The 72,089-nt window shown below is 40.2% G+C and overlaps 2 protein-coding genes across 7 annotated transcripts; one reads left to right on the top strand and one right to left on the bottom strand.

The window, feature by feature from the left end:
* The first annotated feature begins 21,578 nt into the window (after window positions 1–21,578).
* On the top strand, window positions 21,579–52,317 carry LOC131235721 (probable membrane-associated 30 kDa protein, chloroplastic). Of its 2 annotated transcripts, XM_058233040.1 has the most exons (11): window positions 21,583–21,837; window positions 34,951–35,063; window positions 35,187–35,297; window positions 35,430–35,494; window positions 35,581–35,662; window positions 44,685–44,759; window positions 47,906–47,976; window positions 48,412–48,494; window positions 51,219–51,283; window positions 51,390–51,464; window positions 51,925–52,317. In XM_058233040.1, exons 1-11 carry the CDS (start codon window positions 21,711–21,713, stop codon window positions 52,042–52,044), a joined length of 987 nt encoding a protein of 328 aa, XP_058089023.1. In that variant the 5' UTR covers window positions 21,583–21,710; the 3' UTR covers window positions 52,045–52,317. The 2 variants fall into 2 exon arrangements, with proteins under 2 accessions (XP_058089024.1, XP_058089023.1); XM_058233041.1 differs by lacking the exons at window positions 51,390–51,464; window positions 51,925–52,317 and having other exon boundaries at window positions 21,579–21,837; window positions 51,114–51,229.
* Window positions 52,318–63,088: 10,771 nt separating this feature from the next.
* On the bottom strand, window positions 63,089–71,399 carry LOC131234687 (monooxygenase 2-like). Of its 5 annotated transcripts, none has more exons than XM_058231615.1 (6): window positions 71,097–71,399; window positions 68,377–68,442; window positions 67,846–68,023; window positions 66,121–66,349; window positions 63,901–63,937; window positions 63,089–63,798 (listed from the first exon to the last, which is right to left on the bottom strand). In XM_058231615.1, exons 1-6 carry the CDS (start codon window positions 71,312–71,314, stop codon window positions 63,384–63,386), a joined length of 1,143 nt encoding a protein of 380 aa, XP_058087598.1. In that variant the 5' UTR covers window positions 71,315–71,399; the 3' UTR covers window positions 63,089–63,383. The 5 variants fall into 5 exon arrangements, with proteins under 5 accessions (XP_058087598.1, XP_058087599.1, XP_058087596.1 ...); XM_058231616.1 differs by having other exon boundaries at window positions 66,187–66,349; XM_058231613.1 differs by having other exon boundaries at window positions 63,089–63,937; window positions 66,187–66,349; window positions 71,097–71,398.
* Between the last annotated feature and the right edge of the window lie 690 nt (window positions 71,400–72,089).

The raw sequence follows: 72,089 nt of genomic DNA, 5'->3' as shown, positions 1-72,089 counted from the left end.
TTTGCCTTTGGCTTACGATATAATGTTAATTACAAGTGATCTTTTTGAATTTATGTGGGGCCATGGATACAAGCCTTACCATTTCCCTATCAAATTTATTTGAGTTGGCCCAGCCACTCTCCTTATTATTGAATCGGCCGTTGCCGCTTTTCTTTTATTGAATTGACCATTGTCACTCTCCTATTTTCTATATTGATCATTACCACTATTTGAGTTGACCATTGTCACTCTTCTCTATATTGGCCTTGTGCTAGCTATTTTTAAAGGGCTTGGGCATGTGTCTTAATATTCCTGAACTCCCATAATTCAATGGGTTTCCCTTTTCGATGCAAGTACCATGTCGAGTATCCCTCCTCTAGCGATCGAATAAATATCGTGGACGTAATGCATTTTCTGTAGCTGCCCTGGGGTGACACGTAATTCCATGTTTCACGGGTGATGGTGCACCAGTTGGTGTATGTGAATCGTTCTATATACGTGTTACATCATTTTTTGGGGATTGGTTGTCCCAATTAGTCACTCCAATCGGGGCTGTGTAATTCACCTGGTCATGTGTTGTATCCATCTTGGGATAACCGTATAAATCTATATTAAACATGGGATACACCGATGAATTTTCGTAGTATGGGATGCAGGGCGAGTCGGATAACTATAATCGTATTCCACATTGTGGCGATCGCTAAGTGTGATAAACCGCATATACTTTGCTAGGCATGCATCTCATATAAATTGTTTGTGCATTGATACCTCTTGTAGATGTGGAGTACAGGACATATCAGAACTTTTACATTACTGCTAATCTTAAAGGATAACTATCACTATGAGTAGGGCATTGACCCTCTCCCAACCGTACAAATTATGCAGGTAATGTTGTAAGACCCGTGTCCTAATCCGTACTGTTCCGTTAGCTTCCGCGGTCCTTCCGGTCAAATTCCGGCAACCTTCGCACCATATTCGGGGTTTACGCACGATCCTAAGCCAGATCCCGCGCACCAACGTCGGCTTGGTCCGAAAGTTATATCATAGCGACCGCGTCGTCGCCGCGGTTCCAACGCCGTGACTTGCACACCGAACCGATACCCAGGCAAGAAGATGCCGATCAGCGTTTATTCCGAAGAAACACCGCGCGTTGCGGATTTCGAGGGAATCTCTACAATTAGTCTCATCAATCAACCATTAAAGCATCCCATACCTTAAGTACAACAACCCATCTCCACCTTTTTTAAAAGTCTACCCTCTTTCCACCTCACCACTCCTCTTTTTCCCATTTTCAACATCAACCATACCCCCTTTTACAATTTTTCAACCCAAACCATCCCCCATCACTCCATCACTCCATCTCTCTCTCTCTCTCTCTCCCTTACAAGTCTCTCTCTCATTCCATACTCTCCCATAGCAAAATTCATACGTATGGTCCTCCCATGGTGAGAAAATTTCATTTGTGAGGCCCACCTTTCCCACTCCTTCATCTCTCATCTCAACCATCCATTTCCCATCTTCCTCCATCAAAGAGAAGCACAAGGAACTAAGGAAGCCAAGGGAGCAAGAAGATCAAGCGGTGGGTGTTTGGATAGGATAGTTTTTGATGTTTTTAAGATGGGCCAAGTGAGGCCAACCGATCAATGGTTCGGATCTCACTTTGGACCCTATGATGTGGCCAATGGCCCATTTGGATCATCATGATCATTCCATGATGGGGCCATTCTCCATGGACCCCATCATGATGTTTACTTTCTTGCATATTTAGGGTCATCTAGACCGTCTGATTTAGTGGAGAAGGGATCTCTACCGTTGAATTTTAATTTAATAGGCCCACATGTAATGGGACCCACTTGATGTATGATTTAGTGCAAGGGAGGGCCCATAGTGCCGGGGTCCCTCCATCACACGGTCTCACTCTCTATCTCTCTCCCTTTTTATTTTATTTTTATTTCATTTTATTTTATTTTGTTGTATGATGATGAGGTTGTGTGGCCCACTTGAATGGACCCCACCATAGGGTATGTATTCCATCCAAATCACCTACAAGTGGGGCCCACTTTGTGTGTAGTATCCACACCATTTTCCATGAGGTGGCCCACCTAAGCAGGGCCCACCCCTAATATATTTACAAGGGTCCAGCGTCCAGGGACGCTGGACGTTTTGGGAAAAATATAAATATTAGCTTGCCAATGGGGGTTGTCCACTCATGTAGGCCCCACCTTGATGTATGTATTAAATCCACACCATCCATTCCTTCCCTAAGCCCTTTTTAGGCGTTGACCTGAAAGATGGGATCCATCAGACCTTCAGGCGGGCCATACCATAGTAAATGGTGGTTTTCACCATTGAAAACTTCCCTGATTAGTTATACACTAGAATATGTCCAATATTGGACTTGTTTTGCTCGTGGTGGGCCATGGAAGAACACTGGACGGCGTGGATTCACTGGATGCGGACCCCACCTATAAAATCTTTGGATTTTCAAAAATCAAAAAAAAAAAAAAGAAACAACACAGCAGCTGCTGCTGCTGTGTCAGGCGGCAGCAGGCGCTGCCTGCGCCAGCGTCCGGGCGGACGGGTCCAAGTACAGCCACCCACGGCTGTAGCCGTGGGCCCCACCTTGATGTTTACATGTCATCTAACCCGTTCATCGGGTGGGCCACTCTCTGAAGTGGGCCCACCCCAAAAACCAGCGTGATCCAAGACTCAGGTGGCCCACACCGTATGGAACAGTGGGATTGAACCTCTACCTTTGAAACCCATTTGGGGTCCACAGAAGTTTTGGATCAGGGTGAAAATTTCTCCCACCCTCTATTTAGGCCCATGTGGCCTTATCAACGGGTCGGATGGCATAGAAACATTGCGGTGGGCCCCACATGGAGCCCACATTGATGTATGTGTTTCATTCCCACCGTCCGCCTGGACGGTGGACGTGGAGCCACTGTGATGATTGTGTGGGCCCACTGTGATGATTGCGTGGAGCCCACTGTGATGTGTGCGTGTGTGTGTGTGTATATATATATATATATATATATATATATATATATATATATATATATATATATATATATATATATATATATAATATTATATTTCATATAATATTATATGTATTATGTATATATATATTATATACTATATTATATGTATATATTTTTACTAATGTTGAGGCCCGTGATTGAGGCCCACCTTGACATATAGGTAAGGCCCACCTCAGTACTTGTGGCCCATGGTTGAGGCCCACTTTAATGTATATATAGAGCCCATGGGTCGGGGCCCATTTAATGTATTAGGGGCCCATGGGTCGAGGCCCATTGAGATGTAATGTGGCTAATGGGTTGAGACCCATTTGATGCATGTATGGGGCTCAACTGGCGAGGCCCATTTGATACATATAAGGCCGTAAGATTAGGCCCATTTAATGCATTCTAAGGCCCACGGGTTATGGCCCATTGCAATGCACATAAGGCCCATTGGTGTGGCCCATTGTTGTGGCTCGCTTGATGAACATGAGGCCCATATGATACGGCCCATTTGATGTATTGAAGGCCCAATGAGTTATACCTAAGGTTCATTGCAATGTGCAGTCCCAATATGATTTATGTAATGATGTTTACGTCAGGGCTATGCCTTGGGAGCAATGGTGGTTTGACGTCCACATTGCAAGTATAGTGTGGTTAAATGTCTGCATTATGACTTTCCCTAGGGCCCATTGTTAGGCTCATACGTCTGATGTGTAGGCCGTCTAGGCCCATCTTTGTTATGATTATCATCCATTCTATATAGCATGCTCAGTTCCATGATTCATGACCATATGCATCATACGTATGCTTGATATGAGAAATGACTGATCATCGCACATGCCTTCGGGCAGATTGATTAGGGGCTCCCGTATAAGGGGTGTTGCCCTACATGACCGCACGATACGCGCAGGATTGTTGCATGACTGGATAGTGTGATTCATGCATTCGCATTGTGTGTTATGGTTACTATACGCCCTAACGACATCAGGGCCATAGCCTCCACAGACGCATCGTGGTTGGCAGGATTGGATACCGGAAATACTGTTCTACATGGGGTGCGATAGATATCCCTGGGTGAAAGTCCCTAAACCCTTATGGTACCAGGAGGTTGCTCCAACGTCTAGACCGAGTGGATGCATGAGCGCTGAGTGCCGATTACCAGACGGTTGCGCTTTCCACTGTGTCGTGGTCGGTTGGAAGGGGGTGCGGCCTTACCCGCCAGAGAGTAGGGGGCAATGCTAGGCTGAGTCTGACCAGCTCGAGGAATGGGTCCGCTATTGACGAGCCGAGCCCGATATTGGCAGGCGGATAGTGAGGTCTTTTCCACTCACCTTATTGCGCGCGATGGGGCGGCAATCTGGCTTGGAGTGTACTAGATCCCGGTGATATTCCAGATTTGAGCCGTATTGACATGTGGACTTAGATGAGGATTTGTATGCTTGACTTGTATTTCGCATTGCATGGCTTTAGTATGGCCGACATCATTTTTTGCACCGCATGGCCTTGGAACGGCTAATGGGATTCTTAGCATTCATCAGCATGTTCCGCATTACTCTGATACTGCATAACTACATTATCACCTTGAGCATACACTTTCACCACCCTCTAAGCTTTCTATAAGCTTATGCACGACCGTTGCGTGCAGGTGACGTTGGTTCGCAGCAGCGCTGAGGCTTGATCTTCTTTTGGAGCTTTTGGTCTATCTTCATTGTATTTCCCTTATGTTCATTGTACTTGTAAAGTTTTTGATTATAGTGGAAATGTGATGGAGTTTTTGGTTGTTGTTTGTGGGTTATGCCTTTGGTTATGCTTGTTACGAATCAAACTGATGTTGAAAATCCTCCTTGTAGCATCCCAAGATCGGAACCTGGCGAATGGGCGCTGGGAGCCGAGAATGGGGTTCTACGGAGGCTGTCGGCGCCGGATTCGGCGATCGGGAATTTTGTGAGCCCGGTTTCCGAGTTTGGGGCGTGACAAATGTACAGCTTAAAGACCTAGAAGACCATCTCCCTATAGAAGACTATACTGAAAGAATATGGAGATAGTTTTATTATTTACTTTTATACTTCCGCTGCGAACTCGATAAATATAATAAGCTTCCATTAAGAAGGCATTTGATTATTCTTTTTTATTCTGATGAAATATAATCAATACAGTTAATTTTATTCTTGTAAATGTTACCTTCATGAATGTATCTAGATGTGATCCAATTTTATTTTTTTAACAGTATGATTGTCAAAAGCATCCAGGTTTATACATTATTAACACCCGATTTTCTCAGACACGAGTATGAACTCTGGCTGTGAAAATTTGGGGCGTTACACTATAGCACTGCCATGGTGATTCAAACAAACCACAAAGAGAGATACTCTTTATTTTCCAATCTAGTGCAGATCTTTGGATATGTTCCACATGCCATATTTAATATAATTCTTTAGCAATATTTCTTTGATATATGGACAATGCATTCTCTAATGTAGACATAGTGATACACTCTCTGCCTAAGAGACTAACACATGACAAGCATATATTCCCTTATCTTGAATCTCATCTATTATTATGGATTTACATTGGAAAGGAAAATACTAATAAGGGCCCTTACCATGATATCTCACCATGTGAGGAGGCCACAGTGCCCGAACCATGGATCCCATAGACGACCCCAAGACTAGCTTCTTTTTAGAAGAATGCATCAGTTGAATTGATATCTTCTGTATAAGTTAGAGGATCATCTTCAAGGAGAAATGTATAGAATTCATCTCCTATGTTAGTTTCTTTCCTAACCCTTATGCTCGTCATTAGTTCTATTTCTTTTATGTTTTCTCTTTTTACATTCTTACTACTTGAAGTATTGTTATTTTCAATTTCTTTAGATATAGATTTCATTGGAAAAATGTTCTCAAAGAATTTTGTATCTCTTGCCTCAATGATAGTATTAGGGTCTAAGATATCATCCTTAGATTTCAAACCAAGAATCGGTAGGCTGCACTAATTTCTGTGTATCCTATAAACACGCAGTCTGTTGTTTTCAACATAATTTCCTTTTCTTAGTTTCCGATAACCCTACTTTTACTAAGCACCCCCACACTTCAAGATATTTATAATTAGTAGGATGTTTCTTCCATAGTTCATGGGGTATATTACCTGTAACTTTATAAGGTATTCTATGTAGTATGTGACAAATAGAAAGAATGACTTCTCCCCACATGTTTAAGGGTAAACCAGAACCGTTCAACATTGCATTCATCATTTCTTTCAAAGTTTTATTTTTCCGTTCTGCTATGCCGTTTTGTTCAGGTGCATAGGAGCCAGTGGTTTCATGTATAATGTCATTCTTTTTATTAAATTTCTTAAACTGTAGTGATTCATATTCACCTCCCCTATCTGTTCTAATTCTCTTGATTTTCTTATTTAACTGGTTTTCAACTTCTTTCCTATACTTGATAAAGAATTCCAAGGCTTCATCTTTACTTCTTAGTAAGTATACCCTAGTGTACCTTGAGAAATCATCGATGAAGGTTATGTAGTATCTTTTTCTGTTTCTAGACATATGATTCTTAAAATCACCCAAGTCAACATGAATCAGATCTAATCATATTCTCTAAAAATTGATTTGAATATTTCTTATGGAACTTAGATTCTATACACATTTCACATTTATTTAGTTCTTGATTTAAAAAATCAAGTATAAGACCTAGTTTTTTCATTCTTTTAAGAACATCTACATTTATGTCCTAATCTATTGTGTCGAGCATTTCTTATGAATACTTCTTCATCCCCTACAACTTGGTAGGAGGCAAACATGCTTAAATCCGTACAGATGTGACGAGTAGCCTTAGTGTTTAGTACCAAATACATTGTGTTGACAAGATTTACTTCAGATACTACCACAATTATTTCATCTTGTCTGTTTTGTTCTGTTAGATTGGCCTGAGCTTGAGAAGCCTTCTTCTTGTGTTGCACTCTCCAATACGATGACTAGTTTTGCCACAATGAAAGTATTTCCTTTCTTTTTGACTGATTTTTCTTTCTTATTTTTGAGCCTACATTGTTCAACACGATAGCCTAGTTTTTCACAGTTGAAACATGTTCCTTTTAAGTATCAGCAATGATCAATAAGGTGACCTGCCTTTACGCAGTGAGAACGAGATCCTTAGATCCTTTTATTCTCCTGGTTTGTTTTAATCAGGTTAACATTTGAAGCAGTGCCATTAGCATTTTTCTTTTGATCCCTTATACGATTGGCATTCTCTATTCGAATATGTACGATAATGTTTTACATGAAAATTTTATTTTTCATGTGTTTCATCTTATTTTTGTATTCTTTGCAGGAGAAAATGAGTTTTTCAATTAAAGCACCTTCAAGGAAAACATCATTCATTTTTAATCCTTCAAATATAAGCCCGTGCACTGAACTTTAATATTCAAGTATCTGATTAGACACGGGTTTATTATCTAACATAGAAAAGTTCAGAAATGAGGAAACATCGTGCTTTTTGGCACCCGCTTCTTCTAACACATATTTCTTAGCTAATTCCGACTAGATATCCCTGGCTTTTTCATATGTAACATATACGTCAAATAGTTCATTAGAAAAGGAATTCATAATATAATTTTTACAATTGTGGTTATCCCTTACAATAGTTTCTTTATCGGCTTTATATTGTAAAGTATCAGATAGTACATATGAAACTTTTAATGTATCTAAAGCAAAAGTAAGTTTCTGTTTCCACCCTTTTAAAATAGTTTTCAGAAAATAGTTCGATTTTAGATTGTTCAGCAGTCAATTACTGTTATATTTTCCATTGTTACAGATATATAGATTAACAAATCAATTTCAAGATTGTAGAAATTTTTTGATCTGTGAATCTGTAATTATGGAAATTTGAAATTGAAAATTTTAAAAGAAAATTAGAAATCTAAATAAGAGGAATTAAGAAAACTTATTTAATTGGAGGCACGAAAAAAATCACTCGGCTTAAAATTGATTTGTCTTCCTTGAGACAATGTCCGTAGTGCAACAGGAATACTGGACAATCAATCTCCATGATACCCTCGAATGTTGTCTCACCACATCAACGCACTTGATGTATGGAGACCCGAACTGTCACTCTATGTCTAACCCGAAGATTGAACCAGATGAAATCGTTGCAGATTCGAAGTGAGAGAGAGAGAGAGAGAGAGAGAGAGAGCCGAAATATTAAACTTGATTAAAAATTCAGAACCAAAGAAGTCCATTATATAGACTTTAAAGGTTGCCTCGAATAGGTGCGTACGCACCCCTGCCAACAAACATGGCTGTTGGGCTTTTGAATAAGAAACCCTTTCCATTTTTCGGCTCTGTTTGGTAATAACCGCGCACGTGTATGTTTCATGGCATGAAGAATCTTTTTAACAGCAGTCACATTTAGCTACCATGTAACTCCGTTGGGCATTGATTCGAGATTTTGAGTCGACTATCAAACTCTAATTTTGGTAAGTATATATAGGATTTTTATGTACGCGAATTGCGTCCTACCTCTCCAACTGCGAAAGAATAGGAGCTTTGAGTGGCCCTGTGATGTATGGGTTTTATCCACACCGTCCATCCATTTTTACCTATCATTTTAGGAGATAGGAACAAATTTTAGACAGATCTAAGGCTTAACTGGACCACACCACAGGAAGTAGCGGTGATAACGATTATTACTGTTGAAACTTTTCTAGGGCCCACCGTGATGTTTATTTTCCATCCAACCCATTCGCAAAGTTACATGGACCTGGATGAATAAAAAAACACGAATATCAGCTCCATCCAAAACTTCTGTGGCCCCCGAGAAGTTTTCAACAGTAAGAGTTTAATCCCAACTGTGTAGTCACATCTATCTTGGATCTGCCTCATTTTAGGCCTTAAATTCTAAAATTATACGAAAATATGGATGGACGGTGTGGATAAGACGCATACATCATGGTGGCTACTCAAAGCTCCTGCCCGTTCCTAGCTGGAAATGGACGGGGTCGGACGCAATCTGCATCGATTTTTAAGCTTTGGTACTCCCCACACGAGTTAAACATAGGACGGTCCTTATAGGGGCTCGTGGGGCCCACTATGATGTATGTGGTTATCCACTCTGTCCATTCTTTTTTAAACTTTATTTTATGGCATAAGACAAAAAAGGAGTTAGATGGAAGCCCCAATTGGACCACACTACAGTTCAATGGTAGGGACTTAATAGCCACTATTTCCTATGGTGTGGTCCACCTGACCCTTCAATCTATCTCCTTTTTTGTATAATGTCCTAAAATGAGCCGTTAAAATGGATGGACGGCTTAGATAAAAACACACATTTCAGTGGGACCCATAGAGCACACTCACAAACAGGAAGTGTTAATTAACTCTTAATTTTCCGCATGGCTGACTGTGATTTACTGACTACCAAAAGCCGTTGGCGAAGCCACCCTGCGACCATTGGCTTTGATATTTTTTTGGTAATGATAGTTTATAGTAATACAAGATTATCATTGTAGTTGGTATGTTGCATGATTTGATTTTTGATTGGTACTTTACATTCCATATATTTTTACCATTCATCATTGAGTGATCAACTTCTTATAATTTTTGCTAGTCAAGCATACATCAAAAGGTTATGCAAAATCAGTTTAACACATGCATCATCTTTATTTATTCAAGATTATTGCACTAAAGTATTACATATTTATCAAATTTTCATAAAATTGCATCTATGAAAAAAATTATATTAAGTATCATTGCATATCTTTTTGACTTTTTCGATATTTTCCGTGCTAGGAAAAAAAAAACATGCATATAGGCCTATTGTAAAGTCTTGAAATCGGGTCAAGAACAAGATTTTAAATAGAGCACGTGCATTTTTGTGTTAACTTCGGAACATGGACTGGTTTCCATCTCCATCATCTATTCTGTGGCCATCAATATGACAACTAAGATCATTCACTCAATAGTGGTAGTAACCTAGTTTTATTTTATTTTCTTATTTATTTTACACGCGCACACACCCCATACACTCACGCTAGTGGAATTTCACCACCTATGGGTTGACTGGGAGTTGAAACTCCTGAGAGTCTACCACCCGAGCAAGAGTAAGGACCCACTAGGTTGACGATCTTGAATCGACTGTCTACCCTGCCATGTGTGCAATGGAAAGGGGCTCCTCTCTTACTAACATTTTCTTTAAAAAAGGAAAAATTAAAAATTAAAAAAAAAAAAAAGAATTTTTACCCCAAGATTCCTAAGAGTTCAAATTTTGCTACATAGTGCCTTTAGGGAAAAAAAATAAAAATTTTAGGAGTGCGTTTTAAGGAATGAAATTGCATAAATGACTTCTTTATTTCCTTTAAAAAGATACGATTGAAAATTGTGGGGCCTAATGTATTTGTCGTTGAAACCCTCCAACAAATGCACTCCACCACGATTACTAGACGAACTAAAAATCTTGGTTGGTCCATATTTTTTGTTTGTGTGATTCATAAGCAATTTTTATTTATATTTTTTTTAGTTACTTATGACAACAAAAAGTTATATTTTTTAGTAAAGTTGGTTTGGTAAACACTTTTTCAAAAGTAACTTAACATTTTAAAGTTGTTTATACAAAATTTGCTTTTAAATTTTTTTACTTTTCCTCTCTCTCTCTCATCTTTGGGCATGATGAATAATTGATATCAAAGGTGGTCCAACATTATGGAGGGAAAGGAACAATTGTCAATTTAATATTACGTCCCTTTCAAAAGAAATTATCCTTCGGCATATTCTGAAGGAGTTCAAGTCCGCTGCCATTTTTGTTACGGGGCCTTTTATTGCAAGGATTTTGCCAGGCAACATCTCCATGACCTGGAATTACCAACTGGTACCCACCATTCCCATAGTCTGATTACTAGTAGGGTACCAATCTTAATCGTGATGCTGGCCCCCATTGGTCTGTGTTGAGATTAATTCCATCAAATTGGCTTCTTTGATTTTCCCCTCCCTCTAGAATCGTCTGGGGAGTAATCTTTATGGTTGATAGCCATGGGCCCCAGGATAAGAGCTTACTTATCTTGCTTTTTTCCTCCCTCTAGAATTGTCTGGGGAGTAAATTTTTGCTATAGTTGTAGGTATTATGATTGAAGTACAAAATGAAGACGTACGGCTATAAATAATATTATAGACTCTTCTTGAGCATGCAGCTTCATGCCCACACCTGCATTCAAGGATTCCTTTTATTGGTGGAAAGGTAGAAAGTGTTAGTAAGTGTAAGACAGCTCCTTGTTGACCGATGCCTTTAATCTGAGGTCTCTCGACCGATCGAGTGTCTGGCTCGACCGGTCGAGTGGGCGGCTCGACTAGTCAAGCACTGCTCGACTCAAAGTCCAGCGTGTTGTTATTTTTGGTGTCCAGGCCACTCGATCAGTCGGGGGGATGGCTCGACCAGTCAAGGGGGTCCCTTGACCAGTCGAGGCCTCGGCTTGACTAGTCGAGGTTACGTAGATTCTTGCGCGAATTTGGTGCGGACTGCATAAATTTGAGGCGGTTTCACAAGGGTGCGAAATGGAAGTTGTCTAAACTATAAATAGGGGTCCCTAAAGCTATTCTAATGTATTCTCAAGCTTTCTAAAAGTTTTCCAAGGATTCCTAAAGGGTTCTATGATTATCAAAGGGTGTAGCAAGGGTGAGATTCGAGATTGTTCGAATCGAGTAAGTCCTCTCTTGTAATTTCTTTTCATAGTGGATTTATGTCGCTTTGTGCCGTGGTTTTTTCCCACAAGGGTTTTCCATGTTAAATCTTTGTGTTCTCTTATGATTGCTTGTTGCTCTGGGATTGCTATCCTAGATCTAAATCTATGTGATTTCGCAGCACAAATTCCCAACAAGTGATATCAAAGCAATCGTTGGGGCACAGATCTGAAACTGCAGGATTAGTAATAATGGGAAATAGCAAGTTTAATATTGAAAAGTACTCAGGCAAAAATAATTTTGAGTTATGGAAGGTTAAGATGATTAGCCTGTTAACCAAGTAAGGCGAGATTAAGGCTCTTGAGGGAGTAGAAATCTACCATGAAAGATGATGAGTGGGAAAACCTTGATAGTAATGCTTTAGCCTCTATCCATTTATATCTCACGGATGAGGTTCTCTATAATATTTTAAAGGAGAAAACTGCGGCTAGTTTGTGGCGAAGTTAGAGAACATCTATGCAAAGAAGTCCTCTGACAATCGCCTACACCTGAAGCTACAGTATTATACCTTCAAGATGGCAGAGGGTGGAGATCTAGAAGCCTATATCAGCAACTTTAATAAATTGATGTGCAAATTGTTAGATATGGAGGAAGTGGCCAAAGATGAGAAATAGGCATGTATATTGTTGAATTCTCTTCCTGCATCATATGAGACTTTCAGGGACACGATGTGCACCGCAAATAAAACCCTAAGTGTTGACACTGTTATCTCAGCCCTTCAAGGGAAGGCTATGAGAAAGCTAAATGGCGACATGGGGGCATCTTCCGATGCACTGATTGTGAGGGGCAGAGATTCTAAGCGAGGTACATGGTCTACAAGACCTAGATCTAAATTCAAGGGTAAGGGCAAGGGCCAAGGAAAATTAAAGTGTTGGAATTGTGGGTTGTTTGGACACATGAAGAATGATTGTAGAAATCCTAAAACGAAGAAAGAATATTCAGCGGCTTCTTCCAAGGAGGCCAATGTGGTCACATCCAATGAAGAATCAAGTGTTGGTGATGTTCTATTTGTTTCCATGATTTGTCACTTGCACGATAATCAAAAAGACGAGTGGATCCTACACACAGGAGCATCATATCACGTGACTCATCATCGGAGTTGGTTCACCAGTTATAAGGAATGCAATGGGGGACAGGTTTATATGGGCAATGACAATGCCTGTAATGTTGTGGCTATTGGCACGGTGAGCATCAAGATGTTTGATGGGATGGAGCGTACCTTGACTAGCGTCAGGCACGTTCCTGATATGAAAAAAAGTTTGATTTCTCTCGGTGCACTCGAGGCTATAGGGTGCAAGTTCACCGGTATTGATGGTGTTCTTAAAGTTTCAAAAGGGGCACTCGTGGTTATGAGAGCGCAGAGGCACGGAAACCTTTACAGGTTGATTGGGAGCACTTCAGCAGGTGGAGCGGCAACAGCTATTGCAGACTCCACGTCTCTACGTATGTGGCATGCTCATCTGGGTCACATGAGTGAGCGGGGCATAAGGTACTTTCTAATCGATGTTTGATTCCAACTTTAAAAAATTCTGATTTAGATATATGCGAGCATTGTATATATGGTAAACAATCTAGATTATCTTTTAAATCTGGAAAACATGTTTGTAAGGGGATGCTTGATTATGTGCACTCTGACGTATGGGAGTCATCGCCAAATGTTTCCATTGAGGGGTCATCATGGTTTGTTTCATTCATTGACGACTACTCTAGGAAAGCTTGGGTTTACTTCATGAAACGTAAATTCAAAGTTTTCACCATATTCAAACAATAGAAGGCAATGGTGAAAAAATAGCTAGGGCGAAAAATAAAGGTTTTAAGGACTGACAATGGTGGAGAATTTACTTCCACTGAGTTTAATGATTATTGCAATGATGAAGGGATTATTAGGCACAACACAGTGCGTCACACGCCTGAGCAAAATGGTGTGGCTGAGCGAATGAATCGGACTATCTTGTAGAGGGCCAGATGTATATTAAATAATGTTGCATTGGGCAAGGACCTATGGACTGAGGCCGTTAACACGGCTTGTTATTTGGTGAACCGGTATCCTTCAACGACAATTGAATATAAAATCTCAGAGGAAGTATGGAGTGGTTAGAAAATCGACTACTCAAATCTACGCATATTTGGTTGTGAGACTTACTCTCATGTATCATCAGTTGAGAGAGATAAGCTAGACCATAGGGCCAAAAAGTATATCTCTGTTGGCTATGGCATTGGTGTGAAAGGTTACACGTTATTCGACAATGTCACATGCAAGGTCATCACTAGCCGTGACGTCATATTCGATGAAAGCTCCCTATTTCACAAGAATGATCAAATAGAGTAAGAGAAACCAGAAAGGGTGATCGTAGACGTCCAGATTGACACAAATAATATCTAGACAGAGACAGATGCAAAGACAGAGGTACAGGATCAAGTGGAGCAGCCACCTGTGAGAAGGAATCTACCACGTGATCGCAGGTTATTGGCAAGATACAGGGACGACTCTGATGTTGCATATGCCCTCATTAAAAATGAGGGAGACCCGTCTACTATTCAGGAGACTCTTGATAAGCCTGATACAGAAAAGTGGAAGGCGACTATGGACGATGAGATGGACTCGTTGCACAAAAATCACACATGAGAGCTGGTGGAGCTTCCCGTGGGCCGAAAAGTGATTGGATGCAAGTGGTTATTCAAAAGGAAACAGGATAAATACAAAGCAAGGTTCGTAACGAAGGGTTATGCTCCGAGAGAAGGAATAGACTTCATAAAGATATTCGTGCCGGTGGTTAAGCAGGTATCTATTAAAATCGTGTTGGCACTGGTTGCCCAATACGATCTCGAGCTGGAATAGATGGATGTGAAGACTGCATTCCTGCACGAGGATTGGAAGAGCAGATCTAAATGAAGCAATCAGAGGGCTACGAAGTTAAAGGGGCAGAGAAAAAGGTTTGCAGGTTAATGAGGTCGTTGTACGGCCTGAAACAGTCGCCTAGGCAGTAGTATAAAATATTTGATTCTTTCATGGCGAGTCAGAAATTTACTCGAAGTGAATACGATCACTATGTCTATTACAAGACATTGAGTGATAGAAAATTCATCATCCTAGTACTATATGTTGATGATATATTGATCGCTTATCATGGTATGTCTGAAATAAATGTATTGAAAACTCGGTTATCAAGGACATTCAAGATGAAAGATCTGGGGGCTGCAAAGAGGGTTCTTGGCATAGATATTCATAGAGACAGGAAGAGGAGCAGGCTTTGGTTATCACAGGCAGAATACCTTGAAAATGTATTGATCAAGTATGGGATGGATCAGGCAAAGCCGGTGAGCGTTCCCCACGCGGCTCACTTGAAGCTTTCCTCAGAACAATGTCCTAAATCCAATGAGGAAAAGTAGGTTATGTCTCATGTGCCTTATTCGAATGTGATTGGCAGTTTAATGTATCCCATGGTCTATACAAGACCTGATATTTCACAGGCAGTCAATGTTGTGAGCAGATACATGTCAAACCCCGGCAAACAACATTGAGAAGCGGTGAAATGGCTACTTCGATACATTCGAGGTACAAAAGACTACGCGTTAACTTTTGTAAAGATAGGGACAAAGTTGGTAGGGTATGTGGATTCTGACTACGCAAACAGAATAGATTCCAGGAAGTCTACTTCAGGATACTCGTTTGTACTAGTGGGTAGAGCAATTAGTTGGATGTCGAAGCTTTAGTCCGTGGTGGTTCTTTTCACGACCGAAGCAGAATATATGATAGTGACGGAAGCGTTTAAAGAAGGTGTTTAGCTCAGAGGCATGATAAATCAGTTGGGACTTCAGCAGGAGGCCGTGGCGGTTAACTGTGATAGAAAGAGCGTTATCAATTTGGCTAAAAATTTTATTTATCACTCACGTACTAAACACATTGATGTTCATCACCACTTTATCCGACATGTGCTTGAGGAGGGAGGCGTAACACTAGAGAAGATTCATACCAACGTAAATCCAGCAGACATGCTCACCAAGATCATTCCTACAGAGAAGTTTAAGTTTTGTGCAACTTCTCTGGGCTTGGCGATGGTGTAAAAGAAGGACAGAGTGTGCACGAGAAGCGTTGATTGAAGCTACGATATGATGCAGAGATAAGAGAAGAGGAAAGCAAGCTACACAATTGAAAATTAAAGGCATGGTGGAGATTGTTTACAGATGCCTTTAATCTGGGATCTCTCGATGGGTCGGAGCGTCTGGCTCGACCGATCGAGTGGGCCGCTCGACTTTGGTGTCCGGGCCGCTCGACCAGTCGAGGGGATGGCTCGACCGGTCGAGGCCTTGGCTCGACTAGTCAAGGTTACGCAGATTCTTACGTAGATTCGGTGCGGATTGCGTAAATTTGAGGCGGTTTCACAAGGGTGCAAAAGGGAAGTTGCCTAAACTATAAATAGGGGTCCCTAGGGCTATTCTAATGTATTTAAAAGCTTTCTACAAGCTTTCCAAGGGTTCTGGGGTTATCAAAGGGTATAGCAAGGGTGAGATTCGAGATTATTCGAATTGGGTAAGTCCTCTCTCTTGTAATTTCTATTCATAGTGAATTTCTGTCACTTTGTGCCATGGTTTTTTCCCGCAAGGGTTTTCCACATTAAATCTTTGTGTTCTCTTGTGATTGTTTGTTGCTCTGGGATTGTTATCCTAGATCTAGATCTGTGTGATTCCGCAGCACAAATCCCTAACACTCCTATTGTTAGGCTTGTGATTGTCCCCATCAACAATTTCTCTAGGATTATTGTTTCTTCTGAATTGGCCATGTTGATCCCTTCCACATTTCATCCATAACCCATTTTTAGTTGGCTAGCGTTCATCATCTTTCTTCCTCGTTGGGCAAGGTTTAGGCCTTTCCCTACTTAAGTTAGGCTTTCTCCCTGGTCTGGAGTGTGGGTTTTTTCCATGTTTTGGAGTGTGGGATTCGTTCTTCTTTTGTCACCCCCATGATGGATGATCAACATTAAAGGTGGGGCCCACATGATAAACAGTCAACATCAAAGGTGGGGCCCACATGATGGGTAGTGAACATTAAAGGTGAACTCCACATGATGGACAATTAGTATTGATGGTGAGCCCACATAATGGATGGCCCACATCAAGGTGGGCCCTATATAATGAGCCATCCACATCAAAGGTTGGTTCCTAATGATGAATGGCCCACATCCAAGGCGAGCCCCACATGATGGATGACCCATATTGAAGGTGTGGCCCACATGATGGACGATCCACATCAAAAGTAGGCTTCACACGATGGGCAGTGGACATTGAAGGTGGGCACAACATGATGAATGACCCACATCAAGTGAGGCCCCACATAGCGGATGGTCCACATCAAAGGTCGGCCCTTAATGATGAATGACTCACATCTAAGGCGGGCCTTCATTGATGGACAACCAACATTGAAGGGGGCTCACACAATGGACGATCCACATTAAAGGTGGCTCCTCGTGCTGGATAATGATATTGAAGGTGGGCCCCACATGATGGATGACCCATATTAAGGTGGGCCTTATATGAGGATAGTTCACATCGAAGGTTGGCTATTAACGATGAATGACCCACATCCAAGGTGGGTAATAGATGATCCACTTCAAATTTTGGCCTTGAATGATTGATGTCCAATGTACAACATGACGGACTACCTCCTCCATGTAAAAGGTGTGCTCTGCATGATGGAAGACTCACATCCGATGTACAACATGATGGATAACCTCCTCTAAGGTAGGCCACATGATGGACAGACCACGTCAAGGGATGGCCTCATAAGGTGGATGGTCCACATTGAAGGTAGGCCCACACGATGGATGGTTTACATTGAAACGCAAGCAAAGCTGGGTCCAACATAATAACAGCCTACATAAAAATTGGCCCCATATAATGTTGTGTTTTCTAGAATAAAAATAAATTTCAAAAATAAAAGTTATTTTTAGAAAGTAAATAAATATATTAATTATTTAAACTTTCCATAAATAGTGTGTATAGCCAGTTGGTAAGAGAATGGGTTTTTGCTTATGCAACCAGGGTTCAAATCTCCTCGACGATGCGAAGCACTGTCCACGCACGCGCGCAGCGTGGGCTGCTTGGGCGCTTTATTAGGTGCACTTAGCACTTCGCGCAGGGAGCTGAGAGAGGCTTAGTCTTTTTGGCACTCGGTTCAAACTTTTTGGGCCATGGTACCCTAATGTTTTATTATCTTTTTTGTTGATTGAGAGTAATTGTGATATGATTGTACATGTGACACCTATGCCATGTGTCGCTTATGTGGATACAGTTTTTCCTGTTGGATAACTGCTTCTGTCTGAATGGGTACAGAAATAACTGTCATAAGACAAAGAATCATGTCCTTTCATGGAAGGCAATTATTTGCTGTGAATGGGTATAGATTTCTTGTCAGGAAGAAACCCATAACCTTTCAATTGATATAAATCCTGGATACTATAATTCAGAAGAAGATACTCTTAATCCTTAAGATTATATAATTTTCTGTGCAATTACTCTTGATCTGATCTCTTGCTGAGTTTTTTTCTGAACGTCTTAAGGCATATCGGTGTCAAAACTAGAAATCTGTTTAACACTTAAATGTGCAAATTTTGTGTTGAAAATCGGATTTAGAGTTCATTGTATTTTGAAGACAATTTGCAGATTTCCTTTATTTGCACTTGTTGGAACTTCCAGAAAAAGGGCAACAAATTTGTCTTGAGAAATTGACTATTCAAGTTGAGCCTTAAACTCGATAGATCTGATCATTTCGTTATCGTTTTCTTCTATCTTCCGTTGTGTACAAGAAACACTTATATTTCTAACATACAATGCTTGGGGGATATTAAGGGTGGACCAATCAAATAGTAGGGATAAGTAATTGTGTGATGTTGGAAAGCAACTCAACTTTTTTTACTGTTTAGCTGGGAAGCATACACGTGTACTTATTAGTTGAATAAGTAGAAACCACAGTGAGGGCGTGTTTGTTAACGCTGGAAATGTTCACTTAATATGGAATTCAGGAAGCGCTCCGTGAATATATTTTTTAAATCCAATATTGCCCTGTGACGTGACAAACAAAGATTTTACTATTTACCAAATGAACAACCAAACTTTTAACGTGTGATACTTTTCTGGGCTCACCATGATTTATGTGTTACATCCACACCATTCATCAACTTTTTTATATCATTCTAAAGCATGATCCCAAAAAATATGCACATCCAAAGTTCTAGTCAACCACAACACAAAAAATAGTGGGAATAAAATGACTACTGTTAAAACCTTCTTAAGGTCCACGACGAAGTTGCTTGCCATCTAACCTCTGCGTAAGGTTACACAGACTTGGATGAAGGGAAAACACAAAAGTCAACTTGATCAGTCTTTTGTGGCCCTAAGAAGTTTTCAACAATAGGCACTCAATTCCCATTATTGCATGTAGTGTTGCCTACATGAGCCTTAGATCTTCCTGAATTTTGGTATTATTCCCTAAAAAGAAATGGACAAATGGATGGACGATGTGGTTAAAACATATGTATCAAGGTAGAGCCCACAGAGCCCTAGACATGATTGTCTGTCTCTTAGTGGATCGCGATGGGACGGCACCGAATTCCCGCCCGGATTTGCTGGGGAAGCAGATTGTGTGGTGTGCTGCAGGCCAACTTGCATTTGTGTTGACGTCACCAAGTTTTGTGTGGCCCACCATGATGTATGTGCTATATCCACACCGTTCATCTATTTGGCGAGATTAGCATAGAGCATGAGCCTAAAAATGAGTCATATTAAAAGCTCAAGTGGACCATGCCACAAAAAAGGAATGGGGAAAATGATTCCCACCGTTGAAACATTCATAGGGCCCACCATTATGTTTATTTTCCATCCAAACTATTCATAAGGCCATACAGACCTGGATGAAGGGAAAAACCAAATATCAGACGGGTCCAAAACTTCTGTGACCCCCAAGAAGGTTTCAATGGTAGATGTTCAATCCCCATTGCTTTCTTAAGTGTGGTCCACTTGAGCTTTGGATTTGTCTCATTTTTGGGGTCAGGCCTTAAAATGTTCTCACCAAATGGATGGAAAATTTGGATGTTACATATACATATGGTGGGCCCGCTAAACTTGTTGATGTCAACACACAGATGAGGTCACCTAATTGGCTCCCCATGCAAATTGCCTACTTACGCTGCAGTAGGTAGGGGTGTACACGAACCGAGCTAGCTCGGTTAGCTCTCTTGACTCAGTTCGAAGCTGAGTTCGAGCTAATTTTTTGAGCTCGAAAATGAGTTCGAGCCGAGTTCGAGCTGGCCCCAACTTGACTCGACTTAGATCGAATCCAGCTCAAATCGAACTCGGATTGAACCAGTTAGGTGACTCGGTTACTTTGATATTGATGTTGCTCACCAAGTGTTTGATGAAATGGCTCAATGAAGTGTGGCCAGTGGCTGGTGGCAAGGAAGGTATGTACATGAAATAAATACCATTTTTCTTAGTTTTTATGTTGCTTAGAAGGTGTTTGATAAAATACATTGAAAACCACTGCTGCTATTTCCCATACAGTGGGATTTTGAAGGTGTAGTCCGGGTGTTTGTGGAAATGCTGCTCAGGCGAACTCAGCTCGATCTTGGCTCAAACTCGGCTCGAACTGGTCCGAGCTGCTGACTGAACCGAGCTGAGCTGGCCAGTCAGGCTTGAGAACCGAGCCGAGCCAAGTCAAGCTGAGGCCAACTCGACTTAGTTTGACTCGATGTGCACCCCTAGCAGTAGGGAGCAGGCTAGTGGACAGGGCCCCACTATGATGTATGTGTTTTATCCACGCTCTCCTTTTATTTTTCCAAATCATTTTATGACATGAGCCCAAAATTAAGACATCCAAATCTAAAGTGGACCGCACCGCAAGAAAACAATATTGATTGAACACCCATCATTAAAAACTTTCTAGGGCTGTGTGACCTGGATGAAGGGAAAACACAAGTATCAACTTCATCGAAAACTTTTGAGGTCCCTAAGAAGCTTTTAATGGTGGGTGTTCAATCACCACTCCCAGTGAGATTTGGACCTTCCTCATTTTTTGGATCATTCCCTAAAACGATATGGAAAAATGGATGGATGACGTGGATAAAACACATACATTATGGCGTGGGCTACACAACATGATCCAATAGCTGGGGGCTACAAACATCGTTGGTATGCAATTTGAATCCACTTTGGTGGGTGGGACCCCTGACTATGGGGCCATCGTAATGTTTGTGACTACATCCATGTTGTCCATTCGTAACGAAAGCTTATTCTTAGGCACAGTTAAAAATTTCTTGAGGCCTACAAAAGCTTTGGATTAAGATGATATTTGTGTGGTCTCTTTGTCTAGGTCTTTTTGACCTTATTAATAGGTTGGATGACAAATAAACATTTCGGTGGAATCCATGAAGTTTTTAATGGTATGGATTTAATCACGACTGTTTTCGGTGGGGACAATGGCAAATATGTCAAGTTAACATACTTTAGACATTTAGGACATTAGTTAACAAACAGGTTGTTCTGGACTTAATTTTATAATTGCATATTTAGACTTTAGATTCCGATTTCAGATTCAGGCTTCAGACTTCATATTTAACAAACAGACCTACGTAAGTCACCTGAATCAAGTTACGTTAAGTAACACACCTCCCAAACGAGGCGAGGCCTGGGTGCACTTCCTGGACGGGTTGGACGTTATTCGCATCGCACGTGGGCTCACAAATCTCGACTTCGAGGGCACTTTGGTAATTCCATCTCCATGGGATTTCCAGTCGTCCAGACATTATTTACCAAAATACGAATTCGTGAATGTGAGGAATTTTGCTGTAAAAATCGCAAAAAAGAGAGACTGACCCCACCTCCCTATCTTCTCTATACAACTCCACACAAAATCTCTAATAAACAGAGCCTATTTCTCTTCCATTCTCCTCTCAAAAATTCCAGAGGTGGTTCTGTTCTGCAAAATGGTAATGAAAGCTCCCATCAGTGGGATGAGCTTGGCAGCTTCTCCATCTTCTTCCTTGCAGGCCTCTTCCAATACCCTTGCTTTTTTTAGCAGACCCCTCAAATCGTCCTTCTTCAATGGTGGAGGTATGCCCTTTTGATAATTTCAGCTCCTTGTTTTGTCCCCCCCCCCCCCCTGCCTTTTTTTTCTTCTGCTCCTTGGGTGTAAGTGGAAATTGATATGGAAGTGGAAATTGAAAAAAAAAAAAAAAGGGTTGTGATTTTCTTGGAAGAGGTGCACTGGTGCTCCTTATTGTGAGCTTTCCTACAAGAACTGGACATGTTGGGCAACACTGCATGATCTCGACCGTTTACTGGGTGGGCCCTACGGTTGATTATCTGCTATTGGAAGGTGCTTCTGATTGCACGATCTTACCTGTCCGATTGATGATATACGAGTGGACGTTAGACAAGAACATTGTGGAGAGTCAGCATTGAGTGACCCTCCCCAATTAGTTGGGATCAGGTTTAGATGATGATGAATCAGCACTGAGTGAACCGCCTATTGGATGGGCAGGATCATCCAGTCCATCATGGTGGGCACACATGATGAATGGTCCGGATTGGTTTGCCTTTATGGCATGTGTGTTCTCAAAGGTGTTTGGCATTGTTTCAGTCTCATCGGGTTAGTTGCATTTGGAAGACTAGTGTAGTGTGGGTTCCATTTCATGGAATTATTATATAGAAAATGTGGAATTATATGATGAAATATCAGAGAACGTTGGTTGGTGTTTGCGATGAAATCGGATTGTGTACTGAGTAACTCAGTACGCTTTTATCGTACTGAGCAAACTCTGTTGGGCCCACCATGAATGTATGTGGTTTATCCACTCCGTCCATCCGTTTTTCCAGCTCATTTTAGGGGTCGGGACCAAAATTGAAGCATATACACACCACAAGAAATAGTGGAAATGATGTTTTCCACCATTGAAATGTTCCTATGGCCTAGAGTGATGTTTATTTGTCATCCAACATGTTCATAAGATCACAAAGACATGGATGAAGGGAAAACATAAATATCAGCTTGATACAAAACTTATGTGGCCCCCAAGAGATTCCCTTTAGAATTAGATCAATCCCTATACTAGATGGAAGTCCTACCTTCCATAGGTCCTATCTAATAATGTTTTTTAAGATCTAATTGACGGGTTGTGATTTAGTCTTGAATCTGAGCATAGTTAAATATTCGAATTCATTAAACTCGTGATTGATTAGCATTATTTTGTGCTTTAAATTGTTCTAGTTAATCTGTTGATGATTTCATTGCATCATTTGTCCTGCATCAAATTGTGGTATTAGAGCCTGGGTCTAGCATAAGACTCTCATGTTGCATCTATGTTAGGTTTTCATAATGCTGTGTCTAGGGTTAACAGTCTTCCCATTCTCATCAGAATGCATCTAGAGTCTTTAGATTCCCGGTTTATGTCCACTCGTACTGGGCATGATTTTGGTATGCACCCCACGATGAATTCGGAACAACTTGCCGAGGTTATCAATGCCATCATTAACCGTTTTGCGGCCATCGAGGCTCAAAATAAAATCATCAGTCACCAACTGACAGCCTTCAGGAATGAGACCCATACTCGCATGACCCAGTTGTAAGCTTTTCTCCTGGCAAACCCCGACAATGGGGAAGATGACCAATCTCAAGCGGGAAGTGAAGTTGGAGGACATGGAAGAGTCTGTGGCTGAGGTGTCGACCATGGTGAGGTGCGTACCCAGCCACCCCATGGAGAGTACTTAGACCACCATAATTCTGATGATTGGGTAATGAAGAGTGTGAAGATTGAGGCCCCGAACTATGATGGTCGCTTGGACCCCAAGGCCTTCCTCAATTGGCTTGCGGATATGGACAATTATTTTAAGTGGTACGATATGTCCGATCGTTGACGACTGGTCCGCCAAGATGAAGTTGGTGGGCCAAGCCAAGTTGTTTTGGACAAATATCAAGTGGAAGATAGAGAGGTCTGAAGATGATCCGTTATCACTATAGGCCAAGATAAAAGAGATCTTGAAGGAAAAGTAAATTCCTCTCTCTTACTGCCAGAAGCTTTTGGATCAATGGCAATCCTTTCGTCAAGGATCAATGTCCGTGATTGATTACATCGCCAAGTTTGATAAATATATGATGCGTTGTAACATCAATGAGGACCCGGTAATGACCCTTTTTCGTTTTAGGATGGGCCTCTGATCCGAGCTTCGGCGTGAGCTCATTCTTCATGGCATCAACACCCTAGAACATGCCTATCAAGTGGTGCAAGAACTTGAACGGTATCTGAAACCGCAATTCATGAGGCGATTCAACTCTTGTGAATCCAACATCAGTGCCACTCCCTAGGGAGCTAAGCCTAATCTTGGGAGTCAATCCAAAGCCCCAACTGGTACTCAACCCAACAACAGAGATGTGAGGGACAAATGTCTAGCTAGTACCAATTCGAGGGGAGGTGGGCACACGCGGTATTACAATTGCCAAGGATATGGTCTGTTAAACAACCAATTGATCTAAAGGCTCGAGCTTTTAGAGCAACTAGTTGTTTAACATGGTATCAGAGTGAATGGTCAAGTGTTCGAATCTTGGGAGCAACAAACATGCATCCGTTAATATATTCTCCCACGGGGGGCAAGCTCGGCCCGTTTATGGTGTGAGTGTGAGTGTGAGTGTCCCTCCTCCCGGCTCGTTCATGGTGTGAGTTGAGTGTTCCTCCACCCTTGCCCAGTATGTTCCCGTGCAGAGTTGTTGGAGTGTTACACACCATCCTCTAATGACTCTGATACCATATCAAATAACCACTTGATCTAAAGGCTTGAGCTTTTAAAGAAAGTGGTTGTTTAACATGGTATCAGAGCGGAAGGTCTTTTGCTCGAATCTCGGGAGCAACAAAATATGCCTTCCTAATATATTCTCCCACGGAGGACTATTTGTGGTGTGAGTTGTGAGTGTCCCTCCACCCTTGCCCAGTATGTTCTCGTGCAGAGTTCCACCCCGCACGTGCAAGAGAGTGTTAGAGTGTTAAAGTTCCTTCATATAAATTAATATGCTATCCTCTAATGGCTCAAGCTTTTAGAACAAGTGGTTGTTTGACATGGTCAATTCGTATACCAGTGCCCTATGAAAGAGCGAGGTAAAGCCCTCGTAATTGGTGAGTTTGATGAGGATGCGAATGATTAAGGTGATTGCGAAGAAGAATAGTAGCCCGAAATCATTGCCAGTGATGGCGAAGTTGAAGGAGTTGAGACTGTGCCACTTGCAGTTGTTAGATGCGTCTTAGCTCAGGTTAAAGAGTGATGATTGGCGCAGGAATTCAATTTTCAACACTCAAGTGTGGCGACAAAAAGTGCTAGGTGATAATTGATAATGGTAGTTGCAACAACGTGGTCTCCGCCAGTGTTCGAAATATCGGTATCATGTTACGTATCGCACCCTTGGGATACGGATACGTATCGGTTATCTCATGGGATATGTCGGTTGTATCGCATAATGTATTGTTGTTTTTGGAAACATGGAGAAACCTTGGGAAATTGGTCATATTTTTCAATGAAACTTCAACGATTGTTTAAAAAGACATCAATACACACTTATAAATCAAAACATCACAAAAAACAAGTGCGCATAATAGGTTTTCTCTGTATGGGGTCTTAATCTATGTGTTGTCTAACTAAATTGATGTAAGTATATTCAAAGTCTATTCATATAATTTATAAATGTAAGATGATGTGTGGAAACACAAGCAATACATTCAAAAGCAAAAAAAGAATCACTAGATCAGGTTACATACATGTTTGATTTTATGTTTGGACACAATGATTGCAATTGATTTGCGTGAAATCGGGAAATATTGTTTTTTTTTTTTCTTTCAATTTTTTGTAACTTGGCCCATGTCCTCCAAATTTAGAAAGCGAAACTTCCAATCCAAGCATAAAAAATCATGAATTTCTAACAGTTGGACACTGATTTAACATGATTTACAGAAAAAAAAGGATCGAAAATAAAAAATACTCACTGGATCAAACATGTGGGATATATCCCACTCCTTGTGCGTTTCGTATCGCATAGGTGGGATACATGATATATCATGGGATATATCGGCTGATATCGTCGATATTTAAAACACTGGTCTCCGCTAGTACTATAAATCGCTTGGGTTTGAAACTTGTTCCTCACCCTCAGCCCTATCGAGTTTCATGGGTTGATGCGTCATTAATGCTGGTTTCTTAGTGTTGTCTTATTCTCATTCAGTTTGTTTTCTACAATGACATGCTATGGTGTGATGTTTTGCCTATGGATGTAGGCCACATCATTTTGGGTAGACCTTGGTTGTATGACCGTGATGTGACACTATTTGGCCACTCAAATACGTGTTCATTTATGTATGAAGGTAAGATGATAAAGTTAAATCCCCTTTCGACCAAGAGCACATCAGATAAGAAAGATGATGTCAAGAAGAGTGATCCTAAAGATGTGAGGAAGTCCTAGACCAAGTGTCTCCACATAATAAACGCTAAAGAGTTTGAAAGGAAGACTAAAGTTGATTCAATGGTGTATGCCCTCGTGGCAAGGGAGGTCACACCCAAAGTTAGCATAGAGTTATCACCTAATGTGAGTCCGGTGTTGGAGTTTAGAGATGTTTTCCCAGATGACTTATCGGATGATCTTCCACCCATGCGAGACATTCAACATGCCATTGATTTTGTGCTTGGGTTGACTCTATCCAACCCTCCCCGCTACCGAATTAATCTCACGGAACATGCAGAGTTGAAGAGGCTAGTTGATGAGCTTCTTAGAAAATGGTTCATTCAGGAGAGTTTGAGTTCATGTACTGTGTCAACCCTCCTCACACTTAAGAAAGATGACACTTGGTGCATGTGCGTGGGCAATCGGGCCATCAACAAGATCACGGTCAAGTATCGGTTTCGTATACCGCGTCTTGACGACATGTTGAATATGATGGCCAGTACCATGATTTTTTTTCAAAATCGACCTCAAAAGCGGGTATCATCATATACGTATTTGCCCAAGAGATAAATGGAAGACGACCTTTAAGACGAAGGATGGGCCATACGAGTGATTAGTCATGCCTTTTGGCTTGACTGACGCTCTGAGTACATTCATGAGAGTGATGACCCAGGTGTTGAGGCCCTTTATGGGTAAGTTCCTGGTGGTATATTTTGACGACATCCTCATTTATAGTACCTCCAAGGAACAACATCTCTACCATTTGAGGTAAGTTTGCGGGGTCCTTAGGACAAAAATTATATGCCAACCTGAAGAAGTGTTCTTTCATGTCAGTCTCCCATAGGCCTTTAGAGTCTGCGGATACATTCGCACGCCATATCCATGATTTGCATAATGAGATTAGAAAACGAATTAATATGAGTAATGAAAAGTACAAGATATTTTCCTACTCTCATTGCAAGTTTAAAGAATTTCAAGTAGGTGACTATGTGATGGTTCATATAAGGCCGTAATGGTTTTCGCAAGGGGCCGTTAGGAAATTACAAGCCTGTAGTGCTGGTCCTTATAAGATATTGAGAAAATTAGGCTCTAATACGTATATTGTAGATCTTCCACCTGATATGGGCATTAGTTCTACATTCAATGTGAAGGATCTTGTGTCTTGTAAGAATCCAACAACTTCACCCTTTAGCCCTTGTTTCGACCCTCACATTGACCTAAATAGCTTTCCTGACTTGTCCCACAAACCATGGCCTTTGCCGGATCCTTCTTCCCAGGCCCAGCCTTGCCTCCTCTACCATCCATACCCAATAAAAGAGAAAAGATTGAAGATATCTTGGGTTCTACCAGACACGGAGGATACCAGAAGTATCTCGTTAGGTGGAAGAACATGCCGGACTCAGATTGTACGTGGATCACAAAGGCAAAGCTTCAGAGGTTAGATCTGGATCTCCTTGAGCATTACCGTAGCTTTATTTCGCCAGAGGCGAACTCTTCTAAACCGAGGGGAGTTGATGAGGACATCCGAGCACCAATCAGAGTACCAGAGGAGGAGAGCTCCCGTTTCTTTATGGCTAGGTGATGCATGTATGGGGCCCCGTGGACCCAATTTAATTGCATAGCCCGTTGAAGGCTCCACATATATGATTATGCATCCTTGAAGGCCCCACATTGGGAAGATGCATGTAGGCTACTTAGTTGGACCATTTCGACCGTTGGATCATCGTCTTTGGACATCTTGATCATGGGCCATGAAATAATTTAGTTTATTTAGTTTGTTTATATGTTTCGTTATTTTTTGTTGGTTTACCGTATAATTTTGTTGAGATTAGGGAGTTCTGACCAAATTTTATTTCATTAATCATCTTTATGTAATTTTTTTTAAAAGCTAGGAGCGTATTTTTGTAAAAAGTCTTTTTTGAAACTATAAAGACTTGGACATCCCCACCTTAGCTTATTATTGGATATGAAATTAAAAAAAAAAAATCACTTTCTCTTTGCTTAGAGATGAAGCAAAATCTCCCATGATTAGAGTGGTGTGAAGCCATGGAGTGATTCCATTTTATCTATCTTTCTTATTTTCTTCTTTCAAGGTAATATCTACACTTTTCTTTTCTTTTGTCTCCCTCTACTTTCCTCAATTTCTCTCAATCTTTCTCTACTCCTTTATTTTCTTTGTTTTCCCTAAAATCCATCCACAATCTCCTCCAAAATCCATCTAAACCTAGGCCTACTTACACTATAACACTGTACGGACCTCCACATGTGACCATACAACCGTACAGACAAGACCATACAGCTGTCCGTACGGCCAACCCATCTCCTCCCTATTTCCTTCTTCGATCCTTGCTCGCTTCTCTCTAAAATCCATAACCCTAAGCCTAAAACCTTCAAGTCCAATCTTAGAACCTAGATTTCCCAATACTCTAATCTTAAACCCTAACCCTAAATCGTCCTAAATCTCAAAACTCTAATTTCCAAATCCAAAATTCCCAAATCCCAAAACCCTAGTTCTTAAACCCTTTAACAAACTAAGAGATTCCCTTTAGGATTCAATCAATTCCTATGCTAGATGGAAGTCCTACCTTCCATAGGTCCTACCTAATCATCTTTTATAAGATCTAATCGACAGGTTAGTGATTTAGTCTTGAATCTGAGCATAGTTAAATATTTGAATTCATTAAGCTTGTGATTGATTAGCATTATTTTGTGCTATAAATTGTCTTAGTTAATCTGTTGATGATCTCATTGCATCATTCTAGGCTAGGCCATCTGTCCTGCATCACTCTGAATGTCAATCTTGGAAAATACTCGAGAGAGGTTGAGCATATATAAAATGTCCTCAAGTCTTGAGATAAAGAAAGTATACTTTACGGTGATTTTCTTGATGGCCTCACATTCGCCACGAACCATCTTTCTTCAGGATCCACATGGCAAGAACTGCTCATCAACTCATGCTCTTGTTGTCATCCCTTTCTGTAAGAGTTCTTCCACTTGTCTTCTCAACTCATGCTCATGTGCACGTATAAGGTGATGAGCAATATTTGGTAAATTGACGCCCATAACCAAATTTGCTTGGTGTTGAATGTCTCTCTTGGGGGAAGGTCAACTGGTAACTCTTCATGAGGAGGGTCTTGGAAATCTTCTAGGATATTTGTGTGAAACAACCCAACTTGCCAAACATTGTCGAACATTGTAACCTAGTAGTGTAAATTAAAGATGTATGGTTCCCTTTTTCACTTCTTCACTTTGATCTCGGGGATCTCTCTCCTGTCAAATCGGCATTTGGTTACAAATACTATGTGACCTTTATGGATGGTTGCACCTTAACCACCTAGGTCTAGGTTTTGAAGTCTAATGAGGAAGTTTTTTCTACCATTAAGATTTTTCATAAGATAGTCACAAATCAGTGTGTGTAATTTTTACTTTTTATTTTTTATTTTGTTTAAGATGAAGTTTGATGCAAAAAAATAAATAAATAAGTTTGTTGCAAAAATTAAAATCATACATTCTAATAATTCTGGAGATTGCATTCTATCTTTTTTCCAATCCCACTTGACAGAAAATGAAAAATCGAATCTCAACTTCATTCCCTTTTACTCCTCAATAGAATGGAATAGCTGAGATAAAAAAGCATGCATCTCCTAGAAGTAGCTCGTGTACCTCTTTTGGAGATGAATGTTCTGAAGTGTTCAGATAAATCCCCTTTTTTTAATACCCCTCCAAGGTGTAGGGGTGTGTGTGTGTGTGTGTGTGTGTGTGTGTGTGGGTGGGCGTGCATGTGTGTGTGTGTGTTTCCTATCATTCATCATGACAAGTTGGACGCCAAAGAGGGATACAAGTTCTATTGTCAGGGGGAGGGGGTCCTCGGCAAACAATTCGTTTCAATGGATGTCACATTTTTTAAGGATGTCCCCTTCTATATATTCATCTTATATCCTCCTAGGTGAACTAGATGCAACCTCATCGTTTGCTACCTGCTGGAACAAATTCCTTTTCTGCTATTCTTTGATCTTCATTGTGAGTTGATGAGCATTTCAACCTTTTAGACAAGGTGGATGCACTTGGTCCTGAATTGGCACACACAGCTCATTGATATACCATACAATGGACTACTCGGCTGTCTCCTTAGAGTGATTTTGGGCCAACATCTGGTAAAATTCCTTTGTGTACTCATGTATGGACCTGGTCTCTGGATGTAGTTGGTGGGGTTGTGAGAATAAAGATCGCGTGTATTCATTGGTAGGAATCGACAATGTGATTGATCCTTCATCTTTTCCGAAGATCTGATTTTTGTTTTCCTTTCCCAAATCAATGCCTTTCTGCCTAAACTTTTATCCATTGAAAAGCAAATTCCACCTCATAAAATGGTATGATGTGTGCAAGCGGACTGAGGAAGGGGGCGTGGGGATAAAGAAAGTTGGAGCCATGAACAAGGTCCTATTGGGAAAATGGTATTGGAGATTTGGCAAGGAGGAAAGTTTGTGGAAGTAATAGCTAGGAAGTACAATGTTACGGAAAGGGGGTGGTGGATGAAGAAGTCATGTTTGTACAAGGCGATGGGGTTTTCTGTGGGAGGTGGAAGGGTTAGGTTCCAGAAGGATGTGCGGTTGGGGGGGAGGGGGGAGAAGGTTGCAAGATGATTTCCCGAGGCTGGCTTCAGTTTCCATGGATTTGGAAATTCCTATAGCTCAATGATTTTTGTCTCTCGGCTTTGGAGGAGTGTGGCTCCCCCTTTGTTGAAGGAACTTGCTAGAGGAGGTGGAGGAATTCATATGTTTGTAGCAACTCTCCGAGTTAGTGCTTTCTTCAGATCCAGATTCGTTGGTGTGGCTTGGGGATGAGTCTGGGTGCTTTTTCGTGCAATCCTTCTACATGATGCTTAGGGCGTGTATGGCCAGACCAATCCCATCAGATTAGGAGGGATGGAATGGAATTTAATGTAATGATGGTGGTGTCAATGTTTGTCCCCTGATCCCATGGGTTTGGGATAGCCCATGGGATACACCGCAGAGTGTTTGGACTGTCACTAATGGATGGCTTTGCATCTCCACTGCTTCTCGTGGTGTGCCCCACTCACTGATGGATATCTGCCTCAAAATAAGTTTATGGTTAAATGTAGGCTGGTGAAAATGATGGACGAAGTGGATATCTCATTGATATCTCGGTGGGCCCCACATAGCGATGAAAACATGCATCCCGGGATTGGCAGGATCTGGGCGGCGTTTACGAGGGCGCAGTGGATGAAATACATCCCCGCCATCCCAAACAGCAGACAGGATGGGATGGCGCGGGATAACCCTCCTAATCCCACCTAATTCCATCCCTCTTGACTGTCCAAACACGCCCTTAGTGGGTACCCTTTGGAAGCGGTTAGCAACTTAGCATGCACACATTGTATCTTTGGTCCTATGGATCCCCCCCAAAGGTAGTTGCTTTTACATGGCTTGTGGGGTGGAACAAAGTGCTAATGATCGATAATTTGCGGAAGAGGGGATGGTCCTTGGCAATGTTTAATCGCTTTGTTAGTGGAGTGAGTTGTTGGACCATTTTCTTTGTCCATTGCTTGTTTGCTAGGGGGGTTTTGGAGAGGTTCTTGGGAATGTTTGGGATGGCTTAGGTGATGCTGAAGTCTATGACAGATTTATTTTGGTTGTGGCAAGGGGGTGGAGTTGCCAAGAGAGGTAGGAGAATATGGAGGTTGGGTTTGCTTGCCAGAGTGTGGATGCTATGGGGAAATAGGAATTGTAATCTAAGTGGGAATGTTCCAGGGGTTTTCAATAGGGAAAAAATGATATAATAGAATGAGCTTCGTTATCATCCACTTGCGTGGTTGTGATCTCTCTTGTAGCAGTTGGGTCGGCTTGTGATTCTTTGGTCTTTTGGATGGTCATTCAATAAAACCGTAACCTTTCAAAAAAAAAGAAGAAGATAATTATAATAAAAATAAATTAAAAAACCTATCTATTGAAGTAGAGCAATGCCCTTTAGTTTCACTGCAAAGAACTTCACTTTCCCATCATCCGGCATATCTTTAAAGAATTGGTTAATACTTCCCATCCAATCAATGAACTTGCCAGGCTGCAATCTTCCACGAAATTCACCTGCTTTGACATGGGCTCCAAAATCTCTGTTCTTTTATAAGGTACGAATAACCGATCCTTTACCATTCACCCCCAATTCTGACATCAAGTTGAACTCCTCTATCTTGCCACCTCCCCCAGCATCCTTAGATAGATGTGGCCGCGATTGTGATCAGACTTATGATTAATAGCATTGTCTGTACCTGTTGGTGATAGTTTTGCTCCCTCATGAGTTTATCACTGTTCCACTAGTTGCATTATTATATCGTTGTCTGCTGTTGGAGATGTTGGAACGCGTCCTGCCTGCCTCTTCCTCCTCTACATCTACCATGTGTGACGTGTCCCACGTGCAGCCATCACAACAGCAATTACATGATTGTTCTCTATGGTCCAGCAAGGATCTCCTAGATCAACTTGCTCTAATACCACTTTGATATCACGTGACACAAATAACCAACGTATCTCAGGTGTATACGGGACAGTACAAGAGGTTTAGACTTTAGACTGTTGAATTTTACCAGCCTGTAAACATTCTCACCCCGTCTGCTTAATAAAAATAGTCCAAAATAACAATATAGCTATTCTCTTAGCACAAATTCACGATTTGTAATCAGAAATCACCAAACAAATCAAAGGAGACCCACAAGGGCAACGAAATACCTTGCTTTGGCAGAATAGCACCATAGAATACTCTAAACAACATCTTGGAGCATGAGATTTAACAAGAAGTAAACTATAAGAGGGATGGACAAGCTCAACCCTAGAAATGAGTCTCCGAAGATCTTTAGTTTTCAAAGAGAGGAAAAAAGTCCCAAAGCCACACATCCCTCGTTTATGTGTTTGTTTAGTAGTTGAACCTTAATGAAGGGTAACCATCTTATTTAAATTACCAAATGGTGAGGTTTTGTCACCAAGCCAATCTTTGCCTGCTACTCAAATAAGAGGGCTCCTTTTGTCAGGCCTTTGATCAAATCTTTACTGTCAGTGTGTCATGTATGACCCGACAGCCAATTGATGCGATCTCTTCACAAATATGCAGCTCTCTGCATGTAAATGACATCCAACAGCTCCCAATCAGAATATGAATCTGTTTCAAATCAAAGTGGCATGTTTTGTTATTGGCTTTATAAATCAGAAGGATGTAGGGATTGAGAGAATGCCTCTAATATAATTGAATTTTGATGAAGTGGCAATATGCCTCGGGGGTGTTATATGGGTGTTATATGGGTGCCAAATATGTCAATAAAACTCAAGGAGAAATTTTGTAACACTGTTATTCAACTGGCTATGCTTCGTGGAAGTAGTGCTGGGCAATTATGTCAATAAAACTGATGGAGAAATTTTGTAACGCCATTATTCAACTGGCTATGCTTGGTGGAAGCAATGTTGGGCAATTATGAAGCAATACGAGTAGAGAATGATCGTTGGAGAGATGAGGATGCTAATATGGATGTATGAGGTGACTGTGAAGGATAGAATCAGAATGAAGGTCATAAAAGCAGCCCATGTGCAAAATGGCAATATACCTGTGGATTGCTATGTGAGTGCTGTGTATGTCAGTAAAATTCAAGTAGAAAATTTGGGCCACAAATGTTTCAACGGTGGATGTCATTATCCTCACTGTTTCCTATGGTGCGGTTCACTTGAGCGTTGGATCTGCTTCAATTTAAGACTCATGCCTAAATGAGCTGGAAAAAAAACGGACAGATGGCGTGGATAAAACACATACATCACGGTGGGGCCCACAAAGTCTTGCCACCATGGAGGTGGGTGGTGACCAGGTCACCACTCAATTGGCATTCACATCTATAATGGTTCCCACGATCTGAACGGTCTAACTTTATCGTGCAGGTCCCAACATGTAGAACATTTTGAGCGCCTGACCATCCCCAGTGAGGTGTCAGAATACATAACACTATGGAATTTCAACAGTGTGTTTTACTGTTATTCAACTGGCTATGCTATGTGGAGTAGTGTTGGCAGTTATGAAACAATGTGAGTAATGAACTAATGATTATTGGAGAGATGAAGATGCTAAGATGAATGTGCGGAATGACTAAGAAGGGCAGAATCAAGAATGAGGTCGTAGAAGCAGCCCATGAGTAAGCCTAATAGGAGGATGGAGAATAGAATGAAATCATTTGGCCATGTGCTAAGAAAACTGGAGGTGGTTCAAGGAGGTGAACTTTGGTAGGGATGAAGGGCTCTTAAGGTGGATGATGGGAAGACCCATGAGGACTGGGATCGAGGTGGTGAGCAGGGGTATGGAAGCTTGTTCACTTACTAAAGATAGGGCCTTAGATTCACTAAAACTGTAATTTTGGTGAAATAGGATAGATTTACTAAAACTGTAATTTTGGTGAAATAGGATAGATTTACTAAAACCGTAATTTTGGTGAAATAGGATTCATAAAGCTGACCTCAAATAGTTGGAACTAGGCTACAAAGAAACTCAGAAAATATACAGATTGGTTTTCTATGAACATACATGTCGATGTGTATCTGGCACCACAATTTTCGTAAGTGGTGTGCCTTGGTTACCAAGGATGATGAACCAACGTTCTATTTCTATTGAAAGATACATGATACTGTTCCTTTGCTTTTTATTTGAACCGTTGACTTACAAGAACTTAGGAGATTTTGCAACATGTTTCTTGTTTGTAGTGGGAGCTCTAAAGGCTACAGGGGTAGCCATTTCGAACAGAACAAGGTGCAATGGTGGGGGTGCACTTGGTGCCCAAATGAACCTTTTTGACCGGTTTGCTAGAGTTATTAAGGTGACATGTAGGGCAGGCATTTTCATGAGATCATTTTATTGTACTATACATTGCTTGCAGCTTTGATTTTTCAATTCATTTTCTTACTAACAATACAATTTAGTATCTCTCTCCTAAGTGTAGTCATATGCAAATGCGATCATAAGTTCTGTAGAAGACCCAGAAAAGATCTTGGAGCAAACCGTGCTTGAAATGAATGATGACTTGACAAAGATGCGTCAGGCCACTGCACAGGTACTTTTCATATTTTCTTTGGCACTACTAGATACCCCACGTGCAACATAGCTCACACATCAGTGCTGATTTCTCTTGCTAGTTTTCACTATTTCTATATTCAAAATTGCAATTTCTTTGTTCTTTTTTAAGGTTTTAGCATCTCAGAAGCGGTTGGAAAACAAATACAAAGCTGCACAGCAAGCTTCCGATGAATGGTAACACTGCATCATAGTGTTAAGTGTGCGAGATCTAGGAATATTGGTTTTCATGTAATCCTATCTTTAATTTTATTTAAGAATAGGTACCGCAAGGCACAACTTGCACTTGAGAAAGGACAAGAGGATCTTGCTCGTGAAGCTCTCAATAGGCGTAAATCTTATGCTGTAAGTATTTCTCATATAGGACAAAAAAAATGGTGGTTCAGTTTAATATCGTGGTGGACAATGGATTTTCCCCCCCCTCTTACACACAATGTTGGCGAGAAACTTGCATGGGCATTTTGCTTGCTCTTGTAACTCAGTTTATTCCAATTTTGTGGAAATATCTTATTCAAGTGTTTAGCATGGCTGATCAACTTATGCGTAGCTTTTACCTGGAATCTGGAGTCACTAATATTGAGAAAAGCTTTGATACTTTGGCAGAGTGTGATGATGGATGATATGCAGGCATTAAAATTACGTAGAAATTGCATGCGTGGCATACAAATAAGTCAAATTAAAGTGTCCAAATCATGGACCCCAGTTTAGATGCACCATGAACCAAAAGTTAAGTTTATTTGATTATCTGACTATAAGATTGGTTAAAAGTAAAAACTGAAAAAATATGCAATGGTCCTATTTCAACAAACAATATCCATGGATCTGAGGTTAGGATTGTTCATTCGGAGTGTAACTTGGGCAACAATGGATTCCATAGTTTAGCTGGTTTAGTTTGAGATAGTGTATGCCAATTGTATCATTTTTGAGTGCCCAAGTGTTAAGCGTCATTTACTGCCTAATTTTCATATAACTCCCCACAATATTCTTGCATGTTAGGCCCCACGTACGTTTTTTCTTCAAATCGTAGTGCAACACTTCCAGATAAGAAGAAAGGAGCTTCAGAAGGCCCTTTCTTTTTGTAAAAAGAATGGGTGGAAGCTTCGATTTCTTTGCTTCTTTTTCAGGCTTTGAGGGCGGGTGTGTATTGGTGTTTTTTCCTTTGGTGTTCATTTGTGTATTTGTATTTTTAGGCTGCAACCTTTTTCTTTTTTTTATGGAATAACAGTTAAAAAGAGAAAAAAGAAGAAGACCACTTCCAGTTTTGTTTCATTCCCTATGCCTCATTATATGCTCCCCACTTATCCTTTCCCTCGGGATCTTTCTGAGACCTTGGTTTTGTCAAACAACCACTTGATCTAAATTCTCAATCCATTAGAGGATGTTGTATCAATGTATATCAAGGGATTTTAGCCCCCCCCCCCTTGGGAGAGTATATTACCGAGGCATATTTGTTACTTTCGAGATTCGAACACTTGACCTTCTGCTCGATACAATGTCATTTGAGCACAATCATCAATAAATGTGACAAAATACTTATATCCAAAAAGAGATAACAGGAACAGGCCCTAGACATTAGAGTGGTCAAGCTCAAAAGGCCTACATTTCCTGTCAGATGAACTAGGAGGGAAGACAGTCCGGTGATGTCTGGAGAACATGTCTCACAATATAAGGTTTTAGATACAAAGATTGAAGGAAATAAAAGCTTTAATCTAGACAAGGATAGGTGCCCTAAGCGACAATGCCAGCTGGACACAGACTTCCTATCTAAGGATAAAGCAATAGTTCCTATGACAGGTGCATCATCTAGGAAGTAAATGTCGTCACGTTCATGGCCCCCACCAAACATCCGCTTCTTTTGGAGGTCCTAAAACACACAATGAGAGGGAAAGAATGTTACAAAATAATTCAAGGATTTCGTAAGAGAACTAACGGATAGTAGATTGAGAGGAAAACCAGGAACATGTAGAACCGATGACAAATGCAAGGAGGAAGAAAGCTTCATGGTACCAATCCCAGATATAAGGGTTTGGTTTCCATCCACAACAGTGACAAAATGTGACTGATTAGAAGGAAGGTAAGAATTAAACAGGTGAGGCTTACCAGTCATGTGAGAGGTGGCTCTAGAGTTAATGATCTAGGACGAAGGAGACGAGAATACATGGAGAACAGTACTTGACTGGGCTACAACGGCTTTGGAAACATCATGATTATTACGAATTTGGAGTCTCATGAAGGAATCATAGATCTCTCAAGAGACGAGGACAGTATCACCTGAAGGAGACTTCCCTTGATGTTCTCCAAGTGTAGGTTGTGAAGCTGGATTAACGTCAGAAGGTACATTACTAGCCAAAGAGGTACTCGCAAGTTTCCAACACCGATCAATAGAATGATTTGTGCCCCCACAACAAATGCAACTGCGAGATGCATCACAGCCGCGTCCACATCCACTTCGGCCACGGTAGCCACCACGATTGATAGCACGACCCCGGGCTTGATTGCTATACCCGAAGTTATGGGCACACCTAGGTGTTCTAGATGCATGATTGAAAGAAGATTGTTCACTAACTGCGTATGCATAATTATCAGATAATACGGAGGTTGATGTGGATGAGGTAGCAACACACTGGACCATATCATAAATTGTTGTCAAAGGGGGAAGAGGATCCATCACAATAATCTACTCACGAACACCTTTATATTCAGAGTTAAGACTAGAAAGAAACTGCATGCTTTGGGTTTCTTCCCATTGTTTACAAACAAGATCATAATCTTTTTTGGACATGGACGAAAGAGGATGATAGAGATCCAACTCATCCTACATACCTCGAAGGGCAAAAAAGTGCTCCTTTAAAGATCGGGAATCCTATTGAAACTCACTAATATCTGAAATCAACTTAAAAACTCTTGATAAATTCCTTGCTTGTGAATACATGTCATGTAGGGTATCTCTCTCTCTCTCTCTCTCTCTCTCTCTCTCTCTCTCTCTCTTTGCAGAAGTTAGAAACAAAACAGAGTTACTGATAGACGGATCCATACTGTTAAGTGACCAAGCCATTACTTGGTAGTTCTCCTTGGTCCAAGTTTTGCAATGTCCATATGTAGGGTCTAGAGCATTATCTAATATGTAGGTGAGTCTATCTCTTCCTCCCAAAAATAATTTCACGGATTGAGCCCACTGTAAATAATTATTACCATTCAACTTGACAGTTGTAATCAACAATGGGTGCAAATCCAAAGACCCTGCACCAGATCTGGAAGAACTTTTGTCATCCATATGATCCACAAACACTTAAGGAGGATTATAGCGAATAAGAACAATCTTTGGATTATCCTGGACAATTTTCCACACAATAGAGGTCCCAAACAATGGGCTACAAGTCCAGAAAGAAGAGAAAAGTCAAGAACCAGCAGGAAACTCCACAAAGAGGCTAGCATAGGCACATCACACTGCTAGAAAATGAAAAGGAGCACACTAGGTATGCACCAGATCATGTGTTGTATGTCCAGGGTCCACAGGGGGCCAAAGACGGTGGAGCTGCACCTCTAAAGTGGCCGGAAAACACCAAAATACCTACACTTGATAAGAAAAACCCCCATTGATGCCTTCGCATGGTAAACCCAACCAACCTTAGGGAGAAATCCCCAAAAAATCCTTACTGATTTGGGAGAGATTGTGAAAATATGAAGATTTGGGGTTTTTTCCGCCAAACTTGAAAAACGGCCCAAACATGCTTCAAGTCAGCTTAAAAAATCCTGCAAAAATCACCATCATTCCTTTAAAATCAAGCTCTAGCAAATCATGTTCTTCCCGATGCAAAACTGTCTGTACAGTACATACAGTTGCTAACATCAGCAGGCCCTGAATCAATGTGAGGTCTCTACGCTCTGATACCATGTCAAACAACCACTTGATCTAAAAGCTCGAGCCATTAGAGGATGGTGTATCAATGTATATCAAGGGACTTTAACAGGTTTTAATGAATATTATGTGCCTAATGACTACCCAAAGGGCAGCTATTTATTTTCAGTTACACTTGAAGAACATGTAACTTCTGTGGCTGCATTTTGTTTTAGGGTTGCTGAAAACCGATTTAGCAAACAGGTTTTACAGACTCCTAATGTCATCTCTATTGTGGGGAAAGAATTGGCTGTTTGAGCAGAAGAGATTCTGGTAGGCATTCTGGTCATCGGGTCAAGCAATTCATCAACTGGTTGTTTTGACTGTGTATTTGACAACAAACCCAATCTTGTCATTAATATTCTAATTCTGATTCCTTTGGGCAGTTCATCTCGTTTATCATTAAATTCTCTGATAAACTACAGTCTGAATTTGATTGTTTCAGGTTTTCATGGTATTAATGTCACCTTTTCTATCCTTTTTCTATTACAAATGCGGGGAATTACAGGACCCTTGGATATACTTAGGTTTCAGTTCTGACAAGTGGGAACCACATTGCAGTAATCCAGACCACTGGAATGCCATGTCCTCCCGTGGATGGCTAGGCCCCCAGGACCTCCCATAGTGCAAGATCCTAGTAACCAATCTTGGGACTTCAGTTGACTGTGGACCATTCAGTGCTCTTCTTAAGCATCAACATGTGGGCTACCAATTGAAAGGGTTTGTCCTACTGAGGAATTTTTGGGTGACTGCCGGATAGGATGCTCCAGTCCAATGGTCTAGACTATGGAACCTTGTCATCTACTTGTCAGAACATAAAACTGAAGTATACTGTACAAAAGCCTCAAGTCAAGGATTCTATTCCTTACCAAAGTATACAAAGCCTCAAGTTAGGGGATTCTATTTCTCCATAAACCTTGGTTTACACATTGGACAAATGCAAGTGAGGCAAGACCTGAAAGAGAGAAGACTATTTGTTCAAAGTATTTGAGCAACTAGTAGAAGAAATGAACTGAAGAACTCCTCAATAGTCCCATTGTTACCCTCCCGAGGAACATAAACACCCTCTAATCCGCCAAACAACTCCAAGCTACTCAATGCCTCAACGTTGTTTGGTTTTGAGGAGTTTTGTCACTTAGTAGAGTTGTTGTGTAAGTTAGAGTTTTTATGTAAAGTTGAAGGGTGTGCTGACTGCTGAGACTCGAGAAGGGCATTGCTATGTGTGAAGTTTTCCAGCTTCCCCCCAGTGGGAGACCACTTAGTTGCCATATCCTTCTAACCAGGTGCCCTTACTGCTTCAAATTGTGTTCCTGACTTGCACTACCGAAAGGAAGTCTGCACCCGGGCTTCTCTCTGGGAAGCCCTAACATTGCACTTACTTTGCCAATTTTGAGGTAAGTCATCGTAGAGTGACCAAAGCGAAGTTACGCTAGGCTTAGGATAATATATACGCTCCTGTTTCTTAGCTATTTATCTTGTTAAAGTTTTGAAACAGGTGCTTCCCTGCTTCCACACCTAAATCTATTGTTGCTTCACTTCATGCTTTGTCCAACTATAGGAAACTGTTAAACCATGTTGGCTCCTCGAAGGCTAATTGTTGGTACACCATCCTTAACAATATCATCCTTATTGGGTCACCTTTGACCAATGTCTTAAAAATGAAAAGTATCCAATTGAAAATCCAAGTGAAGCATAAGGCAATCAACTGTGAACCTACATTCGACCTAGCAACTCTATTGCTAATTCAAAGAATCTTGTGTGGGGGTGTGTGTGCATGTGTTAAAAAAAATAAATAATAATAATAATAATAATAAAATTCAAAGAATAGTGTAAAGATAAGGAAAAGGAAAGAATACTTAAATGCGCATTGTAACCAACGAGAGTTGGTGTGGACTTCATCTCAAGCCAATGAAAAATGATGGGATTTGTTCAATCATTTCATAATGTGAATTTCAAGTGCCCATTTTGAAGTGCGTGTTGAGATTCCTACCCATTATTGGGTGGTGGGTGGTAGATATAGAAAAATTTTAGAGGACATCAGTTGATGACAAACAACATCATTCGTTATTCATTGATTTTGTTTTGAAAATTTTTGATCTGTTGATTGTAATCAGAGTTACCTAATAAATGGAGAAAGTCATTATTGAACATTTATCATGAGTCCATCACCTTATAATATTAAACATCAATAAAAACTCAGAAGTAGAGGAACCATAAATCATATATTAAATATTAAAAAATCATTCACCATTCATGAATCGTGCTAGTCTATAAGGATAATTCTGCAATGTTATTATGGATAGCAAAGCTAGCTTAGTTATTTGATAAGCAGTCATAGATACTCCAAAGCTAATCCTGTAACAGTTTGATTATCAACTTCTCCTAAGTTCTCTTCCCATCTTCATCAATACCATTGTCGTATTTCACAGTTGTGGGCATTTGGGTTCATCTAGGCTCTGTTTTCTTAATTGGGTCATGGTACCAAATATGTCTACCCTATTGGCTGAAATGGGCATATGCTATCATAGTAGCCAGTAGTCAAGTACTAATACTTGATATGGGAGTGAAATGGCCCACTTCAAAGATCGCTAGGCATATTGGTCGGTATTGCTACCAGTATGCTCCCGTGTATTGTGTCACTTCCGATACACTGTAAGAGGTCATTTTCATGTTTCCCTCACATTTTTCATGTATTTTCTTCATATCAACCTCAGAGGAAGGCTAGGAACTTATTCTTGACTAGATCGAGGTTTTATTTTTAGTTTTTTTTCTATATATATATATACACAGATGGATAAGAGGTTTTAAAAGAACAAAAAAAAAAAAACTGTGTGGCTATTGTTTGGTTTGTTTCTTTGCTTAATTAAATCACTATTGTCCATCAAAAAACAATAGGAAAAGAGTCAAAATTTCAGGAGGAAGGGAATCACTGATCGGAGTGCTTTTGAGCTAAATTATCCACTATATCTACATATTAGCTTCCCTACCACATGCAAAAATCCTACTGATATGGTTTTCTTCAATTCCCTAACTTTCCCTACACATCTAGCAAAGCACCAAGAATTATCCCCAGATGAAGTCGCCCCTGTAATCACATTTGCTGAATCTCCTTCAATAATCAAGGATGGGGTATTAGTTGGAGCAAGTTCTTTGAATCCCTGCCACAAAGTTCACACTTCTGCTCATTGGACTTGATGATCCCCGATGGTTCACTCAAAAAACAGCACCCATGTGATGAGCTACCATCGAAATTAAGCTTCCGCACCCCACTTAGAGGCATTACCCAACTTTGGTGGAAGGCATTTGGAATCCCACTCCTGCCATGACCTCAGCCCACCTTCTCATGTATTTCCGATAAAAACCCTTTGAATTCTTTCAATATGTAGAGTCCAAGAGATAAATCAATTCGTTACATTGGTTCCGGAAAGCTCTATTGTTCTGTTCCCTCCATGCAGACCATCATATTGCTGGAAGAACAAAATGCTAAAGAGTGCCACCCCTTTCTGTCCTAGAGCCGAAGCTCCAAAGCATCAATGAGATCACCAACTGATTCTGGCATAACCTAGTCCATTCCAGACAAACTTAGGATTGAGTGCCAAAACCCCTTAGGAGAAATCACAGTGCATGAGAAGATAACAAACATTTTCCTTGTCTCTCAGGCAAAGGAAGCAGTCGTTTGCTATTGTTCTTTTGCCTATTTCTCAATTATCCAATGTGAGGCTTTTGTTAGGGCCAGCCACCCAACAAAAAGCAACATCCTTAGGAGGATGCCCAAACTTCCAAATCACTTTGAATGAGGCTTTTTGGACTCCCAACCCTGAAAATTGCCTGTAGAAAGAACTCATAGCGAAAGTGCCAAGCAGTTGCCATTTCCAAATCCTCTTACCTATGCCAGCGAGAGGAAACAATAAATATGCAAGAATAGCATGGAGAGAGATGAAAGCAATCTGAGAGATTTCTTCTAAAGTAAACATTCCAAACAATCGGACCTCCCTCAAGAAACAGTGGGTCACTATCACATCCTTGTCCCTGCAAACACTAAAAGGACTGTGAAATAGACAAGCGAAAGGTTGGGCAGACCGCCATTAGTTTTCTTAGAAATGTGCTTTAGAACCATCACCAACAACCAATTGAATCCCCTCTTTGAGCAAGGCATCAGTTCTTTGAATAGTCTTCCAAGATGCCGGAACATATGAAGATCTAATCTAAGGTTCCCATCCATTGGTACTCATGCCATTTCTTGCACAAATGACCGTTTTCAAAAGCATGTCGTTATCTACCGAAAACCTACAAAGCACTTTCTTAAGAGGGCAGTATTCATCCTCCTAAGATTCTTATTTCCTGACTCCCCTAATCTTTGGGCTTGCAGACATCTTTCCAACACACAAAGTGGTACTTGTCACAGGAAATGCTTTTGGATTTTCTCATTCTCCACAACACTTTCTGGACAATGGAAGAGAGACATGAAGGATGCAAGCATGTTTGAAAGGGCTGCCTTAATCAGTGTGATTCTACCACAGAAAGATAAGTATTTAATTTCCCACACTGACAATGTCGTTTTCCAATCTCTTTATGACTCAGTCCCACAAAGTTTTATTGGGTTTATTAATAAAGGGTGGGAGACCAAGGTAAGTGGAAGGAAACGAACCAGCCCTACACTCCAACATGGATGCAATACTCGCCACAACGCCTGCCTCCAACCTGATCTCCAATTTGAACCATCTTAGGATCATCTTTAGATTCTTGACCTTAGACATAAAGGATCAGGGAAACGGTGTTGTCAGTGACACGAAGATGTGATATTTGGAAACTAGATCTGTCCATTTATTTGGCGATCAAAGCACATGATTTGAGTGTGATTCGACGAATCAAAGCAAAGAGGGCTCATTTGATGGAAATGTCTATAATGGTAAAATATGAATTAGAATCGTGCATATTAAACAAATAAATTGCAATTTTTACACATTAAAGAAATATATTATACGTTTTGGGAGCGCTACCCCCCCTCCAATGACAAAATATGTTCACACGAATGCACAACATTCTTTCCAAGGAATATTCCTATACGCCATTGAGTTCATGTCAAAAACACTAATAAGTAACAAAAAGAAAAAAGAAAAAGAAAAAAAAAGAATTGCTCCTATATGGTCTAGTAGGGAGCCAATGTGCCCCGTATTGTAATCACACCAGGCCAGCATGCTCTCCCACTGATTTTCGGAACCTTGATTGGGGTAGTGAACTTTGTGTTTGGATTGCTTTATAACTTTCAATGTGTATCAGTATATCTGTCCACTTTCTTGACCATGCACTATGTCCATCTGTGTTTGCTCATGGAGGAATATAACAAAGAACAACATATTTCCTTTAAATAATTTGGATGTGGGCAAATGTAATTAGAAATATGCAATGCCTCGTGATGCTTTCTCTACTGTCTTCTGTCACTTTTAATTTGCTTGCTTTGTTTTACAGGATAATGCAAACACTTTGAAAACACAGCTCGATCAGCAGAAGAATGTTGTTGAGAACCTTGTCTCCAATACTCGGGTATGTTTTTTTTTTTTCCTATTTTTTTCTCACAAAATTCACACTAATGAGTCCTGCCCATCCATCACAGAAGTTGATTATGTTTCAGCTACTTTATTCTGTGGAACTATCTTTCTTGGTTCTTCCATTTTTTACCCCTTTTATGTTGATTCCTTCTGCATGGTTGCAGTAGTTACTTTTATTTTATCTACTTATCTTTTTGCAACTTTGCTGGGTATGCAAAAGAAGAAAACAGATGATTTTTTTTCCGTAGGAGTGGCCTCCAGGGAAACCAAGGCTTTTAATTGACATTCATTAAAAGCATACTCTCGAGTGACATGCTTCTGAGTTTAAAGGTCAAAGAACAATTAATACAGAGTATATCTACATGGCTTCCCCACTTATTTGCTACGACTATTAGTTCATATTAATAAAGTCAGCCATGACCCATGATTAATCATTTACCTATGTTTGAATAAAAATACACATTCCGTGCTTGGTGTTGTGGCTCATTTTATTGCTAATTGCATTTGGAATGATGTGGTTTCCTTCACTGTTATTGTCCACTCCTACTATTTAGAAAAGGAAGCCCCTGCATTTCAGGGCAAACTTTCCTAGATATTTAAGAAGCTTTCTTATTTGTTTAACTTTGATTGGAATTTCCAATGCAATCAAGGGATCACAACTTGCAAAAACCAAGTCGACTTGGTTTCGCTGGTCACCTTTCCAAGTCAACCCACAAAACATGCACACATGACATGTCCCAACTGAGTTGAAACATCTCATAAGTTGTAACTATTCTAGTCAATCATGAAGGAGTTGTCTCGATTCCAGTCCCCCAGGTAAGTCACTATCAAAACCAAGTCTCTTAATAAGTTGAATGCGATGATCTATACCTGCTCATTATTTATAGTACCAATATTGTTTGTCATGCAAAATGGATCTGTACCCTTGGGAAAAAAGATTGGCTTTGGGGTTGGGCGTGGGGGCTCCCGGTTTGTACCCATTGGCTGCCGGTGGACTACTCAGGCTACTGTTGTTGAGAGATTGTGAGATGGATTGGGAATGGCCCCCTTGGCGGCCTTCCTCGGGCATCGGATGGGTAACTCAACTATGGTACGAACAATGCAATACAAGTTTTAAATAGAAATAAAGCATTATGATGTACAAAAGGCTTGTTTGGCACTTAATGCGCTAGACCTTAACTGTTTTTGAATTCCCCTTTGTGGGTATCATACAATACTTGTACTAAGGTGCAGTACCGGGTGTGGCTGCATTGGCATATGAGTCATGTTGTTAATCATGTACCGCAAGTTCGTTGCTATTTTATGCTGCCAAATACTTGAGTATGACAGTAACGTGTGCTGCTGGTTCTTCGTTGTGCCTAGTGGTTTGCCTGGCAATTGTTGCTCCATTTTCCTACTTTGCCTGCTTGCACTTTGGGGAGTGAGTGTAATAGTTGGATCGGGGGTCATACTAGGTGGAACCGTCTTTGCATGTGAGTGGGGTGTATTTGAGCTTCTACCATGGCCAGTTCTAAGAGTCTGGTAAAAGAGGACGTCTGGTGGCTGCTGATTGTAGAACTTATGCCAATATTCTGTTTAAAAGCTTACTCCAAATACCTGGGAGAAAATCTAGGATAATGATATTGTTTGTCATGCACCGGCTTTAAATAGCTGAAGGCTTTGGTGGTGATAATGATGATGATATTGTTTGTCTTGCATTGTTCATATCAGCTAGTTGTCTTTGTTGAACCTCATCACTGCTTATCTTTGCTTGAAATACCAAAGAAACCCTGATTGGCTTTGCTGCTGTTTCTCATGTAGGACTGCATATCTGTTGGTGCATGAAATGATTATTTTCTTGATACATTAGGCCCTGCTTGGTGATATCAGGATATCTTTTCTTCCTGGAATGGGTGGGTTCCATGGTGACGGCTTAGCTTGAACCTGTTGCTTGCAGGTTCCCACCTGAAAAAATAAGATCAAATGACATTCCGCTCTTAGCTTAGTATCTTTGTAGCTGATATTTAGGAGGGGAACTGAAAGCTGACATGCTCATGCCAGGCTGTCTCCTTTGGGACCCAACCATACCAAGAAGAAAAGATATCATGATATCTGCCGCTTATGACTTCTATCTTTTCTTTCCCTCATGAAACAGAGCCTTAGCTATTGCTTTTAACTGCTACCATTATTCAATGTTCATGCATGATGTCTCAATGTTGATGGCAAATGTAGGTTTACTGTATATATTCGCTTGGACAATTTGTCATCAAAGTGACTTACTATGAGAAGTTATGATTGATTATTGAACATAATCATTGTCTCTATTGGACTGATGCTGCCAACCTGTCATGCATAACTAGAAACATGCATCTTGCTTCTTACCTTGTAGTAGCTATTTCTTTTGCACATGCGCTGCTGCGCATTGGTAGTAGAAACGTCGGTTTTGAGTGGAATCCAGTTGTTTTAGAGCCTCATGTAGTTGATGTAGGTACAAATGTGTAGAGGTTGCTCAGACAATGTGAATGAACATGTCCTGGTATATTGTATTAGGATGTGTTTCGGATCATTGGAACAGGAAAGGAAGTGAAAAAGAGAATGAAATGCAAGCTGTTGGAACTACAAATAGACCAGGAAGTATCAAAATTGTACCCTATCATTCATTGATCTGCTCAGAAGGATTCACAAATGAGTGGAAGTTTAAAGAATATGAGTTCGGCCTTGATTCTTGGTAGAGGCCTAAACCAATGACAGCTGTACTGAGATAGTGGGCACCATTGAAACCCCGATAGAGTATGGGTCAGAGAAGGGAAGCCCAAAAGTTGTTGAAAGTAAATGGATGGAAAAGGATCCAATTTCTCATGATCCTATCTTTCCTATACAAAATTTTCTAACGGCAGATACTAGAAGTATTCATATCTTGCCACATGCCTTGCTGGCTTAGCTGAGGAACATGTTGGAGGAATTTTGAATCAGGATATCATGCTCCCGATCAGTCAAATCACCAGCATTGAGAACAAGCTGCCAGCACTGAGTTTCCTATGTTGTTCCGAACTCCATTATGATTGCTTTCTTATTGTTTCGATTTTTTAGATTCATAGGAGTTCAGTGATGCATTGTGTTAGTTTGTGTGTAAAAGATTCATTGGATTCCTTATCTCTGCAGCTTTTGGAGAGCAAGATACAGGAGGCCAAGTCAAAGAAAGACACTCTCAAAGCACGTGCCCAGTCTGCAAAGTTTGTCCCAACTCCTAGTTGTTTTCTTTCCATCAGCAATATTAGAGGAATGCTATTGCACAATTTCCGAAGTTACAAAGTTTCCCATGGACACATGTTAAGTGCATACAAGATCTGGATATCTCATCTGGTAGGGCCACCATATGTGGGTCATGGCCCAAGAATGGTTCATGAACCCTAGTGCTTAGTTTGAGGAGGACCGACATCCTTCGGCCCAACTGATTTTTGGCCAGGGACTATATTTGGTGTGGCCGACTGAAGAGGTGGTCTGGATCTTATACACATTTGCTTTGTTCCTCCATGGTAACTCTTGGACAGAAACATGTGTAGCAAATCATTCGAAATCAGCATTTGTCATGATATGGAATTGATTTTACTTTCCTACAAGTACTTGGGACTTTTTATACTCAAGGGCATGTTTCGTTGTTGCTTTAGGACTGCAACAAAGGTGAATGAGATGTTGGGAAATGTCAACACGAGCAGTGCTCTTTCAGCATTTGAAAAGATGGAGGAAAAGGGTGGGTTTTTTTCTTTTCTTTTCTTTTCCTCCAACTTCTCTCCAATCCAATGCGTTGCCCTCCTGATCAAACCAGCATGATAAAATCATGTAAAGAATCAATATTAGGAACATACTAGAACTAAGCAGTAAACCATATACATGTAACATGAACTTGTAACCTTAATGAATGTGATTTATGAACTAAAGAGGTCATCATCATCTAAGCCTTGCCCCAACTTATTTGGGTCAGCGACTCAGCTACGAGAATTATTTCCTTAGTTAAACCATAGGTGACTAAGCCATTTCTTAATACTTCCACTCATGTCCTTTTGGGCCTTCCCCTTCCCCTTCCCCTTCCCCTTTTATTTTTATTTTTTAAAAGGCTTCCCCTTGCCCTTTTATTGTATTTTTTTTTTTTTCGAAAGGCTTTCCCTTGCCCTTTTATTTTATTTTTTGAAAGGCTTTCCCTTGCCTTTTTAATTTATTTTTTATTTTTTGAAAGGCTTTCCCTTGCCCTTTTAGAGCTTTCAACTTAGACCCACTCACCCTTTATGCGCAGTTCTTGGCCTCCATTAGAACATGACCAAACCATCTGAGTGTACGTTCTTATCATATTACCTATTGACACTACTCAGTTCCCTTGAATGCATTCATTTGTAATTCTATCCTTCCTTGTCCTGCCATTAATCTATTTTAACATCCTCATTTCAGCTATATGCTCATCCTATGAACGTATTGGTTCTTAACAGCCCAACATTCTGTCTCATTGATTATTGTTGTTCTTATAACCGTCCTATGAAATCCCCCCATCAATTTGATTGGTACATGGCAATCACATAAAACTCCAGAGGCATATCTCCATTTCTCCCACAAAGCTTTAATTTTATCAGCATCCTCCTTAATCTCACTGCTCTCATGAATTATCAACCCAAGATATTGAAACCGGTCATTTTGGGGTAATTCTTGGTCAGCAATATTAACAAATTCCATATTCCGCTCATATTTGTACTAAAATTGCATCCCATATACTCTGTTTTAGTCCAACTATTTTAAGTCTCTTAAATTTTTAAGCATCCCTCCACAGTTCAAGCCTTGTGTTTATGCCTTCCCTCCTTTCGTCAATCAATGCTATGTCATCTGCAAACAAAATACGCCACAGGACCTCTTTTCATAAATGCCTCATTAGCTCGTTCATAACCAATGCGAATAGATACATGCTCAATGTCAACCCCTAGTGTGAACTTACGGAAATTGGAAACTTAATGTGAGGCTTCGCCGACTGAGAACATAGGTCCCTCACAATCAATAACTCTCTGAATTTTCATTCAATTAGGCCTTGCTCCAGCTTCTTTAGGGGTACTTCTTCCTTGGTAGCTCAACACAAACATGGGTCCGCATTCCTATTCAGTTCCCTTACAAGTAGGACTGCCCTCTTTCTTTAGATCTCTTAACAAATAAAGAATTCTCAGATGAACTACTATCTAATGTTAGTAGTGCTGAGCTGAACTTATCAAACCGGGATCTAGGATTTCTCTGTTAGTGGTCCTCAACATTTGTTACTGGTCTCTCATACATTTCCTTAATCATGTCAATAAATCTCCTTGAGACTCCTTTCTTTCCCACACTCATCAGCTTCCAGATTGTCTCTTGGGAGCCTATTGTATCTTTCTTGAAGTTAATATAGACTGTGTGGAGATCCTCCTCTCCTTGTTTATCCATCAGCTACGTTTTTTTTTCCGATACCTTCATCTCATGACATAACTTTTGCTTGATCGTTCTCCTGTAAAATTTCATAGTATGACATAGGTTTAATCCCATGGTAACGCAGCTATGTTTATCTCCTTTATTCTGGTAAGCAGGTACCATGGAACTTTTTCCATTCATCTAGCAATTTCTTCTATCTCACAATCTTGTTGAACAACTTTGACAACCAAAATTATGAACTAAAGAGATGTGAAGGATGTCCCAATTGGACAAAAAAAGAAGAAGAAAAATCCCTAGTCTGCTTCATGTTGCTCACTTGTTAACAAAACAGGGTTGGTTAGATCTTTGTTATATGTTTGGAAATCTCCCCCCATGTTGCTGTAAGACTTCCCTTGTGTGTGTGAATATATATATATATATATATATATATAATGATAATAATGTGAAACCAAGTAAATCTCCATTCTTGTTTCCATTTATCTTCTGTTCGTTGAAAAATTGTTTACCAAAAATTAAGCCCTGTGTACCGTAGTTGCTGCTGTTGCATCTGCATGAGTTGAAGGAAAGTCGTATTATTCCTTCAACTTGATCGTGATTTGATCACATACTTTTTTATGTTATTAGATTGAGTTATCAAACATCATTTGGTATTGATCTCAGGAGCATACAGGCCATTTGACATGTGGATTTTGGAAACAGTGGGTCCTTCCGTGAAGGTCAGCTAGCTGTTTGTTCTTTTGCAGGATCTTTTCCTGAAAAAGCACCTTTCATAATTTTCTAGAAAGACAAGACATTTGCAAACCCATTTCACATGAAGAATCCCGCATAACAACATGCAGGCTGATCTGTCACGGCAGGACCCACCAAATGTTAAAATTTTCTGGAACTTTTGAAAAACAGTTCTCTGAGTTCAGCATGCCGAATGTCTCCCTAGGTTTACACATGATGTACTTGATAGTGTCGAACAACCGACACACACTTGATTTTGAAGCCAAAGCATGATGGCGCAATTATTTATGATCTGATTCTTCATGGGCAGTGTTGGCTATGGAGTCTCAAGCAGAAGCTCTTAATCAGCTAACCACCGATGATCTTGAAGGAAAGGTAGCTTAGCTTCCCTTTTTCTGAGCACCATTTTCAGTTATTTCTATTGCTTTGAGTTGTAGAAATATCAAAATTCATTCCGTAAATCTCACCTGTTCTTTTGCAGTTTGCACTGCTAGAGACCTCATCTGTCGATGACGATCTTGCACAATTGAAAAAAGAATTATCAGGGAGCTCGATGGTACTGTCTCTTACTCTTCTTTGATTAAACTAAAGGCCAAAAATGCATTGTTTGATTGAGCATTTTCTTACCCAATGACCTGTACATGTGGGACCCACCTTTTGGCTTTCCTGGTTGTTCATGCGGCAGGTGAATGGTGGATAGTTGGACCTGCCCATCTGATGATCCCAACTGTCCCCCATTAAATTTGGACCATTTTGGTTGTAATTCCCTTTTGCCATCGAATGCCCAGGATCATATTTTAAGGGAGATATTTGGTGTGGACCATTATGTGACAAGGTCCACTTAATGAACACTTCAGTTACCAGGTTACCAGAAAGGTAGGACTGACCTGAACCACTGCCGACTGCTGTTTCCTTCAGCTGATTTTCAAATAATCCCATTTAACTAGAAAGCTTCAAGCTTTGGAAACTTGCATTGAATATTCTAATCTGTCATATTTCTCTCATTTCTTGAATAGAAGGGAGAGCTTCCGGCTGGTAGAACAGCAGTTAGCAGCACAAACTCGACATTCCCATTTCGAGATGTGGAGATTGAGGAGGAGCTAAATGAACTTCGGAGAAGGGCCAAGGACTTTTAGATGGCCTTTTTTACACTGAGAAGCATCATCAGTCCTATGGTTGTCCTAGCATACAAATGGTTGTATGGCACTGGAAATCTGATGTATCCATTTAACGATTGCCAGGCCATCTTTAAAAAAAAAAAAACAACCATAGATGGGTTATACATTCAAAGATGGAGATTGATGGGTCAAATGATGTATAATCCCCATCTCTGTGGCCATGTCTGTTCAAAAGATGTCTATAGCAGTGCATTGATGTACATACGAGTTAATGGTGATTTCTTTTCTCCATCTAGAATGTGCTGGCATGTTATGTGTACACATGATACATGGTACCCTGTGTCCAAGTTTCATCTATCAATGTCATGGGGCAATGTGGTTGTATCGTGTGCCAATGATTCAACAATTTGTGGGTTGCAATTCAAGCAACCTGTAGTCAATCTTCAAACCCAACGGCTATGATTGTGGGCTGCTTAGTGAGACCATGTCTCCTGCATGTGATGTGTGATTTCTCCTTTGGCATTACCGTTAGGACCACGAGGGTACATTATGCATACATGTGCGGAGGTACATTTGATGAGCTGACCAGCATGATTTTTGGACCAGTGCAGAGGATTCTTGATGGGCAGCCCAGATATCACACGTGTTTCATGTTGGCACATGTGCTTGCTGGTAGAATTCAAACAGAATTCATATTCCCTAATGTGGATTGGAAGGCCATAAGACCAAGCAGAACCTGCTTGATTCTCAACTGGAATAACCTGGTCGTATTTATCTAAACATTGACAGGAAGATTAGAAGGAGAAATGAAAACATGATTCCTCTGAGAGTTGTTAGAATAATTGGCAAGAGCATACGCAAAATGATTGCTTTTCTTGTAACATGCGGAATAGAAGTCTACAACTCAAGCAAATTTGAAATTGCATGTGGTGAGCCTGTGAGCTATGCGCAAGCTTGGTAGAGTATGGAATGAAGGCTGTCTTAGGGGGAATTAGGACCAAATAGAATATATGTTCATTAAAACATAATTGCCTAACTTAAATTAATATTTAAATTAAACTAAGACAATTAACTCTAAGGCTTTCAAGCCAATAGAGAGTCCAATCACATGGACTATAAATTATATTATAATGAAACAACTAGTTTATGAACATGATAGTTGACATGTGTGTGTGGGATGTGCTATCTATCAACTCTTATTCATCTAAACATGCATATATATAATTAAACATTCAATCATCTATACGTAATTAATTAAGTGCTCAAACACAATCTCAAACACAAGCATGTACAGTGATTCAGTTTCTCTACTCTATTTTCGGCGGATGCACTCAACTCATGTGTGTTTCGAATTTTACTATTAGAGGTTTTAATTCAAGTTCACCTCTAACATTTACAATCCTACATAAGGACCGAGTCCTTCAGAGAATTATGTGGTTTTTTATAGGCTCATTACGAACCTCGATTTTAATCCAAAGACTTACGTTTACTCTCACCGGAGGCTCCCTCGGAGGTTAATACGTACACACCTATGTTCGGTGGCCTACATAAGGACTTGATTTAAGTCCTACACAAGAACCTAATCAAGTTTGGCAATTTGAACTATACACTCAATACTACACAAGGAATGTACATGAACTCTTACAAATGACAACTTACTTGTCGGATCGAGCCCTTTTTATAGCGCCTTCTCGAGTTACTTGATTAATTCTCTCTTGTGATTTAATCAACTCACATTGCTCCCCCAATTATGATGCCGATGCATTGCCAACGCCTCATTGCATGTGATGTTCTTTTGAGGTGACCAAGGTGATGAGAGATTGGGTGAATCTCTTACAAGTAATAGAAAGTTGTAATCCTAAGGGATTCAACTATATAGGTGTTCTAGAGGGTTTAGACAAAGATATGGCTATAGTTTCAAGTCTAATATCTAGAATATGGTGGGGATCAAATTTATCTTCAACATTGAGGTTGGAATCATCTTTCAAGTAATCACAAGGAAGATAACATATATCTCATGCACTTAGAGGCTTAGGATAAGAGATATAATCATAGAATCACGTGCGCTTCTATTGCATAAAAATCCATCCAAATGCCTAAAAACTGAATGCCATATATATAAAATTCGAGCTTTAACGGTAAAAAAACGAACAAAAAATTGCTCTATCAATGGCATCAAGCAAGCCCTTGATGGCATCGAGAAAATTATGATTCCAACGGAAATGTTGATGTAAAGTTTACACACTGCTACCTAATGCCATCGTGTAGTCTTCGATGACATCAAGGGAACCCTTCGATGGGTCCTCGATGCCATTGAGAAACTCAGAAAAATGATCACTAGTTGTTGGACAAATATGAGTTACCTACTCAATTCCATCGAGGAGATATTTGATGTCATCGAAGACCCCTCGAGAACTGCTCGATAAGATCAAGCGTTAGTTGAAAAAACTATTGTTTTGGGCATATGACTTCACAGCAGCTTTGCACCTCTTCTAAAGCCTTACTTATCATGTTCCAATTAGGCTTTTAAGGCTAAGAGATGATCAATGAGGTTTACCTATTAAGTCAAGATCATCTAGAGGTTCAAGGGCCGTTTTAGGTTAAGGGTTAAGGTCACTAAGGTACCTCATTTACCTATTCTTTGCTCATTAATAATTGTCCTCTTGTGTCTTCGGTCTTCAGTTTCCTATGGCTCAACCAACTACATAACACATGGACTCACGTAATAGAAAAACAAGATGTATAAATCAGTTCACTTACAAAAACATGATGAAAGTTCAACAACCAATACCAAGCCTTCTAAGGGGGGCATGTCTTCTTTGTATAACATATTAACTAACTTCCAATTTGCAAGCATAAGAATATGTTGGATTTACAAGGATGCATGCCATACAATAGAACCCTAATCTTAGCTCCTAAATTAGTGTAAGGCCCTAAAAAATGAATGTAATAATTTCTAACGACGTCGCTACCTTCTCCCACATGTGAGAAAAGGAGTAACCATGTTATGGGTCTCTTTATGTGTACCATATTGAGCTTTTGTAAACCATGTAAATTAGTGTTCCCTGGGACTACCATATTCCAAGATAAGTATTACATTTATAATACAACCGGATTTTACCATATTTAGATGTATTATGTATTATAAGAAGAGAACATTCCCGCTTTCTTAATGCAATGAAGATTATTCTCTAATAATCTAAGTTCTCTTCTTAGCTTCATTTTAACTCGGCTACATATTTTATCTCCCTTGTTAAGGATTTCCATGACAGGCACCAACCACATTCTAGTTGAAAGAAATAGCAGATGGACATAATGACTTAAAAATAATCTTCCTACTCTTAATTGCTTGACATGTTTTCAAAACATCCACATTCTTCCCCTTCTTTTCATATCTCGAATACACAAAATAATATATACTATGTATAAAGTGACTACCTTTTGGCCATTTTTGCCTTTGCAAATAGTTTTCCTAGAACGGATAACTATGTATACTAAAAAGGCACAAGAAGAAATTTTAATAAAGTTTGGGGTATTTGGAGCTAGAAAATGTGGTTGTTCGATGTATGGTTGAAATGTCACCCGCATTAAATTTTAAACGGCTTAGATTTTACCTACTAAAAGGGGTAGATTTATACAAATAGCTTGCTCTCCTCTTCTTTGCATGTAGTTTGCCTCGATGGTATCACTATGTAGTTGTGAAACAAAGGCCATGTAGAGCCCGCCATGATGACGGTATGAAATATATTATTTGCATGTATTTCAGCATTTTATTCTCAGATGTCAGCTCAAAAAGAGGCAGATCCAAAACTTTGAGTGAGCTACAACATTAGATAGGGATCAGTTACCCACCACTGAAAACATTTTTTTTTTCTCTGTAACAATGTACCCACACCCTTTCCCTTCATTTCTCTCATTTATTCTCTCTCTTACTCTCCCTGTATATGCCATACCCTACTTCTTCTGATTACTTCTTGGGATTGCTAACTTCTACCTTCATATTTGCATGAATTGTACTCCCTCCAACGAGAAAAAAAGACAGGAAGAAACGGAAAAATAATGCATATGAAAGGATAAATATGTAATATTTGAGTCTCAACCCCTACTGCTAGACCGAACCCAAATGGGTCCCACTGCGCTGACGTGGCAGCATGTGGCATAACACCACTGCCCACGCGACAACATGTGGGACTTAAAACTCTGGCCACATGGACAGCGTGTGGGGCCATGCCGTTGTCCACATGGGCAGCATGTGGGGCCCACACGTCTGCTACTTGGCAGCACCCCACTCCTTCGTGTGGTCCACTCTTCTCTTTGTCAGATTCCAAGGCGGGGTCTATCTCAATGTATCTTTTGTCGAAATTAGATTTAGACCATTTACACCACTAGATTTTAATCAAAATTTGAATAATACCTATACTGTTCATAAGGGATAGATTGAATGACTCAGAGCACACGATACTAGAGCGAGACCCACCCAACAAGATCTCTCTCTCTCTCTCTCTCTCTCTCTCCACGTACAAGTGACGCTAGGGGGTGGGCGCACTCCCCCTTGTGAAAAGAAGGGTTTTTGTCGACTGTGAATCCCACCTTTTACCCACCGTCTTTTCTGAATGCTCTCAAACTTTACTTTCCAAAACTAAACCATTATATACGGACACACTATTTGCGGATGAAAATACTCTTGCATTCAAGGTGCCACCGTGGAACTCTGTCTTGTCCATGGTGGCACCGTCCAATACCAGAAAAAGGGCCAAAGGTCATAGCTAAAGACATATGGCTACAAATCATAACCGTAGCCATTTGTAGTGTAGCCGTATCCATTGCTTCTTTAGCAAAAAGTACATACAACTATGGATAATTGAGCGAGCCTAACGTGAAATTGAACAAGCCTAACATAAAATTCAACGAGCCTAACATGAAATTCAACGAGCCTCAAAGGAAATTGAGCAAGGCTATCATGAAATTCAACGAGCCTCAAGGGAAATTGAGTGAGGCAAACATGAAATTGAGTGAGAAAAAAATGAAATTCAACGAGCCTCAAAGGAAATAGAGCGAGAATAACATGAAATTCAACGAGCCTCAAGGGAAATTGAGTAAGGCAAACATGAAATTTAACAAGGCTAACATAAAATTGAGCAAGGCAAACATGAAATTCAACGAGCCTCAAAGGAAATTGAGTGAGGCTAACATGAAATTCAACGAGCTTCCAGGGAAATTTAGCGAGACAAACAAGAAATTGAGTGAGGCTAACATGAAATTCAACAAGCCTCAAGGGAAATTAAGCAAGGCAAACATGAAATTGAGCGAGGCTAACATGAAATTGAGCGAGCCTCAAAGGAAATTGAGCGAGGCTAACATGTAATTGAGCGAGGCTAACATAAAATTCAACGAGCCTCAAAGGAAATTGAGCAAGGCTAACAGGAAATTCAATGAGCCTCAAGGGAAATTGAACGAGGCAAATATGAAATTCAGTGAGGCTAACATGAAATTCAACAAACCTCAAAGGAAATTGAGAGAGGCAAGCATGAAATTCAGCGAGGCTAACATGAAATTCAACAAGCCTCAAAGGAACTTGAGTGAGGCAAACATGAAATTGAGTGAGCCTCAAAGGAAATTGAGTGAGGCTAACATGAAATTCAACAAGCCTCAAGGGAAATCGAGCAAGGCAAACATGAAATTCAATGAGCTTATCATGAAATTGAGCGAGCCTAGCATGAAATTCAATGAGCCTAACATGAAATTCAACAAGCCTAACATGAAATTGAGCGAGCCTAACATGAAATTCAGCGAGCCTAATATAAAATTCAACGAGCCTCAAGGAAAATTGAGCGAGGCACAGTTCGAAATATCGATACTATCGGCCGATATTATCGTTATTGCACCCCTGCGAGACGAAACCCTCGCGATAACCCCCAGAAGATGCAAAAAACTCAAAATCCAGATATCGGCCGATATATCATCAATATCGCACGATATATCGTCGATATCGCGCGATTTCCTCCTCCATTATTGTTGGACATCGACAAAAGCACTCAAAATCCGATCTGGGTTGTGGATAAAAAAAAATTTGAATTAGAAAAAAAAGAAAAAGAAATCGGAGAGTACTTGGTTGTAGCGGTGATCGGAGGTGGGCCATTCGACAGGTAAGTATGATTTTCTCTCTTTCTTCGATGATTTTTCTCACCATTTTCTTCAACTTCTCTCTTTCTTCGCTGATTGGAGTGTGTCTGTGGGGATTTCTCGGAGATTCTAGCAAGGCATCAGGCCAGATCGAAGAACCCTTCCTTCCTGAACGAGATTTGAGGGGACAGAACCCTTGCGTGCATGAAGGAGAGGGAAAGTGAAAGAGAGGGGTGCGGATGGGGGTAAAAAATAGATCGGTTGCGTGGTGTGTTACTCAGTACGCTCTTATCGTACTCAGTAAACTCACTTGGGCCCACCTTTAATGTATGTGGTCCATCCACGTCGTCCATCCGTTTTCCCATCTAATTTAAGGGGTTGATCCCAAATTTTAGAAAAATCTATTATCATACCACAAGAAACAGTGGTGATACTGATTTCCACCGTTGAAACCTTTCTCAGCCCTACAGTGACGTTTATTGGTCATCCAAACCGTTAATACAAATATAAGCTTGATCCATTCACACAGACGTGGATGAAGGGAACATACAAATATAAGCTTGATCCATTCATCCAAGTGGCCCTCAAGAAATTTTCAAAGGTAGATGTTCAATTCAGTTGTTTTCTATGGTGTGGCCCATTTGAACATTGTATATGCTTTATTTTTTTTGGTTAAAGCCCTGAAATTATCTAGTAAAATGGATGGATAGATCGGATAAAATACATAAATCATGGTGGACCCTACATAAATCATGGATAGACGGATCGGATAAAATATATAAATCACGGTGGGCATCACTCTCTCCACTATTTTCTGTGATGGGGTCCACTCGAGCTCTGGATCTGATCCATTTTTTGGCTCATGCCATAAAATGATCTCTTCAAATGTATGGATGGTGTGGATACAAAAAATACATCATGGTGGGACCCACATAACTTGGTGACGTTGCTTGTGCCCCGTCAATGACGAGCATTCTGTATGGGATTGCGTACTGAGTTACTCAGTACACTCTTATCGTACTGAGTAAACTCTGTTGAGCCCACCGTGATTGCACATGGTTTATCCACGTCATCCATCCATTTTTATTGATCATTTTAGGTGTTGAGCCTAAAATTGAACCATATCCACAACTCAAGTGGACCACATTACAGGAAACAGTGTTAAATGAACATTGACCATTAAAAATGTTTTGGGAGCCATAAGAGCTTTGGATCAACCTGATATTTATTTTTTCCCTTCATCTGGGTCTTTAGGACCCAATCAACAGATTGGATGTCAAATAAACAGTACAGTGGGCCTTAGGAGGATTTTAATGGTGGATATCCAATCATTATTGTTTTCCTGTGGTGTGGTCCACCTGCGATTTATATCCCTATAATTTTTTTTTATCAATCCCTAAAATGATCCGTAAAAATGGATGAACGGAATGGATGAAACAAATACATTATGGTGGGGTCCACGGATCTGAGATGAACTGAAATCACAAATATTAACCTGATTCAATACTTTTATGGCCCCACGAATAGGACGCGGAAGATACTAACAGGTTGCGTAGCCAAACTGGCTACTAAAGTGACGCACCAAGTTCTGTGGGGCCCACCATGATGTATGTGTTGTATCTACACCGTCCATACATTTGGCTATATCATTTTAAGGCATGAGACAAAGAATGAGTCGGATCCAAATCTGGAGTGGACCCCACCACAGAAAACAGTGGGGAGAGGGACGCTCACCGTTGAAACCTTCCTAAGGTCCACTATGATGTTTATCTGAGATCCAACCTGTTTATAAGTTAAGACAGACATGAAAGAAGAGAAAAAAACAAATTTCAGCTTGATCGAAAACTTTTGTGGCTCTTAGAAATTTTTAATGGTGGGCATCACTCTCTCCACTGTTTTCTATGGTGGGGTCTACTCGAGCTTTGGATCTGACTCATTCTTTTTCTCATGGCCTAAAATGATATCTCCAAATGGATGGACGGTGTGGATACAACACACATCATGGTGGGCCCTACAAAACTTGGTGACGTCACTTCAGGGTCCACCATGTCATTTATTTTCCATCCGACATGTTGTAAATGTAAAATCCACCGCTCATCCGGTGATCCGTACATACAAAAGCTGCCTGATTAAAAAACTATTGTAAGCCACACCAATGAGAGGAATGTAAAACTGCTTCCAAATTGATAAATTCACGCTGTGAGGCCCACCTGAGTTTCTTCTATCAGGACGAATTTTGTACATTCTCTTTATTTTAGTGAGTTACACCTGATTAACAGCTTTGATTGAAGGTCCACGTCATGGTGGCCCCTAATTACTAACCTATTGTTGGCATCAATTCACATTGTTCCATGTGGTGTGGCCCATCTGAGTGGTGGATCTATCTGATTTTGGCTCTATCCAATCTCGACGGATAGATAAAATATTATTTTAGTTCCATTAGTTCAATTAAACATCGCATAGCTTAGGACCCTATACAAAGGAAACTTATTATGTGCATATTTATTTTGAGATGTTATGATTTAAAAGTGTGTATTAAGGGCTTTTTTAACAATCCCTAAAGTTTAATTAAAAAGTTCAACCATTTTCCCAATGTTTCCCCATGTTTCCCAAAAAGTGCGAGAAATTATGCGATACAAACGATATATCCCATGTGATAACCAATATGTATCTGTATCCCAAGGGTGCAATACATAGTGTGATACCAATATTTCGAACACTGGCGAGGCAAACATGAAATTGAGCGAGGCTAACATGAAATTCAACAAGCCTCAAAGGAAATTGAGCGAGGCAAAAATGAAATTCAATGAGCCTCAAAGGAAATTGAGCGAGGCAAAAATGAAATTCAATGAGCCTCAAAGGAAATTGAGTGAGGCAAACATGAAATTCAGCAAGGCAAACTTGAAATTGAACGAGCCTAACTTGAAATTGAGCAAGGCTAACATGAAATTTAGCTAGCTTCAAATGAAATTGAGCGAGCTTCAAATCAAATTGAACAGCCTAAAATGAAATTGAGCAAGGCTAACTTGAAATTGAACGAGGCTAACATGAAATTGAGTGAGCTTCGAATGACATTGAACGTGCCTAGAATGAAATTGAGTGAGGCAAACATGAAATTGAACGAGCTTCAAAAGAAATTGAACGAGCCTAACATGAAATTGAGTGAGGCAAAGAGGAAATTGAGCGAGCTTCAAATGAAATTGAATGAGCCTAACATAAAATTCAACAAGCATCAAAGGAAATTGAGCAAGGCTAATATGAAATTGAACGAGCCAAATATGAAATTGAGCGAGGATAACATGAAATTCAATTTCATGTTAGCCTCACTCAATTTCAAGTTAGGTTCATTCAATATCATGTTAGCCTCGCTCAATCTCCTTTGAGGCTCGTTGAATTTTATGTTAGCCTTGCTTAATTTCATGTTTGCCTCGCTTAATTTCCCTTGAGACTCGTTGAATTTCATGTTTGTCTAGCTCAAATTCCTTTGAGGCTCATTGAATTTCATGCTTGTCTTGCTCAATTTCCTTTGAGGCTCGTTGAATTTCATGTTTGCATCGCTCAATTTCCCTTGAGGCTCATTGAATTTCGTGCTAGTCTCGCTCAATTTCCTTTGAAGCTTGTTAAATATCATGTTTGCCTCACTCAATTTCTCTTGAGGCTCGTTGAATTTCATGTTAACCTCACTTAATTTCCTTTTAGGCTTGTTGAATTTCATGTTAGCCTCGCTGAATTTCTTGTTTGCCTCTTTAATTATCCATAGTTGTATGAACTTAACGCTACAGAAGAAATAGCTACGGATTATATCCGCAGCTATAGTACTCCAATAAACTAGTAGGTAAAGTTATAATCCGTAGCCATAGATATGCAGCTACAGCCTTTAGCCCTTTTTCTGGTATTGGACAATAAAACCGTAGACAAGACACAGTACCCACCATGGATAACACGGTGCCACCGTTAATGCAAGGGTATTTTCGTCTACAAATAGTGTGTCCGTACAGAATCGTTTAGTTTTAGAAAGTAAAGTTTGGGAGCGTTCAGAAAAGATGGTGGGTCAAAGGTGGTATTTACAATCAGAAAAAACCCTGCAGAGAGAGATTTAAGGGAAAGAAGGTTGCAGGGTGTATGCAACGTTTTGTAAACATGCCGCACAATCACAGGTCCCACATGCTCGGCCCACACGATTCAAGGCTTTCATAGCATGCTCACAACAAGACCACAGTTAAAATTTGTTCCATGATTAAAGGATGTGTAGATTGGAAGATATAAGCCTTGTTTGTCCATAAAATTGAGTGTGCACCTAACAAGTGTGCTCATGCGATTCCATAATTCAGGGTGCAAACATCAAGTGTGTGTACCACACATGTATGTATAATCTACTATAATCAGATGGTATCATCATGATGCTCGTGATGCCAAGTGTCAGGGAAAAAATACTTTTAATAAACAAAAGTACATGGTAAGTGAGATATATCACTTCCATAATTATGGACCATAGATGCATGCATAAATAATCATGATTTCACAAATAATTTAGCAATATGAATCATAAGATCTACATAAAGCAAGTAAAATCATGAATAAATCATGGCCATCAACATTCGAAGTCTTGTATTTAGATCTGGATCATTTCTGATAATAAAACTATGAAACTTGTACCATCTCAATACTGATGTATCAGGAAAAAAAGTGGACGGTGATCATCAGATGGATCATCCGATCTAATAGTCAAGTTTTACGATACTGACAATCTGTCTGTTAGATGAACATTTTAAAAGTAAATTTAGTAATCCAAAGGTCAATCTTCAATCTAGATGGCCTGGATCAACGACCCATGATGTGGATTGGTGATCCAACGAGTGGATCGTCACATATCTGAGTTTAAATATATAGTCTAGATGGCCCATCTGATGATGGTTATGAGTAAAATGATTGAATATACACACACACATACACACACTAAAAATTTCTAAATATATTATATTACAAGGTGAGACCCAAGAAGGGTTCATTGATGGATGTTTCCATCCCCATCATTTCCTGTGATGTGGCCCAATTTGGTATTTTATCTACCTATTTTTTGTGCTCTTATCCTAACATGAGCATGGACATAGGAACACACAAACATCATAGTAGGCTCCACAGGCCTTTGTGTTACAGGAATTCCCTGCCACACAACTAGCGTCCTTATTGTAATACACACCAATAAACCAAAAAGAAAGAGAAACCTACCTTTATCATTCTGGTGCATTTTCCAAAGAGGAAGCTGAGGGTAACTTTCCACAGTCATAGTGTATGGCATCAGCCAACTTGTTATAGATCAACCCATAGAAGATCTTCTCCCTGATGAACTTCATCAGCCATCCCGAGCTTTCTTGTTGGATCCACCCCGAAAGGTAAGCCCCAGCAATCAACCCAGATACACGCCACCTTCGCTCCTTCACATACTTCTTCAACCCTTCCTCAACCCTCTTTTGCTCAAATTTTCCATTTTCCAACAACGAATTCCTGATATTCCGACCTAGGACAACTGCATCCTCCAATGCCGAACAACCACCTTGGCCCAAATCAGGTGTCATTGGATGCATGGCGTCACCTGCAACTGTAACAGTCCCCTTACATGCATTCTTGAATATGAGATCCCATGGGAGCCTGAACATGAGTGGAGCTGATGTTAACGTAGGCAAGTCAGAATGTCGGACCACATCCAAGTATACTGGTGGGAAGTTCTTGGCCAAGTTTTCCAATACATACTTTTGAATCAGCTCAGGGTCCCTGGCCCATTCTCCTCCTGCAATTTTGATTGTTTAACAATCTCACTTATTTACAATGTGGGATGAATTGGTTGTTAGGTAGTAAGGGCCTATTTGGATAGCCTAAAAAGAAAAGAAAATTGATTGACTTTTTTGTAATGGCACATTTCACAGTGTTTGGTAGCAAAGAAATATTGAATTTCAAAAAGCAATCATTACTCAAATAATATAGTCAAATTCTAATGCCCATGACACAAGGTAACCAATGTAAGAGCTTTACCATATTTCTACTTACTATCCAAACAAACCCCAAAGATGAACTTGTAAGGATCAATGTCTCATGGAAATATTGGCAAGTCATCATTGGATAATTTGTTGGACATAGGCCAGTGGGGCCCACTTGTGGGCAATCACTAGTGGTGGGTCTCATGAGATTTAGCATTTTTTTGTTAATTATTTTTTTTTCCTTTGGTTTGAAGTTGAATTACAAATTCAATAAAGATTTAGATGAGAAGATAAAGATAAGACTGGATAATCTCATTCCCTATAAATGGAAGAGGTTGTCTAGTAAATAATACATGAAGCGACAATGAGAATAAAAAGACAAAATTGAGATATTGATATTTGTCCATCTAGTTTGTCCCTTGAACGATCTAAGCCATAAATCGTAATCCGGGGCTATCTATACCGTAGAATCAGATGAGTGATTAGACCCATCTGCTCTAGTAGTGGTTAGGTGGACCGCTAGATCTGGACCGTTCATCATCGGCTTTGTGGAGGTCCCATATTGTGTAGACCGTCAGATCTTGAGGATCCACTCTTCCGCACAAACATTCATAATTATTATAGTTTTTATTTATTTTCTTTTCTTTTCCTCTATCCAAATAGAAATTTTCAATTACATTAGTTACACAATCAGATAAACAGAAGTGGTTTTCTACTGTTATGTGGGATTTATTATAACAAGGTGGGTGAGACTATAAACATTTGAGTTGTGGTCCCATTTCAATTATCCAAATAGTTAATTTAACATGATACATAGCAGATGATGGCTGCCTCAAACTTCTTAAGATTAGAATATCCTAAACTTAGCCTTAAAAGCTGTTAGGAGACTGTCAATGTTCAAAGGAAAAGATTAAAAGGTCAAGGGTTATAATATTCTAACCTAAGATTTGTTTTTAATATCCCCCAAACATGGTGAGCACACCATATAAATGATTCAGATAATTGAAAATAAACTCAAATCCAATGCCTCTAGTTGTGACCTATCCTATATCTAGGGGGAGATACTGTAGGAAACCATGAGAGAAAATCTTGACAGAAATTACTTTATTAATAATTGTTGGAAAGAGACCTGAGGTTTGCTACAATACATCCAAGCGAAATTTTTAGCATATGTTGGGAATTTAGCGAATGGATCTAGATCATTTTCAATGACGCAAATCATTCAGTGGATGGGCCTCACAATGGATGAGGGATAAAAAATAAATAAATAAATAAAACTATCAGATTGAAATATCACAATGAGAAATGCTCAGAGCACTATAAGTTATAGTGCTCCTAGTTGCTTGTAGTTGCATTGGGACACTTGAATTGTCCATTTATCTAGATTGTTCATTAGGTCGGACAAACATTTAATGGGCAACCATGCAAGCATCGCACCAATTGAAAAAAATATTAACCATTCAATCAATGGTCTTTAATACTGACGATCAAGATCATTTACACAAAAATGGGTCCAAACAACAATTTAGTCCATCTATTTGTTAGAGACCATCATGTATTGTTTATGATTCCAAAAGATAACTTTTGTTAGGCAACCATAGCCATCCTATCCATCTCTTAGAAAAATGATGGCTGTGGAAAATAAGATCTAATCAAGGATGGATTGGGTGATCAAATCAGTGCCATTTTTGCATGGTAAGCTAAGGAATATGTGCTCGACTTAATGGACAGTTTATATCAATTGATTAGATTGTCTAACTAAATTTAGGCAACTAGGAGCACTATAGCTTATAATGCTCTAATAGCAATGGAGAAAAGAGTAGTCTTATTACAATATTTCAATTGGCAATTTTTTTTTTTTATATTCCCCATCAATGGTGAGGCCTATCAAATAAAGAGTTTTGATCATAGAAGGAATAAAATCTAATGGCTAAAGTCATGGGGTATCCTTTTGCAATAAGTCAGATGTATTCTAACAAAATTTAAGAAAACTCACCATTCATGGATGATTTATAGGTCATGGCCCAATAAATATCTTTATCAGTTAGAGGAACGAAAGCACCTCTACCACCGTCACCTATGATTTGTTGGACTTCATGGTTAAGCCCATGTCCTTCAGGGAATATAGCTAAACCGCGCACAGCTGCACGACCTGAATGAACAGGTGCGGAAAGTCCTAGCCATTGCGCGATTACTGAATGTACTCCATCACACCCTATTAAAACCTGCCAAGCATGTTGTGAGCGAGTTTTACTACATGGGATATGGAACCCATTGGCAATGTAACTAAAAATGGCATGTTGATATTGTTAGTACCAGTATACCATATTCCTTTGATTCTTGGACCCCATACACCGTTTGTCTTTATAAAAGGGATGAGGGAGCTAAGTCCATTTTGGTATGACCCAAGTCAGACCCATTTAAATACTAGGTTTGGATTGGGTCAAGTTGGGTTGATTTTGAGAGGACACGATTAGTAATTCGAGTTGAACTTTTGAATCCAAACCTGTCCCATAAGTCTAGATTTTAGACCATGACCCACTAGTTTTCAAGTCAAGTACTACAATGACCGATCGGGTCGACCCGACCCATTTGCACCCTAAAGTTTTTAACATATGACACCCATAACCCTCTCCTTTTCAAGCACTGCCAAATAACTCCATCCATTTTCCATATATGATCATAAAACACCCAACGTTAACTTCCATTAGAGTTCATGAAATGATGCTTTTGGACCTGAATTTGTGATGACAAGGGAAATAACTATTTTGTCCCTGTGCAAACTCGAAAAGTTTATATATTTTTATGTGAGATCCCACTGCCTGCAAAGTGACCCTCAGCATAGCAAAATGATACAGACCATCCAATGGCAGGCTAAACAATGCATGCATTGGTGAGCCATACAAGGCATGCAATCTAAATCATTGATCCTTTTTATGTTTGCATAGGGATAAAATGGAAATTTCCCTCCTATCTACGAAGTCAAGGGCAAAAATATCATTTTATACAGTCATTTAATGGTCAACAAATTCTTTAACAATCAACTTTTACAGAAGTTAACCCAAGGGTGTTTTGTGATTGTCTATAGAAAAAGAGTGGGGTAATTGGACTCTCTCTCTCTCTCTCTCTCTCTCTCTCTCAGGAAAAACAAAAAAACAAATTTCTATGCTTAGAGCCGTAAGTTATTTTAAGTGGTTCAACACATTTTAAATGGCATTTTACCAAACTAATTTTTATCACATAAGCTATTAATTTGTTTTTATCACTCTAATAAATAGCTTATCAACACGTTCCCAACACACCCTTAACAGCCATTGATCTTCCTATGCCTCTTAGATGATTCCAATTATATATTTATTTATTTATTTTTCTTAAAGTAAACAAGACAAAAAGATTGACATTCTTGCAGCCATTCATGGACATGCATGCTTCAATCTAGACTGTTAAAGCAGTGGGCACACCAGCAGATGAGGCCTAAGTAGCATCAAAATCAGACCAATCAGACATTTCCTAATCAAATTCAAAGTGTTGTCATTCAAGTACAGCTTACTTTACACCCATGTAGCGGCTCCCTCAAATTGGTTGGTCTAGATTGATGTACACGTAGGCCATAGGCCACAAATATGGTGGTTGCATGCATGCCTATGAGTTTTGGGATTCAAGTAGGCCCCTTGCAGCGTATCAAATAGCAGCTCCCTTTTAGACAAGCTTAGGAATTCACCTTGGTTTTGACAACTTGTTCACCATCCATGTGTACGACATAAACAGGCAAATCTTGTAGTGTTTCGGTGCGGATGGACATGAGCTTTGATGAGAACCGAATTGTCGCGGTAGGAAGTTCCTCAGCAAGTGCCTTCAGCAATGCTCTCCTGTGCACTGACCTGACTTCCAGTCCTTCCCTGCATTTCCCAAACAAAATTCAAATCTTTTTCCCAACCTTCGATATAGACCCATGACATGTTGACCATCATAAACATGCCAATGCCCAAAAGTCAAGTTCCCTTCATAAGGTGGACCACACATGTACTGTGAATAGGTACTTGATCATCTTATCTACTTGTCCATTTTGCTAGTGTACATGTGGCCCACTAATGAGCATAATGCTCTTATTTTTTATAGTCTATGACATGTTCATAAAGGCCCATGTGAGGAATGGCCAAAATACCAAGTTGGCATGTAAATCACTTCTTCAGACTCTCCTTGCACGAATCACCCGAGAACCCCCCCCCTTTTTCTCTTTTTCCTTTTTTACCTGTCTAAGGTTCCAGCGTAGGAAACCCGTTGGGTTGCTCCAGTGACCACGTTAGTTATGGATCCCCTGCATAGCAAGGCCATCAGCTGTTTCAGAAATTGAAGTTCCATTCGTCCAAATAATCATGCTGTTTCTGGGCAAAATGTCAAACGTCCAAATAATCGGGATTTGGGCTCCCAGTGTTAGGTTATGTTTCACAGATGTAATCCAATTTAGGATCAACGTAATCTAATCTACAGCTGTATGTCGATTACATTACGTCTGTGTAACCTATCCAAACACCGAGTACAAGGCTGGGTGTGGTTTTTTGTTTTTGTTTTTTTTTTTTTTTTTGGAGAAGTGATCATATAGCAGATTGTGTGTGTGTATTCTTCTGCTGATGAATTACTTGTGTATAACATTCGATACGTCACTTGGGACGAAAACCTATAATTGCATATAGATTTAGATAGTTGCGGATTACATTTGATACGTCACTTGGGACGAAAACCAGGATGGTACATTCATCAGTTGGGCTACATCATTGAAATCAATGGAACCAATTGTCTAGCTCAATTTATATGTGTGGCCCTCCAAGATGAATGGGCTGTTACAATTCACAGTCCAGCTCATCTTGACAGTACGGTCCACTCTCTTCACGGTTCGGATGTTCCATTGAGGTAGCTATGATCTGAAATAAAAATGATTTACGTTAGCACACAATGTTGTATGTGGTCATCTCCCTCCCTCTAATAGAAACGTCAATAATATTTTACTGCAACATTCCTAACATTATTACAAGCAACTTTCAAGGAGACAAAAATTCTAAAACTCCATATTCTAATCAAATTCGGTCATCAGAATAGTCAAAAAACCTTCTATTTGTCTCTTATTGAGATCTCATCGCCACATATCATTATTTGATTCGCTAGATCTGAGGCAGTTAGATTAGGCATAAACAGATACATGCCACAACCCCAAAATCACACCATTCAAATGATCCTAGCCATCAATCAGAGCACTATCCCCATGAGTCTTGACAAACCCTGTTGAACTTTTCAAAGGCCCGCTTGTAATCGTAGACAGTTCTCCATGGATAGGATTACTAAACCTGGGATTTATGAGGTACGCCCCATTCACAGTAGGGCTTACCAGATGAATGGTTTGGATCTCATGTGCTCATTAATTCATGCTGGGATATTGAATGCTTGGTAACTAACCTAGGGCATTTGGGTACCACTAAGAATGAATTTTAAACCATTTTATCTCAAACCAATGGCTCAATTTGAATTTAATAATCTGGTCCACTAAGGTGTCCGGTAAGCTTAAAATTTCAGCCGAATGGTTTCCCATGATACCGAGTTTCATAAATTGCATAGCACGTGTAAACATGTGTGAGAGATGGTCAATCCCGGAAGTGGATTGGCTGGTGTACCTCAAACCAGCTATATAATTGTTGTATTGGTGTCAACAAGTTCTGTGGGTCTGATCATGAGGTATGAGTTATATCCAAACCGTCCATCCATTTGACGAGCACGTATTAAGGCTTGAGACGAAAAATAAGACAGATCTAACTATCAAGTGGACCACACTGAAAAAAGCAGTGGGGGATTGAACGTTTACCATTGAAACCCTTTTTGGGGTCACAGAAGTTTTGGATCAATATGAAATTTGTTTTTCCTCTTCATTTAGGTCTTTGTGACCTTATGAACAGATCAGATGGAAAATAAACATCATGGTCGGCCCTACAAATTGTTTAACGGTGAAAATTATTATCTCCACTGCTATTTGTGGTGTGGTCCAGATGATCTTCGGATATGATTCATTTTTTGGATAATGCTCTAGAATAATCTCTAAAAATAGCATACCCATTTTTTGGATAATGCGCTAGAATGATCTCTAAAAATAGATGAACAGTGTAGATATAATAAATACATCGCTGTGGGGCCATGTAACTTTGATCTCCTTTGAACCATTCATACAACTCGGAGCTCGAGGAGCATCAGTACTCGTCTTCGCACGACATGTACCTACAGCTATGGGTGTCCTCGAGCCTGACTGGCCAGCTCGGCTCGGTTTGGTTAGCAGCTCAGGCCAGTTTGAGCCGAGTTCGCCATTGCAGCATTTTCACAAACACCCTGACTGCACCCTTAAAATCTCACTGTATTTGAGACAACAGCAATGGTTTTACAGGTATTTTATCAAACACCTTCTAAGCAACATAAAAATCAAGAAAAAAGGGTGTTGGTTTCATATACATACCTTCCTTGCCACCAGCCACACTTCTTTGAGTCATTTCATCAAACATTTGGTGAGCAACGTCAATATCAAAGTAGTCACCGAACTGGTTCGATTCAAGCTGGGTTTGATCCGAGTCGAGTCGAACTCAATTTTCGAGCTGGAATATCGGCTTGGCTCGGACTCAGCTTCGAATCGAGCTTTTTCGAGCCGAGTCGAGCTAGCTCGGTTCGTGTACACCTCTACCTACAGCAGCTATATAGCTGGTGTGTGGTACACCAGCAAATCCGCTTCCGTCAAACCCATCTTCCCAACCTTATTATTTATTTATTTATTTTGAAAAGGGACAATTGCTTTCCCAACTCATTCACCTTTATGAGAAATGAAAAACGGGTGGCATCCAAACGGATTTAATGAGAGATGATAGAAACGGAGACTATCCTGGGGCTAGATGGCAATAAAAATAGAGAGAGAGAGAAAGAAAAGGGTGGGGGAGGCCTTACTTCTGGAAAGGAGTATAGATGGAGGTGAGCTTGTGAGCGACGCCAAGGGCATCGAGGGCCCGCCAGGCATTAGGGGTTAGAGTTAAGGCCGCGCCAGTAGCTCGTAGCTCGTGTGACCTCTCGAGAACCAGCGCCGGGATGCCTACCCTCTTTAAGGCGACGGCCGTAGCAAGACCCGCAATCCCTGCTCCCACGATCACTACTTTGTGGACTGCCATTGTCTTCTCGCTCAACGTTGAGTCCCCTCTCTCCTTATCATATATTTGTGGACGAATACGAATCTTCTGTTTGCGTCAAGCAGTAAAATGGCCGGTATTGCTGACTGGCATGGACGAATGACGATACAGGAAAGCAGAAAAGTTATGGTTGGCAAACAGAGGATCCGGACTCGTTTCTATACGCTCGTGTCAAAGGAAGAAAATAAGTCTTATCTTCAAGCTCCGCACTTTAACGCTCGTGCCACCTGTCATGCCTAGAGTCAATGTTATAAAATAATCGATATTATAAAATATATATAATATATATAAAAGTTTTAGTAAAAAAAGTTGTGGCGGGATTTTTTAGAATAGTCTCACATGCAAGAAAAGTTTTCTAGGTTTATATGAAAATAGTGGAGTACCTTATTATTTACCCACATAGTATATGGATCATGGGACTTGCGTGTTCGTGCATGCTCGAGCACGGGCTCGGTCTCGATCATGGGCTCGATGTGAGGGCATGGACATGTGAGGCAGTGTGGCTGTAATAGCGTACTTCGCACATGCGCATCGTATTGCAGAGGGTTGCTCATTCGCGACCTTACACGAACCGGAGCGAGACGCAGTGCGACTAGGTGACTAAGGTAAGTGGCTGGTTGGAAGTGAGACTAGAGGACTAAGAGAGAAGTCTTCCAGTATATATAGAGAGGCTGAATATGGCTATTGCAGTAGGAGTGTAACAGTTGTGCCATTAGTGTAGAAACCATGTTGTAACTGCTGCATAGCTAGCCCAACA

The sequence above is a fragment of the Magnolia sinica genome, chromosome 19 (assembly GCF_029962835.1).
Source record: "Magnolia sinica isolate HGM2019 chromosome 19, MsV1, whole genome shotgun sequence".
Lineage (NCBI taxonomy): Eukaryota > Viridiplantae > Streptophyta > Magnoliopsida > Magnoliales > Magnoliaceae > Magnolia > Magnolia sinica.
This window is presented reverse-complemented; position numbering and strand designations above follow the sequence as displayed.

Excerpts from the sequence above, each read along its gene's own strand:
- LOC131235721 (XM_058233040.1), top strand. The coding sequence starts at position 21,711 with ATGGTAATGAAAGCTCCCATCAGTGGGATGAGCTTGGCAGCTTCTCCA. Across the intron at positions 48,495-51,218 it reads TGAAAAGATGGAGGAAAAGG|TGTTGGCTATGGAGTCTCAA; the intron begins GTGGGTTTTTTT and ends CTTCATGGGCAG. Across the intron at positions 51,284-51,389 it reads CCGATGATCTTGAAGGAAAG|TTTGCACTGCTAGAGACCTC; the intron begins GTAGCTTAGCTT and ends GTTCTTTTGCAG.
- LOC131234687 (XM_058231612.1), bottom strand. The coding sequence starts at position 71,314 with ATGGCAGTCCACAAAGTAGTGATCGTGGGAGCAGGGATTGCGGGTCTT. Across the intron at positions 68,024-68,376 it reads TACGCTGGAACCTTAGACAG|GGAAGGACTGGAAGTCAGGT; the intron begins GTAAAAAAGGAA and ends TGGGAAATGCAG. Across the intron at positions 66,350-67,845 it reads AACAAGTTGTCAAAACCAAG|GTTTTAATAGGGTGTGATGG; the intron begins GTGAATTCCTAA and ends CATGCTTGGCAG.